The 72,089-nt window shown below is 40.1% G+C and overlaps 3 protein-coding genes across 4 annotated transcripts; 2 read left to right on the top strand and 1 right to left on the bottom strand.

The window, feature by feature from the left end:
- The first annotated feature begins 20,388 nt into the window (after positions 1–20,388).
- Positions 20,389–64,644, top strand: LOC115691511 (GTP-binding nuclear protein Ran1A-like). Of its 2 annotated transcripts, none has more exons than XM_056306061.1 (8): positions 20,389–20,401; positions 62,091–62,160; positions 62,563–62,619; positions 62,732–62,849; positions 63,427–63,516; positions 63,607–63,786; positions 63,866–63,943; positions 64,250–64,644. In XM_056306061.1, exons 1-8 carry the CDS (start codon positions 20,399–20,401, stop codon positions 64,317–64,319), a joined length of 666 nt encoding a protein of 221 aa, XP_056162036.1. In that variant the 5' UTR covers positions 20,389–20,398; the 3' UTR covers positions 64,320–64,644. The 2 variants fall into 2 exon arrangements, with proteins under 2 accessions (XP_056162036.1, XP_030474009.1); XM_030618149.2 differs by lacking the exon at positions 20,389–20,401 and adding an exon at positions 61,665–61,819.
- On the top strand, positions 54,628–55,180 carry LOC115691512 (uncharacterized). The gene has a single exon (XM_030618150.2). It carries the CDS (start codon positions 54,690–54,692, stop codon positions 55,086–55,088), a length of 399 nt encoding a protein of 132 aa, XP_030474010.1. The 5' UTR covers positions 54,628–54,689; the 3' UTR covers positions 55,089–55,180.
- LOC115691513 (uncharacterized) lies at positions 57,099–59,346 on the bottom strand. Its single transcript, XM_030618153.2, has 4 exons — positions 59,127–59,346; positions 58,929–59,011; positions 58,712–58,802; positions 57,099–57,361 (listed from the first exon to the last, which is right to left on the bottom strand). The coding sequence occupies exons 1-4, from the start codon at positions 59,153–59,155 to the stop codon at positions 57,331–57,333; spliced, it is 234 nt and encodes a 77-aa protein (XP_030474013.1). The 5' UTR covers positions 59,156–59,346; the 3' UTR covers positions 57,099–57,330.
- Positions 64,645–72,089: the final 7,445 nt, after the last annotated feature.

Genomic DNA, 72,089 nt, shown 5'->3' with positions numbered 1-72,089 from the left:
GAGTAAACGCATAAGCTATTAATGTGGCATTATAAAGGCGCTATACCAAGACATCAGAGCATTAATTTTAAGGAAACAGACAAACGGTGTTATCAAGAGGCTTAGAGCTCACTTTGAGTTGAGAGAACGCAAGAGCACGAGGAGAATCTAGAAAATGAGAGGCCCCTTCAAGTTTTTGGGAATTGTAAAAATAAATTGTTAAAAAAAAAAAACTATCGGTCCAATCCGAGTGGTTCATTTCGTACCTACTTCGGCAACCAAACCACTTACCATCGGTTCCAAATTTTAGGAACTACGAACTACCCAAAACCAGCTAGTTCAGTCCAGTTCCCTTATTAGAATCGGACCCATGCTCAGCCCTATTATTCATATAACTATATTATTCCATGATCGCCATCAATATCCTTAATGAGTGCCACTTGGACTTCTAATTGGCAATATGTTGATCATTCTCCTTCCAAGAATAATTTTTCTTGTATTCTTCACTTGTCTTGCGTCCAACTAGGTTTCCTCCCTCTCATAGGTACTTATCTCATTTAATACCATTAGTTTTAAAGAATTTTAAAGTTGCAAGTAGACAATGTAACTCATCCTATTTAGTAGTTTGCCTTCATGATTTTATTATTTTGTCTCAATATTAGAATATTGTTATTGACGATACATGACATCTCCCTATATCACGTAACAACGATAACTAGGAATATTTAACTATCATCGAGTCCCTATATTTCACATTAATAATTAATATGAATTAATAATTTTGCTCTTTTTTGTCAATAAAGAAGACAGCATACAATTTTATGAATTATTTTTACAAAAAACATATTCCAATTTTACCCAAGCGAAAAAATTCATGTATGCTACTAATTTCTTCAGATGCAAAGTCGAGTTTTGAAGACACTGGAGTAAAAGCTGAGGATGAGTTTTGGTGTTTCTCCTTTTTTATAGTGTATAGAATGGCTACGTATATTTTGTTTGTATGCTATTGAATATGAATTTGATAGTCTCGATGCGCATTAAAAGGACCAAAACCGCAACTTAAAACCTGGAGGAGTATCAGTCCCAAAGGTTGACTTAGGAGACAGGCCTCAGGTAGAAAGTGGTGAAAAGAGAGGCCCTCTTAGCACTCCCTAAATATCTTTCCTAGGAATAATTTGAGGATTTTTAATTATAGTTTTTAGACCTATAAGATTGACGCTGTTGGTTGAGGTGTTGGGACATTTTCCAGCTTAAAAACAAGGAATTATTCATTCAAATCTCACCAATTATGTGTAAACTGCTATGGCTATGGTTCATTTGCATGTGTTAAAGACTTAAGCTTAATCGGTTCGTGAGTTTTGAAAGGTATTTCATGACCATCCAGATAATCGAATCTCCATGCATGTATTTCTGGATTATTGAAAAATTAATTCATTTTCACTTTCCGACAAACAAAGCTATAACATTTCTAGCAAAAAAAAACAAAAACAAAGCAATAACATAATATCTAACCTTTTATCATAAATTAATTGATTGCTGGGGAGTGTGACTCTCTTTACGCTCCTATAAGGCAGAGCCATAAAAAGGTACATCTTTATAGCCATTATTAAACAGTAACATTTTCGAAGCAAAGAGGCAATTATTTATTGTATTTTAAGATAAAAACATTTAAATGGAGTAGCAACATCCTCCTAGTGGTCGAAAAGTTGGGATCAACTAGGGCATTAAAAATTAAATTCTAAAAATTAGTCTAATCAAGTAAAAAAAAGGGAGAAAATTTTCTAATGGCGTGCTTATTTTTTTAATTAAATTTGAACTTAACGATGTGTCTTTTTTCTTAGACTAAATTTCAGAATTTGAAAATGTTGTTCTCCTTTGTTGTGGGTAACACGAAAATAGGCAAATTAAAAAACCACAGTGACCTATTAAACGTGATAATTGAAAAAGGACTTTATTGTAATAATCAAGTAAGGTAGAGGGCTTGATTTGCATCCAAAGAACATTGAGGACCCAGTTGCAAAAACCGTGCGGCTTAGAGGACTAAATCTAGACTTATCTTTTTTACGTGTGATGTGATATGTTCATGTCTTATGACTCCTTCCCTAGACGTCGTATCAAAAAAGTTGTTCCACATGACATACGATCCATTATTTTTTGGATAGCAAAACGGGAGAGATAAAAGCGGCAAAAGTCTTCTCAAACGTTACGATGAGAGTTTCACATCCACCACAAAATATGAAATTCAAACTAGAGCTACTATATTGCCATGCACCTGTGGACAAGGATATTGGCGAGACCGTCATGTACAGCTTTGCTGAGATATTAGCGGAATAGTCAATCTCGAATAGTATCAAGCGACACGACACGATACGACGCGACGCTGACCCGACACGACGCGATTGTACTGCTGGCCCTGCATGCATCCAATGGGGAGACGGCATACACCTCATCTCATGTCATTATTTGTCAAAGAATTTCTACACGCACACGTGGAGTGGAGAAGGAGAGACGAAGCTCCTCCGTCCGCCTCCAGTTTGACGGTCCCGCCATTGCCGACTTCATTCCAAAGCACCCAACAGAGGGCGAGAAGGCGATAAGTTTCCGTTTTTGGTGGGTCAGAAACTGAAACGACACCGTTTGGATTGGGTCACGGGCTCTTTGAATTTGAACGGGCAAATGACATTGTGGAATTGGATTGCTCGATCTGCCCCCGTCCCCAATTATACGTCATCTCCCACATCAGTCCGCACGACCAAATCACAAGCGTGGGATTGCCTTATCCTCTCTCTCTTTTTGCCCCCTTTTTTGACCTGCCGCCCTAGAGGAGGATACGATATTGGTAACTGCAGATTTGCCCTTAATTGATTGCTCATCGAGTACTTTGAGGACACCCGTTAACAAAATTCTTATAAATTAGCTTCTTCTCTTTTTTCTTCTTGCTTAGCTCGGGACCAGATTAAGCCTTGTTGCTAGAGCAGAAATTGTTGAGCCGGTACGTGTGATGAGAGAAGAGAGTCTCGTATCGTATAGTTGGTCGGGGATGGAGCGATGACCTTACGTAATAGGCTTTAAGCTCGGTGATTTGAATCTCGGGATGAATATGGAGCTAACTGGATTTGAATACGTTAATTAATGAGCTCAACTTTGGCTCCTGACTCTCGGTGATTTGAAGATATTGGAAAGAATTATTTATCGGTAGGGCATAGAGCTAATCATCCGATGGACCCAAAGTTCGGCAAGCTGTATTGCCCAAGCATGCCTATAACATTGATTTGATATATATCAAAAAATAATTCTAGTGAGGTCAAAATTGAGTGAGCCGAACTTTTTCACGAAAGGACATTACTCAAATTCGCTCATTTACATTTCGGCCCTCCGAGACCCGGGTAGGCCGAGCGAGCCTCCCGCCGTTGGTCACCACTTGCGGAGGAAGAGGGGGAACAGAAGTACAAAGAGCATAAGGTGCGCCGCCGTCCTTGTCAATTAGATGAAATTTGGACCCAACCAAAGGGAGGAAATTATTGACCCAAAACTAACGAACTTCAACGAGAAAGTATGCATAAATTCACCGTCTTAATTTACTATGCTGTACTGTCATGGACCCGTTGACCTCTCTAGGAAAATACTCATTACACAAATAAAATTTAGACGGTGACATGTATATTACTATTAGGGTTAATACCACATAAAACCTCCAAATGTCCCGAACTTTTTTTTCGTTTAACTAAAAACCCTAAACTTGCTCATTGTGACACAAATATCCCAAACTTCTTTCGTGTCACTAAAAACCCCGAACTTATACCAATGTAACAAGTATACCCTAAATGAAATTGAAATAGAGGGAATATATGTCACATATGTATAAGTTTGAGTTTTTTCGTGATATAAAAATGTTGGGGATATTTGTGTCATAGTGGGCAAGTTTAAGGTTTTTGGTAAAAAAAAATTTGGGGTATTTGTATCACAGTCGGCATAGCTTGGGATTTGTTTGGGGTTTTTGCCCTATATTTAACAATTAAAATTCAATTATTAATCGACAAGTACTTTTAGTTCTAGAATTGGTTGTATATATCTCGAACGTATACAATCTATGACATTTTTGGAGATGTCTCATCGAATTTTCCATATTATGGATTAGATTTTTACTTAGGGTGAATTTGTTTTGCAGAAAATGAATAATTTGGAAAATATTTTTTTGAAAGTGATCGCTTGTATTGCCTACAAAAATGAATGAATGAAATTGTCTAGACATAAATCGTTATCAATAATGAAAATATTTTTTATTGACTAATTATTTCAAGCGATACGAGCGATCATTTTTCGTAAATTATTTTTAAAATCATTCATTTTCCACGAAAAAAATGAGCCTTAGATAATAAAATCGTACATTCTTCTGCACAATTCAAAGTTACCTTGGTTGCTAAACTAGTCCATTGATTATCAACTATATATTTATAACTTTTACGAGTTATGATGTTATTTTTCATTACTTGAATAAATAAGTTATCTTGGAGTCCCACGCGGTCATTTCATCTGAGGTTACTATATTTATCTAATAAATTTTAATAAATCGAAAAAAAATTACATTGGCTTGTGCATTATGCAACCCTAACGTGTGCATGTCACACTTCCAAAGTCAATTATTATGACATAATAACATGCCTGAGTGTCAACACTCTGCACAGACAAGTCAAACTCTTAATTTCTTTTTTCCACAAGGGTTGACTTTCAAATCTTATATTATTAATTTTTTCGAAGCATTTATTCACGCACTTAATATGGTTATGCATTATTTGTCGTGAGGACCATTTTCTCACGATGATGATGACGACTTTTGCATGCACTGTGCAGGTATGCATCGGAGGAGCCCATAAAGCCATCAGAGTTGGCATTTAATTCGTTCGTGGTCAATGACCTCAATTTGCTCGTACGATTTGACATGAATTTTTGCTCCAATCAGGCGGTGCAATGTCGAGTGTATCTTATAAATTACAGAAATTGGACAAAAAGTAATCAGGCCCTAGGAAATTGGATGTGTGTTGGAAATTATTAGATCGTCATGCCCTTAATTATACGGTCGAGATACGTAAATAGAAGATGAATCGCAATTTGATTGCGTGTCGGTTCACCTATGTTAAGTGCAACAAGAAATCATTTTACCACGTCAGGCTTTTAAACATTAGCTGACCTTACACCATAGTTAGAGGATGAAAAGGAATACATGTCTGGTGTTCCTATGCTAGTATTGATGGTAGTTATATGTATGTTATGGTTTGCGATAGACCAGATATTTCGCATTCTCTTAATGTTGTCGTAGGGATATTCAATATTCCTAGAAAGAAACACTGAGACATTGGAGGAACAAAAGACGTTGGTTTAACATTTGGGAAGTGACGAACTCAAAGAGGTGTAGTGAGTCATGTGGATCCAAATTCTGTTGGATGGACGGTGGTCCTTGATAGATTATGTGTTTAGTTTAGCGGCTTGTGCTATCAGCTAGAAAGCGCAATTACAGCCGTTAGTTGCTTTGTTGACAACTAAAGCAGGGTCTATTGCATCAATCGAGACAATCAAGGAAGCTATTTGGCTCCCGGATTTGCTTAGCGATATGCAGTTGCAACAGGAAAATTGTGTTATTTATCACGGCAATTAGGTTGCAGTACATTTGACCAAAAGTCAAATATATCACGAGCAGACGAAATACATGGATGTTAGCCACCATTTCTACGTGATATTATGTGATAGGGAACCACATCAGTTGAAAAAGTGCACTAGTAGATAATCCGACAGACATGTTAACAAAGCCTATCCCATTAACCAAGTCCAAAATACTGTTCGGACTTAGTCAGCATCCTCAGCCAGTGAGGAGCTCAGAGCAGCGCGGGAAAGACTATGGTCAATGAGAATGAAGTTGAACTTCTCGTCAAGGTGGAGAATTATTGATTATGGCTCGAAATTAATCTAGACAGATTTGAAATCCTACCTATAGTGAAATTGTACGGAAATCTGAGACATATTAGGAAAGTCCTCATTGGACTTTTGCCAACAAAATGGTAGGTGATGCAAAAGGGGACATTAATTTTCCACTAGACTTCTTTTCATTATTGAAGATGAAATCCATGTTAAAATGCTCATAGGTTTTTTTTGTCTAATAAATATCTTGTTTTTTAGTTTGATCTTGTGTGCATAGTGAGTGTACTTAGATATTTGTAAAAGCTAGCAAAAGACACATAAAGAGTCTAAGGACATTAGAAACGCCAAAAGTTTCTTATGGCGCTCACTTTGATGCCAAATTTTTTTTCGAATCACTTAAATGCCAACTCCAATTTGAGTTACTGGAAATCCAACATGGCCATATTCAATAATATCTCTGACCACGTGACTCACCAGCGTACCCAATCAACATATTATCCCCTAAACGATGTCATTTAGAAGATTTGCCCCAATTATAAACCCTAAATTGTTAATTGAACAAAATTCCCAAATTTCGAACCCTAAATCATCAATTCAATGAAATTCCCAAATTCCAAATCCTAAATCAAAATCCAATTATGGCGAAAGTGAGAGAGCATGGTGGAGAAGTGAGATAGGAGGAGGGGGTGGAGCTGGCGAAGAGGTTGGAGAGCCGAGGAGAGGAGGAGCGAGTGGCTGGGTTGAGGACGAAGGGGAAGGTGCAAGCGAAGAAGGTGAGGATAAAGCCGCACGCGAAGGACTTGGTTCCCCTCGCGGTGAAGAAGGAGAGTGGCAATGGTTTCGCATTAGACTTGGTTGGGGAGATTAGGTGGCGGAATATCCTCTGCATTAGGGAGGAAACGTTGGCAACCGCCATGGGCAAAGATCCCGAAAGAACGAAGAAGGTTCTCTCTCTATGTGACTGAGTGAGCAAGCAAGAGAGAAGAGAGTGGTTAATGAATTCCTGAACCGGTTCAGCGATGAAACGACGTCATTTAGGATGTCCACGTGAACTAGTTTTTAAAAATAAAAAATGCCAACTCATATTAAAGTTTTTATTATAAAAGTTATGTAATATTTTTGGCTAGAATTTCTTGCCGGAGACACTTAAGTAGTCGTTTTTTCTTCGATTTAGCACTTAAGCGAGCCGGTAAAAACTTTTGGCACTAAAATAAGTGCCATACGAAATTTTTGGCACTTCTAGTATCCTTAACCCCACATAAAGCCTTGAGAGCGTTGCCCAAAAGAGAGCAAAATGTGTGAGAAAACTCCCTTCTTGTGATTGATTTTTATTGGTTTGGGTTTAATCTCGAATTGAAAAATACTTATGAGTGAGTGTGATTAAATTATTGTAATATCATATTTGCCAATTATTGTGGAACCGTCTAGTTGATCTCCCCCCGTTAAGTAGGTGCACTGTCAAATCACATAAATCCGTTGTAATCGGGTTTTATTTCTTACTCAAATCGTTTCTTTTGTTCACGCTTCCACAATAGTCGTGATACTCTGCTTTTTCTTAACTTGATATTGGATCAAGTGACTAAATGCATACCAAAATTCAATGACCAACATCGCTAACTGAATATAAACAGTCGTCACATTTCCTGGTGGATCCTTACACTAAATCATGAATAAATATCAATAACTACCACTTTTACCCCCTTTTTCACTGGCATGTTTAGTCTCAATGACTCTTACAAATAAGGTGTGGTTGTCCGACATATGTGCAAATCAACATCAGCAAATGTCAGGAGATCTGTTCAGCATGTAAACCTAACTTCACCAACAGAGGTCCCCAATTACACTTACCACCAGACTAAAAGCCTTCCACTTTATAAGACACAGATTAATGCCAGAGAATCGACATTAGAAAACCGGCCCACCAGTAGTTATTGCCACTATATTATGGATGATGCATAGTATCAACCAGTCTGTCTGGTTTACTTACTTTCTTGAAATGATAAATCTGGACATGTCCAGATGCAGAAACTTGGACATAAACATGTCCTTAAATGCTTCATCTCGATCTTCATCCGAACTTCGAGATCATCGGCATGTAAAACAAGCAGAGGGTATCCTCTCTTTGAGAAAGACAAAGATACAGTGGGCATTGGGGTGCGAAGCCTGCAGGTATTGACACATTAAAATAATAAACACATCCGTAAAACTCACTCCATTTGGGGACAGGCCATGGAGGCTCTCATAGGAGCGAAAGCTCCCTTCCATTAGTAAGATTGCCTCTTAACCAAACACCAATGATTCAAAGGATACATAATATCAATCAGTCTGTCTAGTTTACTTACTTTCTTGAAATGGAAAATCTGGGCATGTCCAGATACGGAAACCGACGACGAAAAGAAGAATAGTTGTTTATTTTTTCTTTTATTAATTTCATTCATTCTGTCCTGAATTTCTCTGCTTTTTCTTTTCGTGTCTTGTTGAGCTTTTTCATCCACTGGATCGAACTGATCTATTCAGAGCAAGTGTTTGATGGTCATACGGACCTACTATTTTCAGATACCTCCGTATCTTAGAGTTTTCAACTACTGTAAAATAGTTTTCTTTTAGGCCATTGTACATATAGAATGTTGGACTAATGATATATTATTCACTCTAGTTTTTTAAAACTAATGGAATTAGTATCCTTTCTAATGTCGGTGTGCGGTCGGTGGATATGGATAAGTTTTCTAACTATAATATAGGATAATGCCAATTTTGAGCTGTATGTTACTCTCTTCCATGGGATTTATTGTTTTTAGTTTTCCCGAAATTCCCAGGAAAAGTCAATGCAATTTAATGAAAAGAAAAGTCAAATTATGTACTCATCTTGAATCAGTGTGTCATTGTCTCCACATGGTCAACGACATTAGGGGTGAGTGGTTCATAAATCCTACGGAACTTATCCATTGAAACAGGTTCCAATCTAGAACTTAATCTACATACCCTAAAACCTAAAACCTAAAACCTACTCGGTCACAGGTTTTAGGGTTGGTTATGGGATCTACCCAAGTTTTACTTGTATTATTTATTGAACGATTGTTGTGAATCGTCACATTTAATGACCATCATTTGCTGCTATAATCCACCGATCACAGATTATATTTAGACACATGAATAATATGAAACATTAACAAAGTAAATGTCTTGGTCATAACTCGAAAGTTCAGACTAATGGTTCTGGATTATACACTCATCATCGAAAGCCATGCAATACCGTAGGATCTCGTAAAGACATAGACAAAAAAAAACACAAAAACTTGTTACATGTTCCAGGTAGAACCTGGAAGCAGATCAGTGGGAACCTATCTGGTTCCAGGTTCTACCCTGAAACCATGCTCACTCCTAAACAACATCACATAATGGTGATCAAATTGAAATAGCCAATATAATGCAATATTTCGAGAGCACATAAAATTTCTTATATTGGTCACCCTCGCGAGCTAAATATAGCCATTGTAAATTGTATTTTCTTAATTACATTGTGTTTGGATATAGTCATTCACTATTTGATCATTTCTTGTGCAATATTTACCTAACGACAATTGAGGGTAGACTAGAACTATATATGTGGCGTGCGACATTTTCATTTGCGCAGGACCCATGTTATGACCAGCCAACCAGAAAAACCATACGAATCATTCTCTTGAAAAAGAAGAGTCAAGTGCTTACGGAAAAAGACAAGAGCCTATCATTCGATCCACCTTTTTCTCCTTCGTTTCAAAGATCCTCCAAAACCTACCATGAGTTTCACATTTCTTTAATGATTAGACTGTCTTGACGCGTATCGAATCGTTTCATGTGTCACGAATTTCTTACCTATGAAATTCGAGACGATTGCTTGAAATTTTGCAAGGCCTCTCTCTCTCTCTCTCTGACTAAAGAACATTCCATTCACATTGGAGTATACATTACAAATCGTGGTCTTTCCGAGTGATGACTGCTGAATAGTTTACAGTGTCTTTCCTGGAAGCTCTCCGTCGTCATTGGCTTTCAAATCATCGTACTCATGACTACCTTCCATTAATTAAGAAAAAATATGTCTCTTTTGGCGCATGACCATTAATTTATCTATATATTTGCAAATATCATTTACATAAATTAAGCAAAACTCCACATTGAAAATACCAAATTGTGTTTCCTTGCAAACTCATTTTAACATCTTGCCAAAAGTTTGCGTGCTTTGGTTTGAGCTGCTTTTGAGTGTCTTCGATAGGTGCAAGAATTTAGAATTTGGGGATTGATATCTTTGGAAAGAATAGCATTCTCGTAAATAGCAACACAAGAAGAATTGATGTGAAGTATGCAAAGTGATTTCTAAAGGTAAAACTCGGGCATGTATTTAGTTTTTTGAAAAGTAGAGATATATAAGCGGTTATTGAGTGAAAGATGAGGTTTTCTGGTTAAGTTATGCTTGGTAGAAATTTTGGCGCAACTTACAGAGTGGAAATATAAAACTAATCTCTCATGAATCAGTTAAGATGCTATCGTTATTTGAACAAGCTAAAAAAATTGACCAAAACACTTCGTGCTATAATGAATCTAATTTGAACTAAGATGAAGTATTCAAGCCCATGCAGAGTAAAACATAAATTGACAAATCAAAATTGGAAAAATAAATGAAGGGGAAATTTTTTATGAAGTAGATAACTGAGTTATGGGGAAAATGAGGACACGAATATACTTCAAATGCTTTTTTTCAAGAAATATCACCATTAAGTATTGAGCTTGGTTTGACCCAAAGTCTTCTTTTATGTGATTTGAAACATAGTGGCACTCTCTTTTGGTGCATTAGACCTTGCCCTCTTTAAACTAATGCACTTCAATTTATTAATTTAATTTATTTGTATATGTCTGTGGCACTTACAAGTTCATGGCATCGCGTTGATCGCCTTTTTGGCGGTATGATTTAGACCGCAGAACATGAATGCAAGAATTCCAATCATAGAAAATCCTTGGAGCAGAAAGCAATTACCTAACTCATCATTATGTTTGATGGTCCTGGCTAGAATCAACCTTTCCTCTAACTACGAGGAACCGCTCATCTTGGGGAGGTACCTAATTTACTAAACTTTGAAGTATAGATATAAATATAGTGACCTAAATATGAAATTGTATGCACTTGATTTCAATGGCTATCGAGAAATTTAGTCATGAAGTTTTTGTGGTGTCCATCATCAGTGAAAAAATCATGCATGCAATGCAGCACATTATCACGCACGTGTAATGATAACGGAGAAGTTTAAGACGTCGTGTTTGATAGGTTTTTTGGAATAAGAGTGCGATATTTTGGTTGGTTTAATTGTATAGGTTGTATATTACTATAGAGGCGAGCAAATTCTAATAAACTCATAAAAGGTTTCCTCCATGCAAAACTTACTTAATCTAAGTCTTAATCGTTTATTATAGTTCCGGTTATAAAGTTATCATCTTTCGTTCATCCATTCTCTCTCATTCCCAGCTCTCCCGACATTAACGAAAACGCAATCATAGAGCAATTTTCATTCCAACATTTCATATTCATTGTTCTTCGTTCCAAATGACCAAAAAATGTCATTATAAAGGGGAGTAAATTCCTAACAAATGTTTAAGTCATTAGCATTTAAATGAGTGGTAAAGAAATGTGGGATTAAAGAGATGCATGGTTGGTGATATAGATGGAAAAGGACATGAATTCCACGAGTGACTATTGATTTCCTAGAAAGAAGGCAAGTATATTTTCAGAAACAAAGCTACATTTAACAAAAGTAAATGTCCATCTCTTGTCCCCCATATAGTCTAAATCAATCATCTCTTTGAATAATAAAAGATGGAACAGACATTTATGGTAAATTACCGGTGGTCCACGGAATTGCCTCCTTAGTTAGTTTCGTGGTAAACAAACATCGATCATCAATAATTAATCCTCGAATGACTTCTTTTTTTGTCTTCACCCGCCATTTGCCATTTGTGTGGAACCACGTGTATGGGGCAATCATACACGACGATCAATCATTAGGATCTTGAAATTTCTCAAATTCATAAAATGGGTCGACACATAATTTGGGAAGTTCATTCTGAACAAAAAAATCTGTAAAGCTTCGATGCACATCTAAAGATTTTTTTTTTTATAATTTCATTTTTAAGGTTGATTAGGCCATAACTTTCGCGCACCAAATATTTTGTGCAATAGCTAGTATGCCTATAGATGATTTTGGTCAAACCAACTAGAGTTAAGGAATTTCACTCTAACTAGATGTGGTTAGGTAATTTTGCATTTCCAGTGTAGCTTTAACCGATATTATCTTGGACCCAAATTGATGGAAAATGATCTCGTGATCCTCTTATACCGATATTAGAAGTTCAAAGACTTAAAAAGTGACATTATACAATTTTTCATTTCAACACTTGCCATCAAAAAATGGAAGCCCCACGCTATGTTAGGTGAAGTGTATAAGGTGTGGATACAAAAGAAAACCCCCCACATTGATAATTTCACGTTGAGAGGACTCGAAGCAATTATTATATCTAGTGAGCTTAACTTAACAGTTTAAACTTTTGATTGAAAATGGAAATAACTAGCAACGAGGTAGTCAATGGTTTATTGGTCTTCTACACAAGTCATGATTCTCACCAAATGGTATCAAATCCGATAGTCCGCTAAAAAAAAAGTATGCACAATACGTGAGTGCGGGCGCGAATATCCATAACATGGAAAAGGATTCTTTTTTCCTTGGATTTATATCAATTTACGGCAAGAAAAATCTAGACCATAAGAAATGGAGGATTCCACCAGATCTAATTGTCCACGTTCATTTTGGTGTATATATTAAGCTAGGTTCATTGAACAATATATCATCCATAGTGGAGGGTCTTGTCTAGTACCAAGTAGGTGATATTGGAACGATTGGAAAAACTTCCTGTGATATTTTGAAATTGACAAAACCATATGTCTATATCAATATTCAAAAAATGCATATGTTGTTTTATTGCAGAATGAACTAATATAAGGATGGCTTTATCACCACTAATAGAACCTAAAGTATAATTTGAAGATAGAAGATGGCTGAATGGACCTTAATGAAGGTGAACAAGTCAAAGAATGGAAATTTTATGAGGACTTGGAGGTACCGTGACAAGATGAACGGCTCATATAGTCTCGGTCATACTCAAGAAGATGAAGTGGAAGGTAGTATGTAAATTAACTACTAGCGGGAAGCTTTGATAGACTCACTTCTTTGCTGATAGAAGCGGTTCCTCATATCACCTAAGAAGAACTTGCATGTTATATGATTATGCATTATGATTTGAAGACCCAGATGCTATGTTGACTATCAATCTAAGTCTCAAGGAATATTGATGGCAAGTCGAAGGCCTAGAACTCCGAAAATTGATACACAAAGGAGAATCCAATCAGTTGTCAATCAAATTGCTGGAAAGGATTATTTTCAGACATAGGCGACTCTATTCGTAGAAACGACACTATTGTTAGGAAGATTTGATTGTTTGGGCGACCAGATCTTCAATGATTGTGTCATTTATCTTTAACGTTTAAATTGATCCTCTTGAAGATTATCCAAACGACTAGCTTGGGTACTGAAGACTATATAAAAAGATCAATGCATGCTGAAGAATACACGAAATTCAAGAACAACTACAAAATGAGAAAGCTTTATTCTTTAATACACTTATACTCTTATTATTGAGCTAGAAGTTTATTTACTAAAAGTGCTTCACTAATTGTAATCCCTTTTGAAAAGTGTATGAGTGTCGTAGTAGTGCTTGGGATTTGGTAGTGTGATCTACTTGCTTTGAGTAGAAACAGCACAGGCTAAGTTGTAACCTCAAAGAATTACTAGTGAATTGCAGCCTGTTGATGGCTATTATTCTAGGAGAATGGTAGTAGGCTTGATTTAAACCGAACAGATCAACGTACAACTCTTCTATCTCTTCCTATTTATTTCCAAATTTATTTGACGGAAGCATACTGCACTTGATATCATCGGCTTACTCTTGCAAATATTACATTGGTCCTACATATATCATACTTGATTTTAATCATTCCACAAGATCTATCAAGTTTCGATTATCAACATATTCACCCCCTCCATGTTACATATTTAGCCATAACAGGATCCACTTCATTTATAGCTAGGAAGATAAAATATGTTCATGAACATTCAAGTCTACTTAACAAAAGCTTAATAATCCAAAACGACTTCTAAATAAATTAACGAACGAAAAAGATGTGGAGCCGCTTCGACACACAGCTTATTAAGCAAAGACAGAGCTACTACATGTCATTTCAGAATCACATATCATTCGTGACCACTAAAGTCAACTGCAAATCTAGGAGATAAATGAAATTGGAATCAAATGAAGATGTTGAAATTTCTCTTTCAGAGAGCCCACTGAAATTGGAATCAAATGAAATAAACAGAGCCCACTGAAAGGGAAAAACCCTACGAGTTAGGTAGTTTTGAAATGAACATGTGTTTGCGTGTAGCTTTGCCTCCCCCTGGAGGGTCCACATTGTCCTAATATTCTGGAAAGTATGACTGTGATTGGCAGAGCAAAGGTCTTGGACCATCGGATCGACGTCGTTGTGAACGACATGTTCATGAATTTTCCTTGCATGCCATAGATATAAAGAGAAAAGGCAATATGAAAAAGAAAAGCTCTTGCTTGTAAGCACACGGGCCCCAAAATGGCATAAGAACAATTGAGATTCCATTCATCCGCATGCTCATTAGCATATATGTGTATATAGGAAAGATTGTCCAAAAAGTCATTGACTTATTGCAGGATGGTCAATTCAATTATAAACTTTTCAATATTCCTAATTTAATCCTAAACCTTTTGACGATTTGATAATGTAGTTCTTCCGGCCAATTTTTGCCAAAAATAACTGACGTGGTGGTCGTGCAACGCAAGATGGCCAACGTCCACTTCAGCAATTTTCAGCCAAAATTGCGAGAATGACTACGTTGTCATATAGTCAAAAGATTTAGAACTAAATTGACAATATTGAAAATTTAGGATTGAATTGGTTATCGTACGATAGATTCAAGACTTTTTGGACAATTATCCCTATATATACACACATCGTAAATTTTTACGTAAGGCATGCGCTCCACGAAGTTTTCCTTTGAGAGAAAACCGGTGCCTTGTGTTATATTTACAGGGAAATTTGATGAATATGTATCTGTAATAATGCGTCAAAAAGAATTGGGTTCCTTTATATAAATTAGTAAACACATTGTTCAAAATTTCCTCGCATTCTCTCTTGCATGAAATTTGAACTTTACACGACAAACATTGGCGGTGAGCGTCATCACGTTCAATAGGCCACTAATCTGAGTAGGAATGTTATGATGAGTAAGAAAAGAGCATGTTTAGAAAATCCCTGTATGTTGTTTTGAAGATGATATAATAATCAAAGACTATTAATGTGTATATTGATTGAGTCGAACCAAGTGATAGATGCATAAGCCAATATGCATATGGTGTCCTAAACATGTGAACGACAATGAGGGTGCTTTGCCTTTATAAAGGGTGAACAAGTTATTTGGCACCGAGGTGTCTACAAGCCGTATGGACCTAATAGAAGGTGAACAAGCCTATAACAAGAAGTTCAATAAAGCTTGGATGGATTTGAGTAGAAAGTGAACAAGTATAAAACAGGAAGTTCAGTAAAGCTTGAAAGGATCATGAAAAGATGAACACCTAGGTAGAACCATGATCACCAATATGCTTGAAAAGACCGAAAGATAGAAGATCGGAAGTCAGTTTCCAACAAGTAGCGTGGATAGACTCACCCGATCACTGGCAAGAGCAATTCCTTCTATAGGACAAGGTGAAAGACGGGTAACGTGCTTCTGCCACTTGGATAAGAATGGCCTAGGCATTGTGATGTCAATAGAAGTAACATTTTGTCACCATCGGCATTCTGGAAGTGTACAGTGGAAAGGCAACTAGAAACTAGATGGATTTTGATAAAGGGTGTGCAATTCGGGAAGAACGGGATGTCCGTGAGGACATGGGGTTACCATGATAAGGTAAACAGCTGAGTGAAGTCTAAATCGCTAATATACACAAGAGCCCAATGGATAGCAATTCGAAAGTCAATTATCATCGGGTAGCTTAGATAGACTCACTGGACTACCGATGAAGGTAGCTCCCTATGTCAACTGTGAAGGAAATGCTTACCACTTGGAGAAGAGGAGCCAAACCTCTTTCCGATTTGATTTGCATTCAAATTGGTGTCTATCGGCTAGTTGCAAGCTTTGGAATTTGAATACAAGGACTGGAGTTGAGTCAGAGCAACGAAGAGACGTTCTAATGGGCTACCTGAGGTATTTGAATTATAAATGGTCATTTGAGGTCCGATGGCTATAAATTCAATTTAACGGAAGTACTAGAGTTGGAGGAAATAAAAACAAAATCAATATATTATTTTGAGTGTTCATCTTTGCTCTGTTCTTGTTGGTAGAAGCTGTGTATTTCTGATTATATTCTCCGTGAGATTGGTTTTATCTTTAACGTATGATAAGAGAAGTGTGTAAAAGCAGTGCTTATGTATCAATAATTGGATCTGTTAGCTTCAGATTGAAACGGTACTTGCTACTTTGTACATTCTCTTGAGATTACCAGTGGATTCTAACCTTATTTTGTGGCTCTTAGTCTGGAAAAGTGGTTGTAGACTTGGTTAAAGTCTAAACCACAATATAACTGCTTTCAATATCTTCAAACTCTTCACTATTATCATTATTTGTTTGATAAAAACACTTACATGTGACTATATCAATTTGACTCTGCTTCTGTCAAAGTATAACTTGTTATATTCCACAAAAAGTGGTTAAAGTTTTGAAATATCCTATTCAACCCCTTTTAGATTGCGTTGTTAACCTCAGCAGAGAATGCGTGTTGAGATTTAAATTTTACTTGAAAAACTAAAAAGCTTAAATATTATGATATAAATGAAGAGGCCAATAAATGTTGAGGGTGACCACTAGGTCCTACTCAACTTGGGAACCAAACCAACTTAGATCGACTAGTTTGGCTCGTGGTTCCAAGGCTAGACTGTCGGTCCTACACGGGAACCGGTTCAATTTGTCAAGTGCCCAAGTTAAACCGGTTTTGAAGTCTCTTTTCGAAAAAGTACTTTTGCACGCATGAAATTGAACCGTGGTCTTCAACGTGAACAAACAACGACAAAATAACTTGACCAATTAATATTTTTCTAGTGAAATTGAAGCAACTTTTATATTTTATTGATCAAGTTTGAGTTTTACCAAAAATATAAATTGGACGGGACAAGAGTCAGAAAAGTCTTAAACCTTTTGCATTGGTGCCAATTCAGTCATAAACCTTTTTTTTGTGTCAATTCAGTCCTAAATCTTTTATTTTTGTGCCAATTCAGTCCTTCCGGCTAATTTTGGTCTAATATTACTGACGTGGATGTTGATTGGCTTACGTGGCACCGCTGATGCTGATGTGGATAATTTAAATAATATTTTAATATTTTTTTGATTTTTAAAATATTTTTCTAATAGTTTTTTCTTTTTTTTCCTTCTTTCCTTCTTTTCTCTTCCTTCTTCTTCTACCTTTGGCCGGTGCCCGGACACCAACCGCCTGGCCTTGCCTGGGTGAGGCTGTCGTCGCCCACCATAAGCGAGGCCCGGCCGAACCTCGCCTGCGCCCAGGCAAGGGTGGGTCGGGCCAATGAGGCCAGGCGACCAGCCATGGCCGGTCGCCGATGTCCGGTGTCCTGTCACCTGCCAAAGGTAGAAGAAGAAGGAAAAGAAAAGAAGGAAAGAAGGAAAAAAAATATATCAAAAAAATATTTTAAAAAATCGAAAAAATATTAAAGTATTATTAAAAATTATCCACGTCAGCACCGGCGGTGCCACGTAGGCCGACCAGTATTCACGTCAGCAATATCCGACCAAAATTCGCTGAAAGGACTAAATTATCACAAAAACAAACGGTTTAGGACTGAATTGGCACCAAAAATAGGTTGAAGACTAAATTAGCACCAATGCAAAAGGTTTAGGACTTTTCTGACACTTTTCCCTAAATTGGACTTGTTCTTAAGATAGAAACTGACCTGTTCGTCCCAGTTCCAATCTTTTAGAACTGGAGGTCACAGGGGAACTCGGTTCCCGACCCATTTTAGAACCGAGCAACCTTAATAAATGTACCAAGGATTATTCGCTTATAAAGCTATATTCGGGAACCGATCCATTTTAAAACCGAGCACCCTTAATAAATCTACCTAGGAATAGTCGCTTACAAAGCTATATCAAAGCGACGGTCCCAAATCTATGTCAAGAATTTTCTTTCCCCTCGGTAAAATGCACAAGCAAAGATTGTCGGGAGACCATGTGCAATTGCCTAGCACCCTCCTCACATCAAACTTTATTAGGCCTTTGAGTCCCATGTGTGGGCAAAAGGACACTATAAGTGCCATAAGTTGTGTACGGAAATCACTTTGATGCCATAACTTTTTTTCGGATCACTTTGGTGCCAAATCGGAGGAAAAGAGATCACTTTAGTGACTCCGGCCAAAATTCCGGCAAAAAAAAGAGCCACGTCAGATTTCCGGCAAGCCATGTCAGCATCGGAAATTAATAAAAAAAGAGCCACGTCAGATTTCCGGCGACCATGTCAGCATTGGCACTAAAGTGATCGTTTTTCAAAAAAGTTGACACCAAAGTGATCCGAAAAAAAGTTATGGCACCAAAGTGATCTCCGTACACAACTTATGACACTTATAGTGTCCTTTTGCCCCATGTGTGATACCGAATTGGGCTATGAGATCTTGTCACGTCAGAGAAGCAAAAGGAGAAAAAAGAAAAAGCAATCCAAGCTCTCAGTTCAAGCAAAATTACTTTCGTAGGAAAGTAATAGGAAGATTCCCAATAATTGTACATATCTAAAAACAAAATGACTTTTAACTATAGGGCCTACTCTTCGTGGGAAGGTGGCCTTCATATTTCTCGAAACGAAGAAACCTAAGGTTGGCCAAGATTATTACACTGACTGTGTAATAATTGGATTTCCTGGCCCCATGAGAGTACAAATTTTTTTTCAGATATTTTTCAGAAAATTGATGGTAAAATATAAGTTATTTGATACATGGGTACAATCATAATCATAATTGTAGGTAAGCATTTACTTGATATCTATACATGTTCTCTTATTTCTAAAATGTACCAAAAATGGGTGTGAAAGCAAGAAACTAGCAACTTTCCCTCGAGAATCATGCATTGTAAATGGAAGACCATAACATGTGGAAGGAATACGAATCCAAGAATAAGTAATGGATTGGAGAAAACAATCTGTGTCTTTATATAAAATAAGAATCTCACATGAACATTGACAAGTACTGAACGCACTTAGAAACAGATTCCCCCAAATTATATCATGTTATTGTCATCGTTGTCTTCGATGCAACTGAGCACAACGTGACCATGATTGTCCAAGAATTGGCAGATCGCTATGTGAACGTAATGAAATACCATTTTCAATAGATTGCTGCTTAATCTTCATATTGCTTATCTAGTGTATAAATGCATGCAGCTAAAAAAAGGGACCATTGACGATGCAAGATCATGGGAAGGATCTCGATGCAAAAGTATAGTGTATCCATAGGTCATTGTGTAACACTCGAGATTCATGCTGTCTTTTGTCCACTAATTATTAAGCGTAGAGATGCACATGTTGGGGATTATTAAAAGAAAGTCCCACATAAGATAAATTGGTGTAGTGTGGAGTGGTTAATATCCTAGTTGGCTCATAACCCATTGACTTAGATTGTTGAGTGAAAGTGGGTCTAACAGGCTATATTAACGCATTTGAATTTTGGCTCTCTCTTGACGATCTCTTTGGGTAAAGGTATTGGGCTTTTGCTACACTCTCTCGACAGATGATTGGTTGGTGGGCCATTCCCAATGTGTATAGGTGTTTGGGTGAATATCTCAAGAAGGACTTGACTAACACGGTTTGGTCCGGAGAAAGAAACCAAAGATGAAAGTGAGCGTTGAGATTTGTTGGTGCAAAATGATGTATGAATTAAAAAGGAGCACAGACCTAATATTGAGCTCATACATGAGGGGAGATTGTTAAGATATATGCGTAAGTTATGTTAAAAAAAAGTCGCAAATCGGAGAATTGACGTGGTGCAAAGTAGTTAATATATTTATCTTAGTTGACTCCTGACTCATTGGTTTAACCTTTTGAGTAAAGGTGAATCAAACTGAATATATTGATGGATTCGGATTTGGAATCCGTTTTGGTGATCTTTCTTGACGAAGGTATCAGGCTATTGATGTAAGAGACAACAGGCGTGTCCGTGGCTCACGGAGTTAATTTGGACCGATGAATGCCCATGGGAAGTGGACGTGGTCACAAATTGGGTCAGTGGGGACCAGACATTGACCCGATGTGAACCTCATAGCCATGCCACCTCAACGGTTGGCCATCGTCGATGTAAATTATCTAGACATCCAACTTGGGTATCCAAAAATCGAGGAGAAGCATAGCATCGCTTTCGGACGTACTTTAAAGAGATATTTGTCGCGACCTAAAATTTCTCTCGAATTTAATGGATTATTAAGACTAAGCCTTAACTCGGGCCCTCCCAAGCGCTTACCAATTCGCAACTTAGGGTTTAAGTTTTTAACACGTAAAAAGTTTCATGCTCGGAGTCGCCACTAATCTATTGTGGTAGGTCGATTAGAAACCTAAATAAAACATAGGGAGATATGTTTTATTCCTACGAACCAGAGATTCTAAGCTCGGGGACTTGATTACGCTAGATCTAGTCTAACGCCATTTCGGTACCTTTTCTTTTCAAAAAAAATGTTTATGCAGGCAATCTGGATCCATTTTATTGCCTAATCACTAACATGTGAGATGTTCATGCGGGTGCGCAAACCACCAATTTAACACCCAAGAAAGCAGTAAATAAATAGCAGGATAACATACCTTAAAGCCACGCAAGCATCTGCATTGTTAATAGAAAATCATACAGACAATCCTAATATGATTTCTAATTAACAAAGCAAGGTACTCAAGGTGTTCATTAAGGTTTGCGCTTTATTAAAATGTAAACTAACCTATATGCAATGACGTGCAAAAATTACATGCGATTAATGCAACCTAGCATGCGAACCAGTATGTCATGCGACGACGTGACCTAATTCTAATGACGGACAAATGATTTATATTTGGTATTTTTCCAATGAAATTCGGAATTAAAAATACTCAAATCAACATGCAATCTATCCTAGAGAAAATGATTTGATTTATCCCAAAGTGATTCTTTTTTTGGAATTTTTATTAAAATTCGAAATTTTAAAATAACCTAAATAATCTATTAGGATTAGAATAACACCTAATTTAAACTAGGAAATAAATTATCTCAAGTCCTAATTTAAATTAAATAATTATCCTATCTTCTAGATACATTTAGGGTTCCCTAAACATGCAAAACTTCTAATTTAAATCTAACTAACAAATTTTTGGATTTTCTTTATTTAAAAGGAAAGCAATCAAACAAAGATAACAAGCACATTCAAACAATCCACGCAATCCGCAAGATTCTTCAAATTATAAGCAAAGAAATCAAACTAACGGTCATATCTATAGGGTTATAGATATCGACAAAAAGTTGATTGTTTAAATTTGGAAAGCAAATAAAATCTATTATCGTATCCAAATGATTATGGATAAGATAACGATTTTCCGTATCGTCGCGTATCATACCTTAGGGATAAGGTCGGATAGTCGTCCAGATACGTTGCCAAATTAGGAAAAATTCCTAATTTAGGGTATCTTAGAATATTGCGGATATCACAAATATTATCCTAAGGTATCTAATCAATCACGCAATATTCACGGAATATTCAAAATATTCAAACTAAGAATTTAAATATTTTGAAAATATACCGGATAGAGATTTTTACTCGATTTGCGGATTACTTTCCAAATTTGAATCTGCAGCGGATCGGGATTGCGGATCGGCGGTGCGTCGGGAGCGGCGGAGCGACGTCGGGAACAGTGACTGAACCGGCTCAGCTCGTAGTGGTGGTGGAGCGAGGACCGGCGGTGAGGGGCTCAACTGGCCGCGACGCCAAGGACAGTGGCACCTTGGCTAGGCTCCGGGCTCACAGTTTGCTGGAATGCTTGTTATGAACTCGTTGGGGTGGTTTGCCGAGCTGAGGAACACATTGATCTGGAGTGGAAGCTACTGCGATGTCGCCTGGATGTGTCCGACGTGTGGCTACGCTTGCGCTGGACCGTCGACTTTGTTGAACAACAAGCAAACACCGGAGAAATTGGATCAAGCGACGCAAGGTAAGGACTGGAGCCCGCCTATTTACTGATTTTGCTGAAAGAATCGCTAGAACACTGAATCGCAATAGCACGGACTGAATTGGAGTTTTGGAACGTAAGATGCCGCTGATTTGGAGCACAAGAAGCAGCAAGAACCAAGTGATGGCGTTGGTGTCAGTGGTAGACAACGCAATACTGAAGAAAACTCCAACTTTTGACTTTTCCCTGCACTTGCTCTCACTTTGTGAATTTCTGTGTGCGCTTGACCATGTCTAGTGTTGACTAGATTTTATTGCTTTGGCAGTGGGTCTTCAATGGCCACTTCCCTCGAACGATGGAAGTGCTGGCGCGGCGATGATGGATGGTTGCCAAGCACGGGAGGAACCACCGCGGGAGGAGAGAACTTCTCTTCTTTTTCCGCCGCCAATCTCTCTCTCTCCAAAAAAATTCTGATCTAGGAATTATGAGAGCCCCAGATTATGAGACATAAATATATATTTATAATGTAAACTAGAGTCAATTAATTACTTTCTAGTTTAATAGGCTTAGGTTTAGCTTTAATTTAATTCTAAGTGGGCTGAATTAATTTGGGCTTTTCTTTAATTAAGCATAATGGGTTAATTTAAGCTCAAATTAAGACAACCAAGCCCTTTTGTGTGTGATTTTCGGCCCATGCTTTCCGAGTGAGCCAAGTCTCGTTCGGTGCCCGAGCTCGATTTACGTGATGAATTTTAAGCTCGCTTACCACCGCCGATCTGATGCGAAATGCAGTTAATCTATATAAACCTAAACTTTATGCTATGCGATTTGTAATATTTTTGTTCAAGGATTAAAATTTAATCCTTACTTTTCTATGCAATTAATTACTAAATGATGCGTCGAAATTTAGGTGTCAACAATATTAAGAGAGTGAATTTTTTTTTGTCTATTTGTGCTCTTGGACGTCACTATCCTCTAGAGAGAATTGCAGATTGTGGACGCGAGAGGCGCTACTAGAGTTGCGGGGGCGGGCTTATTAAGATATTGTACTGAATATTCATGACCCGATTCAAAGATTCTATAATCATTTGTGTAGTTACCGTAGCAACATCCAATTAGGGCAATCAATATCAATTGAGAGGCCAAGCGAGTCACCCGCCACCGCCAGTCACCTCTCACAGAGTGAGAGAGGGGACAGAAGTACAAATTTATGTACGTTTGTATACGGTGTCGAGCAAATTTCCCACTAAGTGGTTTCAATGGAAGTCCAAAAGGGCTGCCCAACATAGAACGTTTTTTTTAATTATTATTTGGAGCCCTACACGGTCATTTTCATCTCAGGTTACTATAATTCTCTAATAAAATTTAATTACTTGAAAAAAAATACATTGGCTTGTGCATTATGCAACCCTAACGTGTGCAAGTCCCGATCTCGAGAGACAAAAAAAGTCAATCACTATGACATGTTAATATGCCCTAGTGTCGACTCTCAGCAGAGATAAGTCAAACTCTTATTTTTTCCACGGGGATTGACTTTCAAGGCATACATTATTATTTTTATTTCTCGAAGCCATCAAAGTTGGTCATTTAATTCTTGAGGGTAAGTGCATTAAAATTTTTAAAATTTGTCACAAAAGTGCAATAGAGTTCTAAAATTTTTAAAAAAGCAATCGAATCCTAAAACTAATCACAAAAGTACAATCGAGTCATAAATTTTCAAAAAATATAATCAACGGAAGGACTTAATTTGACCAATTTGAGAAGTTTTAGGACTTGTTTGCACTTTTTAAAAGTTTTAGGACTCAAATACACTTTCATGACGAGTTTTAGGACTTCTAATGTACTTATCCCTAATTCGTTCGTGGTCAATGACCTCAATTTGCTTGTACGATTTAACATGAACTTTTATTCCAATGCAGTTGGAAAATTTATAGGCGGAGTTTATCTTGATAATATATCAGAAGTTGGATAAAAAGTAATTAGGGCTTAGGAAATTGGATGAATATGAAAATTATTAGATCGTTGTGCCCTAAAATATACGGTCAGCACACAAAAGCAAAAGAATTGCGTATAAAAGTTACATTATTGAGTTTCGTCTCGTGTGCATTGTGAATGCACTTGATATGTGTAAAAACTTGCAAGAGACACAAAAGATATTAAGAGCCGTCATCCAAGAGGGTTACGGGTATGAGAAAACTTCTTTCTTGTGATTGATCCTCATTGGGTTCGGGTTTAATCTATGATTGAAAACACTTATTAGTGTGAGTGTGATTGAACATTTGTAATATCATCTTTGTCGATCATAGTACAATCATCTTGTTGATCTCTCCTCGTGAAGTAGGTGCACCGCCGAATCACATAATTCTGATGTATTTGTTAGAGAAAATAAAGAACACGTGCTGAAGTAAGCAAACATGTTCAGGATAAAATGAATCACGGAAGCTAAGTGATTGTTCCATATAGACAGGAACAATGAGATTGCCGTGTAGGAAGTCGCTCTTGACATCCAATTAGAAAATCTCCCAATTCTATATAGTAGCAACATATAGGACTATGCGAATTGTGGGTTGTTTGACTACTACACTAAAAGTTTCTAGGAAGTCAACGCCCTCCTCCTAATGAAACCCTTTTGCAGCAAGTGAAGCTTTCAATTGCTCAAGTAAACCACATGCACATAGCTTTGCCTTGTACACCCAATTACATCCAAACATGTTCATCGAGAAATGATGGGGAACAAGATCCCATGTTTTGTTGATTACAAGAGCATTCAACTCCTCAAGCATAATGGTTGTCCAACCAGGATGTTTTAAGGTTGAATGGTACAATGTGTGGCTCGGGAGGGATAGATGATGCTGCTATATTGGCATATTTGTGGTTTGGCATCGAGATTCGGCCTTTGAACGTGTAACCATGGGATGCACTAAGGATGTGGAAGCTTCAAATTGAGACTGAATTAAAGATTCATTCTCCACCGGTTGTGGCACATATTGGAGAGAGTAGCAGATGAAGATTTTGAGTCTGGTTTTATCTTAGCAAACAGACGTGCACATTCTGTGACATTCCGAATTTTGGCCCATTTTTGGGATTTATAAAACGGGTATTTCGTCAGTGCGCTTATAGTAAAAATCTCGCATGGGAACTGATTACTCCCGGTTATTATTTTTAAATCTTGAGATTTCGCTAGAATCGCATTCGATCGAATTTGGCCGTTATTTAGACCTCGAACTTGGCAGTCGATTTTCGGGAGTTTCAAGACGAAATAAATTGGATGGTGTCAATATTATCGTAGCCAGCGTTGAGATTGTCAGGAATAATGGAAAAATGGGAGTTTTTGACCGGGTGCGAATTTGGACTAGTAGACCTCCCTCGCTATAGTTTGATTTAATTAATTCGGCCTTTGTCCCTTTTTATATGCGAGGCTTATTTTGGACCGGTAGATCGCTTTCGATTTTGAATTTGGGTCATCGGATCGCATTTAATATTTGAATCGTGACCGTTAAATCGATATTTAGTTTGAACCGTGTCCGTTGGTTCGCGCTCGAGGATAAATATTAACTTTGTTCTCTCTTACTCTCTCTCCTCTCTCCTCTGACATGCCCACGCCGCGCACGCTCTCTCTCTCTCCTCATTGCGTCTACCGTCCCTCTTCTCTTTCTCTCTCCCTCCTTCTCTCTCCTTCTTTCTCCCTCTCTTTTCCCCCTCTGGCCGCGCACGCCTTCCCCCGGCAAACGTCCCTCGCCCCACGCCCATGCGTGACCCACCCCCCGACACACCCTCTCTCTCTCTCTCTCTCTCCTTTCCTTCTTCTTCTCTTTCTTCTTCCTTCTCTTCGCTTCCGCTCTTCTTCTTCGCCTTCTTTCTTCCTCCCCGGACGAGCCCGCGCGTGCCCCTGTCCGCCGGCGCGACGACCAGCTCGCTAATCGCCGCCGGACCGACCTCCGTCGCTCGTCACCACCGCACACCATCCGACCGCCACCTCCGCCTAGCCGCCCACGCCGCCTTCATCCCTCCCCGAGCGCGCGAGCTCGGCTCGCCGCCGTGCTCGACGAGTCCCGGCCATGTCCAGCCAGCCTCCCCAAGATCGCCTCGACGCCTCGAGCTGCGTGCTACTGCCGCCGCCGAACGCCCTGCCGCGCCACCCGCCTCGCCACCTTCCTCTTCTTCTTCCTTCGTTCCCATCGTCGTCGGGGAGCAGCCCGCCGCCGCCGCCTCCGTCGCTACCTCGTCCACCACCACCCGGCGTCCCTTCGCCACCGACCACCGCCATGCCGCCCGAGCATCGCTGTTCCGAGCCCTCACCGCCCCAGCCTCTCTCCCTCGCCACCCCACTCCGGCCGACTCTCTTCTCTCCCTCCGAGCTGGTCGTCGGAGAGCCGCCCGCTCGCGCCGCATCGCCGCCACCGCCCACCGCCGGAGCAAGCCCAACCGGCCACCCGACCAGCCATTGCCCGTACCCGTGCCCTTGCCCGCGCCCGTGCCCTTGCCCGCGACCGTGCCCGTGCCGCGCCTTGTGCCCGTGGCCGAGGGCTGTGCCCATGGCCGAGTACCGTGGCCGAGCCCCGCGCCCGTCGCGCCCTTGCCCGCGCCGAGTGAGACACTGTTCACTCGGGCCATTTTAGGCCCGAGCCGATTTTCTCCGGGCCAAAACCAAGTAAGTGACATTCTAATCCCTATTTAGTACAATGGGTATTATTAGACTTGTTTAGAGATTAATTAGAATTAATTCAATGACTAAGTTAGAAAATGAATTAGTTGGTTAGAATATGATTAGTACTTGAATTAGGTGATAAGTGGTGGATTAAATTGTGATGATTGCGTGGCAAATTGTGACGTGCTAAATATCCGTATTGTCTTGGCGTGTGTGGGAAAGTTGACGTGTGATTGTGGCCGGCTTGAATGTCGGAATCGTGAGCTTGTGAATTGGAATTGGGATGATTGTTGGTGTATGTTTGTAGCTATTGTTGGTGGGTCAATGATTGGCTTATCGTGGCATTTGTGAGTGGAATTGATAGCTGAATGTGACCGACTTGAAGGTCGGGTTGGTGGAATATTGCGGTGAGCATGCCTTGAGTTTGATTGGTATGACTTGTGAGAATGGCGAATTGTGTTGTGGTGCATGTGCATGAGAAAAGCCCGATTGATCGGAGGCCGCCAACCCGAGGCGCGTGGTTACGCGGTGCGGCGAGAAAGGCATGACCGACCCGAGGCGTAGGTTACGCGGGTCATTGGAAGGGGAAAAATGTCCCGAGGCGTGGTTACGCGGGGCCGAGCCCGCTTGATCTAAGGGCGAGCCCGAGGCGCAGAGCGGGCCGTGAGATCGGGCCCGAGGCGCAGCTGGCGCGGCAAGTGTGAAAGGACCCGGGAGGTCGTGGAAAGTTGTTCGACCACGCATGCGAGTTGTGTGTGATTGAATTGATTGAACCGATTGACCGGCTAATTGAATGTGTGATTGAATTGGTGTGATTGATTGAGTGCCAGTGTGGTTGGCGTTTGATTGAGCGTGATATGTTATTGAGTTAGTATTATTGTCTTGTCGCGATTTGACTAACGTGCAGAGTTTACATGGGTTCGATGGTGAGGTAAGTATAAGGATGCGATTTTATTTTATATGTTATGGGGTAGATTGCATGTACGACTTGTCTGGGTACGCATTGGCCTACGTGGGGTTTACGGTGTTGCTTATTGAGACTCGTTCTCACGGTTATTATATAACCATTTCAGATCCGCGACCATGAGTGACTGGAGACGCTGCAAGGGTATCTCGGAGATCAAGTACGGGTCAAGTTGCCCCATATTTTTGTGTGCCCCTCTTTTGTATAGCGAAGTAGGATATCCAACCACTACTTCGTTTTAATGTTGTGTATTTGGAATTATTGTTTTGTGCTATCCATTCGTCATATTTTACTGTCTGGGTTGTTTTATTTCGCTTCCGCTTGCGTAGTTCGTTTGGGTCGGCGACGCGTCCTGGGACGTCGCGTTCAATACGACCGTGGAAGGGGTGTCGCGAGCCCGTTGGGGTTCGGGGCGTGACATCCCCGTTGATTTGGTATCAGAGCAAGGTCAGCTCGATCCAAGTTGGTCGAAGCCTGGAGTGATAAGGAGCGATGACTTTGGGGTAGTCAGTTAAGGAGTCTTGTGTGCCATGCGTACCCCAGACCGTGTGATTGTGATTGCTGAGTGATATTATGCACTAATACGTGAAATGCAGGTGCGACAGGGCTTGAGGTTAGTGCACGATCGCTGTTCTTTGTGATTGAGTGGTGTTGTGATTGACTGCCTGCTTAGTGAATTGTTGTGATTCACTGCCTAGGGCTTTAGACTGGTATAGTTGGCCTAGGTCTTTAATTCCCGAGGGGAATTATAGCAGGTAAGTGAGTGGTGTGACCCTGTGAGTTTGAGCAGTCGAGGTCGAGGTCGAGGTCGAGGTTGAGGTCAAGGTCAAGGTCATGTAGGTCCGCAAGCTGGAGTTGCAGAGGATCCCAGAGTGGATGGAATTCTGAGGGTACTCGAAGAAGTTGGAATTTTAAGGGGAATGATGGGAATCAAGGTCAAGGGCAAGTTAATGCAGTCAGACAGATGCAATAACTGGTTGAGCAATTTTTGAAATTGAAACCTCCGAAGTTTGATGGGAAAAGTGACCTCGAGGCTACATCACTTTGGATATAAGAGTTGGAAAAAGGCTTTGAAGTATTGGGGTGCTTTGGTCGAGGCTTTCAATGGGAAGTACTTTTCGGAGAATGCGCGAGAACAGAAAAAGACAGAGTTTCCTCGGCTTCGCTAAAATCGGATGTCAGTCGATCAGGTCGAGTTTGTAAGGTTGTTTAAGTACGCACCAAGGATGGTCAAGGACTATGTGGATAGGACAAGGAGGTTTCGGGATGGATTGGAACTGGAATTCCGCAATCAGTTAGTATTTTTGAGTCTTAAGGGATTACAATGAGTTGTATGAGAGAGCTCGATGGTTGAGACGGATACGAGTGAAAGGGCTACCGAAATGGATCGCGATACGCGCCGGCTAGGGACAATAGGAACTTTGGAAAGAAGCCTATGACAGAGAATCAGAGAATTGTCCCTCTAGTAAGAAAGAACTTTAGAAAACCAAACTGCTACTCCAACGCTGCATGTCGGTCTTATGAAAAGAGGCATAGGAATGACCATTGCCAAGGTAAAAGTGGGGCATGTTGTGGATGTGGACAGTAAGGTTACCAGATGAGAAATTATTGAACCAACAGGTTAGGTCACCAATGCAATCGCAGCGACCCCAGGTAGGACATTAAGTGAGAGCTGCCCTGTAGATTAATCAAAATCGGCTAAGGACGTAAGGAAAAGTGTATGTGGTGGCTGAGAAGGAAGTGAAGGATGTGCCTTGAAAGTCTAGATGCGTTATGAGAGGGGGTTTTGGTACAATAGGAGATGATTTCGAAATTTTTAGTTGGATGATTATGTACGACGTATTATCACTTATGGTGGATAGGCGCAATCGATTTATGGATTTCTGATTTACTAGTGACATTCTTGGACGAATTTGGAAGGAGGAGTTATACTTGGAAATTTCGGATTTTATAAAGAACCGAGGTGATTTGTTTTGGGAGACTGTTGGATCGAAATTGGATGGATTGAGCTTTGTCTTTGAGGTAAAAAAAAAAAAAATCAATTTGGGACTGATTAGTTGGTTGAGGAATCAAGGCTAAAGGACATAGCCGAGGTATGTAATCTTCTCGATGGAATTGCCGGGATTGCCACCTGATAGGAGAGTCGAGATTGTGGTTGAGTTGGCCCCAGGGACGAAACCGACCTTGGGAGCGCTCTACAAGATATCACTGTCGGAATTGAAGGAATCGAAAGTCCAAATGTGAAAGCTATTGGATAAAGGTTTTATTCGTTCGAGTGCGTCTCCACGGGGAACGCCGGTTTTATTCGTGAGGAAGAAGAACGGATCGTTAAGGTTATGTATTGACTACAGACAGTTGAATTAGGTAACCATTAACGATAAACGCCCGTTGCCAAGAGTAAATGACCTGTTCGACCAGTTACACGGGGCATCAATATTTTGTAAGATCGACTTGAGGACTAGTTATCACCAATTGAGAATCAAGAAGGAGGATGTGCCGAAGGCGGCATTTAGGACGAGGTATGGACACTATGAGTTTATGGTGATGTCGTTTGGACGGACGAACGCCCCTGCAGCCTTATTGGATTTAATGAATCAGGTATTCAAGGAATTTCTGGATTAGTTTGTAATCGTGTTCATAGACGATATCTTGATATACTCGCAGAGTCCCGCTAAGCATAAGTTACATTTGGAAAAGAGATCTATGGACTTTAAGGGAACACGCACTCTATTCTAAGTTTAATAAGTGCGAATTCTGGCTTCATTGAGTGGCGTTCTTAGGACATGCGATACTGGGGAAGGGATTGTAGTGGATTCGACAAAGATTGAAGCCGTCACGAATTGGCCGAGGCCGACGTCAGTAACCGAGGTTCGGAGCTTCTTGGGTCTAGCAGGCTATTATAGGCGCTTCATGGAAGGGGTTTTCGGCACTAGCTACGTCGTTGGCACGGTTGTTAAAGAAGGAGACGAGGTTTGAATAGACGGATGAGTGCGAAAGGTGCTTCCAAGAATTGAAACAGAGGTTAACGACCGCGCCAGTGTTAGCGATCTCGTCAAGTCCGGGAGGATTTGAGAATCACAGTGACGCGTCGTTAGGAGGATTGGGATGCGTGCTAATGCAACACGGGAAAGTAGTGGTATATGCATCGCGTCAATTGAGACCGTATGAGCTGAACTATCCGATGCATGACTTGGGATTGACCGTAATTATATTTGTCCTTAAGATTTGGAGGCATTACTCGTGTAGGGAGAAATTTTAGATTTATACAGATTATCAGAGTTTAAAGGTATCGGTTTTCTCAAAAAGAACTTAGCCTGAGACAGCGTCCTTGGATGGAACTCCTTAAAGACTACGATTGCGATATTTATATTACCCCGGAAAGGCTAATAAGGTAGCGGATGCACTGTGTGGAAAATCGAGCATCGTGCATATGATGGTCAAATAATGGACCTTGTTGGAGGGAGTCCGGGATTTAGAGTTTAAGTTTGAAGTGAGCCATGTTTTAAAGTCTACTTGCCGCATTGAGGATTGAACCAAAAATTCAGACTAAAATTAAGACTTTACAATATACGGACCCGGAGATTCAGAAGATTTTGATGTATGGATGCCACAAAAAGGAAATCGGATTTTCAGATATCCGAGGATGGGATTCTAAAGTTCCGTGGATGGTTATGTGTGCCAAGTGATGCAGAACTGAAGGAAGAGATTCTGTTTGAAGCACACCGTAGTACGTATAGTATTCACCCGGGGAGTACAAAAATGTATCAGAATTTACAGCAGCATTATTGGTGGAAAGGCAAGAAAGTAGATGTAGCCAAGCACGTGACCGAGTATCTAACATGCCAACAAGTGAAGGCACGGCATTGTAAGCCGGGTGGATTGTTGCAGTCATTGGAAATCACCGAATAGAAATGAGAGCATAACGCGATGGACTTTGTTATGAAACTACCAAGAAGCCAAATGGGCCATGATTCAATTTGGGTTATAGTAGATCGGCTGATAAGATCAGCACATTTTCTGGCAATGCGAAAGGACTTCGCGTTAGGAAGGTACGCAAGATGGTGCGTGCAACAGATAGTTCATCTTCATGGAGTACTAGTGACGATCACTTCAGACCGTGATCCTAAGTTTACTGCCGCTTATTGGAAAAGTCTTCATACGGCATTAGGAACAAGGTTACAGTTTAGCACGGCCTATTAGTCGCAGACGAATGGCTAGTCTGAGAGGACGATTCAGACTTTGGAAGATATGCTGCGACCATGTGCATTGGATTTTAGGGGAAGTTGGAAAGAATAATTGCCCTTGGTTGAGTTTGCCTATAACAATAGCTATCAGCAGAGTTTTAGAATGGCACCGTTTGGGGCATGGTATGGCAGGGTTTGCAGAACACCGGTTTGTTGGGATGAGTGGGTGAGAGGAGCATCACGGGTCCCAAGTTGGTTCAGCAGTCAATTGAAACAGTCAGGGTGATTTGGGAACACCATGGAACCAAAGATGCGATGTGGGAAAGTGAAGAGTTGATGCGACACCAGTACCCTCATTTGTTTGAATAGTTGGGTTGAATTGTAAATTTCGAGGACGAAATTTTTGTAAGGGGGGAAGAGTTGTGACATTCCGAATTTTGGCCCATTTTTGGGATTTATAAAACGGGTATTTCGTCAGGCGCTTATAGTAAAAATCTCGCCGAACCGATCACTCCCGGTTATTATTTTTAAATCTTGAGATTTCGCTAGAATCGCATTCGATCGAATTTGGCCGTTATTTAGACCTCGAACTTGGCAGTCGATTTTCGGGAGTTTCAGGACGAAATAAATTGGATGGTGTCAATATTATCGTAGCCAGCGTTGAGATTGTCAGGAATAATGGAAAAATGGGAGTTTTTGACCGGGTGCGAATTTGGACTAGTAAACCTCCCTCGCTATAGTTTGATTTAATTAATTCGGCCTTTGTCCCTTTTTATATGCGAGGCTTATTTTGGACCGGTAGATCGTTTTCGGTTTTGAATTTGGGTCATCGGATCGCATTTAATATTTGAATCGTGACCGTTAAATCGATATTTAGTTTGAACCGTGTCCGTTGGTTCGCGCTCGAGGATAAATATTAACTTTGTTCTCTCTTACTCTCTCTCTCTCTCCTCATTGCGTCTACCGTCCCTCTTCTCTTTCTCTCTCCCTCCTTCTCTCTCCTTCTTTCTCCCTCTCTTTTCCCCTCCGCCGCGCACGCCTTCCCCCTGTGCAAACGTCCCTCACCCCACGCCCATGCGTGCACCCACCCCCGACACACACCCCTCTCTCTCTCTCTCTCTCCTTCCTTCTTCTTCTCTTTCTTCTTCCTTCTCTTCGCCTCGCTCTTCTTCTTCGCCTTCTTTCTTCCTCCCCGACGAGCCTCGCGCTGCCCCCGTCTCCGCCTGGCCACCACCAGCTCGCCAATCGCCGCCGCCGGACCGACCTCCGTCGCTCGTCACCACCGCACACCATCCGACCGCCACCTCCGCCTAGCCGCCCGACGCCGCTCTTCCTCCCTCCCGAGCGCGCAGCCTCGCCGCCGTGCTCGACGAGTCCCGGCCACTGTCCAGCTAGCCTCCCCAAAGATCGCTCGACGCCGAAAGTCTACGTCGCTGCCGCCGCCGAACGCCCCCAGCCGCGCCACCCGCCTCGGCCACCTTCCTCTTCTTCTTCCTTCGTTCCCATCGTCGTCGGGGAGCAGCTCGCCGCTGCCTGCCTCCGTCGCTACCTCGTCCACCACCACCCGGCGTCCCTTCTGCCACCGACCACCGCCATGCCGCCCGAGCATCGCCGGCTCGAGCCCTCACCGCCCCGGCTCTCTCTCTCCTCGCCACCCCACTCCGGCCGACTCTCTTCTCTCCTCCGAGCCGGTCGTCGGAGAGCCGCCTCGCCGCCGCGCGTCCGCCACCGCTACCGCCGGAGCAAGCCTAGCCGGTCGGCCGACCAGCCATTGCCCGTGCCCGTGCCCCTTGCCCGCGCCGTGCCCTTGCCCGCGACCGTGCCCGTGCCGCGCCTTGTGCCCGTGGCCGAGGGCTGTGCCCATGGCCGAGCACCGTGCCCGTCACGCCCTCGCCCGCGCCGAGTGAGACACTGTTCACTCGGGCCATTTTAGGCCCGAGCCGATTTTCTCCGGGCCAAAACCAAGTAAGTGACATTCTAATCCCTATTTAGTACAATGGGTATTATTAGACTTGTTTAGAGATTAATTAGAATTAATTCAATGACTAAGTTAGAAAATGAATTAGTTGGTTAGAATATGATTAGTACTTGAATTAGGTGATAAGTGGTGGATTAAATTGTGATGATTGCGTGGCAAATTGTGACGTGCTAAATATCCGTATTGTCTTGGCGTGTGTAGGAAAGTTGACGTGTGATTGTGGCCGGCTTGAATGTCGGAATCGTGAGCTTGTGAATTGGAATTGGGATGATTGTTGGTGTATGTTTGTGGCTATTGTTGGTGGGTCAATGATTGGCTTATCGTGGCATTTGTGAGTGGAATTGATAGCTGAATGTGACCGACTTGAAGGTCGCGTTGGTGGAATATTGCGGTGAGCATGCCTTGAGTTTGATTGGTATGACTTGTGAGAATGGCGAATTGTGTTGTGGTGCATGTGCATGAGAAAAGCCCGGATTGATCGGAGGGCTGCCAACCTGAGGCGTGGTTATGCGGGTGTGGCGAGAAAGGCATGACCAGACCTGAGGCGTAGGTTACGCGGGTCATTGGAAGGGGAAAAATGTCCTGAGGCGTGGTTACGCGGGACCGAGTCCGGCTTGATCTAAGGGCTGAGCCTGAGGCGCAGTAGCGCGGGCTGTGAGATTGGGCCTGAGGCGCAGTGGCGCGGGCAGTGTGAAAGGACCTGGGAGGTCGTGGAAAGTTGTTCGACCACGCATGCGAGTTGTGTGTGATTGAATTGATTGAACTGATTGGACTGGCTAATTGAATGTGTGATTGAATTGGTGTGATTGATTGAGTGCCAGTGTGGTTGGCGTTTGATTGAGCGTGATATGTTATTGAGTTAGTATTATTGTCTTGTCGCGATTTGACTAACGTGCAGAGTTTACATGGGTTCGATGGTGAGGTAAGTATAAGGATGCGATTTTATTTTATATGTTATGGGGTAGATTGCATGTACGACTTGTCTGGGTACGCATTGGCCTACGTGGGGTTTACGGTGTTGCTTATTGAGACTCGTTCTCACGGTTATTATATAACCATTTCAGATCCGCGACCATGAGTGACTGGAGACGCTGCAAGGGTATCTCGGAGATCAAGTACGGGTCAAGTTGCCCCATATTTTTGTGTGCCCCTCTTTTGTATAGCGAAGTAGGATATCCAACCACTACTTCGTTTTAATGTTGTGTATTTGGAATTATTGTTTTGTGCTATCCATTCGTCATATTTTACTGTCTGGGTTGTTTTATTTCGCTTCCGCTTGCGTAGTTCGTTTGGGTCGGCGACGCGTCCTGGGACGTCGCGTTCAATACGACCGTGGAAGGGGTGTCGCGAGCCCGTTGGGGTTCGGGGCGTGACACATTCGCTTGCGGAGTAAGATATGTTAATGAACGACCATTTTGACCAACTTCTGAACTAGGTTGGGGCGTAGTCCAACGATCACTAGAAACTTTTATTTGTGATGGACTTAAAGTTGAATCCATTTGCAATAGCCACCCCTCAGTCATAACAGTCACCTGAGAAGAAGAGGCAAAAGAAAAATAATGCTCATAAAAAATAACATGTTGAGAGCCAAACACTCAGAGTAATGAATAATCAGGATTCTTCTTGAATAAATATGAGTGTGGACTTTGGTTGCCTAAAGCAATTGAAAGAAATCAATTTATCAAATAATTCATTGTTATAAATGCTTCCACCCAATAGTTGAGTGGAGGCGACATGATTGTATAGATCAAAAGTTTATTACATACTCAGGGTTTTCACAATATGATCTACGTGGAAATTAATAGGGTATGGGTTTTGAATTTACCATGATTAATGAAAACCCTGAGTATTGACAAGCTGCTCTGGGCATAATTTCAACAAGATGTGGATTTATCACAAATAAGCATAACGAGAAAGATCAATTATTTTTAACAAGAAAAGATTAGTCTGTCCTTGCGTGGCCCTGATACCATAAAAAAAAAAACAAAGAATTGACCGGATGAAGCCTTACTTTTCATTGATATGTTGTACAATATAAATAGAGATATCATCACCTATAATTATGGAAGAAGTTAAAGATAAAAGATAACAATTTGATCTACCTGGAAATTGAATAAAAATAACAAATCAGAAAAGATCTCTTGGATAATATGCTTGATGTGTTATCTTCGTACTAATTTGTTGAAGATTCTGCACTGCCTTTTGATTTGTTACTTCAATATTTGTGGTTTATTTATGCAATTTATGTCTTACTCAAATCGTTTCGTGTGTTCATACTTCCGCGTTAGTCGTAACACTCAGGTTTCTCTTGACTTGATATTCAATCGGAGAGACTAAATGAGTACAATAATTGGATGACTAAAACCATTAACTGAATATAACCAGTCGTCACATTTCTTAGTGGATCCTTCACCAAATCATGAATAAATATCAATACCTACCACTTCATACCCCCTTTTTCACAGGCATGTTTAGTCTCAATGACTCGTAGAAACGGTGGTGCGGTGGTCCAACATAAGTGCAAATCAACATCAGCAAATATCAAGAGATCAGTTCCGCATGGAAACCTAACTTCACCAACAGAAGTCCCTAATCATTCTCTCTTTAATAATTTTTTGTGTAGATTAGACACCACACGCAGATATATATATACACACACACACATAACAGTTTTATTTGCGCAGGACACATTATTTGACCACCGAATCTGAAAAACCGTATAAATCATTCTTTTGTGAAAGAAAACGAGTGCTTTTGAAAAGGAAAAGAGCCTATCATTTGATCCACCTTTTCTTCTGACTTTTGGTTTCATAGCTCCTCCAAAGCCTACCATGAGTTTCACATTTTTTTTTCAGTAGTCTCTCTCTCTCCTTCACATATCAGTATAAATTAGGGAAAATGACACAAACAGTCCCTGAACTTTGACCTAATGTGTAATTTGATCCCTGAACTTTTAATTTGTTCAATATAATATCTGAACTTTAACCTAATGTTCAATGTGGTCCCTGAACTTTTAATTTGTTCAACGTGATCCCTGAACTTTTTGTACATCTTCAATTTAGTCCCTGGACTTTTGGTACATCAAACATTTTCATATATTTCAGGGACTAAATTGAACATGTATTAAAAGTCCAGGAACCACATTGAACATTAGGTTAAAGTCCATGGACTACATTGAACAAATTAAAAGTTCATGGATCAAAATGGCCAAAGTTCAGAGACTATTTGTGTCATTTTCCTTATAAATTACAATTCTTGGATGATTGCGGAATAGTTGATAGTGGTCTCTCCTAGAAGCTCTCTATTGCCATTAGCTTTAAATTCGTGTAGTTTCTAATTAGGAAAAATACAAAAATCATACAGTCACTTTTGACACGGACCAATTGTATGTCTACATTTTCATGCAAGTACCGGACCACACATTGAAAATACCAAACCGCCTCTCCTTGCAAACTTATTTTAGCATCTTCCTTAGGATGTGGGTGATTTGTTTTCGGTTGGTTTTGAGAGTTTTGGGTGGATGTGAAAATTTAGGATTTGGGAATGGACATTTTTCTTGTATTTTCCCCTTATTCCGCAATTTGGTAAACCTGCCTGTTGTTGCGGGAAGCAAGTTAATCATTCACACTGGCATTTTGATTACTAAATATATAAAGCAATCATATATGTAGCTTAGTAGTAATCTATAACTAATATTGTGAATGTCTTCATTTTTTTAGGTAAATTTTCTGTATAATGTTTTCTTGGTTAAGTTACGTTTAGAAGAAATTTTTTGACACGACTTACGGAACAAAAATATAAAACTAATCTCTTACGAATCGATTAAGATGCCACCGTTATTTGCGTGAGCTAAAAAAAGATTGACCAAAATAGGTTGTGCTATAATGAATCTAATTACTAAGATTAAAGTAATCAAGTCCATGCGGAGTAAAAACATTAATTGACAAATGAAAATTGAAAAGGAAAAGGAAAAGGAAATTTTGAAGAAGTAAATGAACGAGCTATGGGAAAAATGAGGAACCGAATGTTCTCTAAATAAGTTATTCAAGAAATAAAATTCACATAATAATCACGTAAAATAATAATAAAAGAAATAGAGAAAATATCACAAAAATCCTAAATAATGCTGATTATAACACAAATATCCCAAATATTTTTTTTGTCACCAAAAATCCAAACTTGTACCGATGTGACACATATACCCTCCGTCACAATTTCGTCCAAAATCACATGTGGATATGCATGGCATTATATATATTTTAAAGAAGTGGCACTAATGTGACGCCACACAAGTGTCACATCAAAAAAAATTAAAAAGAAAATAAAAAATTGAAAAAGCTAGAGAAATAGAAATTTGAATCAAAGAGAGAGAGATTGCAAATGATCAAGGGTGTTGAAAGGGTATCACCTCTGACTTCGCCGGCGGGCCGTCAACTCCCGTAGACCATCGGCAAGGGTCAACCAACACTCATGAGAATCTAGGCCTCTTCACACCCTTCGAGCTCGATGTCAGGCGGAGATTGTGACATCCGGAATTTTTTATGTTTGGTATTAATATTTATGATATAAAGTTAGGTATTATTTAACTTTGAATTTCGGATGGCATGTACTCGAAAAACGATTTTCCACGATCGTAATTGCCTGATGCATTGGAATTAATTTGATATATGTTGATGCGTATGTTGATGGTGTAGTGTGATGATAATCGATTTATTTCCATATAAGTTGTAGATGGGGACTAATATACTTTGAATTTCATATTTGACGATTTTCAAGTTTAAATTTACAGAAATGAAATTTCCCTAGCATCCGGAATTTCTCACCAATAATATTAGTGGAGTTAAGATATTTTTTGGATTTATCAATGTTTATAACGGACACTGATTTTCTTATTTGCGTATTAATTTAATAAATATTCCAGTAACTTGATGAAATATCTACTGTAAAAACCCTATAGTTGAGTCGTTGGTCATTCTTTAATTTGTGCACACATCTTTTCATTTTTCCCCTAGTGTTTTAAGCCCTCTTAATTTGAGACATTAAACTTCGCTTAATACTCAACAAAAAAAATTAGCTTAATGATGATGTCATGTAGTACATCACATATTTTAACCTTAGTCAATTAATACTATTAATGACTCATTCATTTACTCGGTTGAAGGAGAAGAAGCTCTCTCTCAAATATCTCATTTAGCTACTCTTATTAGGCCACTTATAATGCCACGTGTATTCTTTGATTTGGAGCAACACTCCCCTCTTTACACCTAAGGCTTTTAGCCCAAAGCCATAATTACTTTTAACCTTGGTGATCTACTCTTATCTCTTAGTTCATTACCCTTGGCCGTATATATGGATATAACCATGTGATCATGCCACTTGCCACTTTCTAATTGAACACAACTTTCCCCCCAGCCGTTTTAACTTCAAGTCATCATCTTTTTAACCTTGGTTAATTATTCATCTCTCTTAATAACTCTTGAGTATTCTTCTAAGTTCATTTGTCCTGGCTGTATAATTGGATCTTCGAAAGTCTTCAAGCTTTAAAGTGTGAGTCCCTACTTCACTAACTCCCAATTTCCAACTTTCCTCTTCGATCTTCGTTTTCAAATCTTGCGGAAAAAAAAAAAAGCGAGGGCCCCACCTACGTGTTGTTAAAGCTCCTATCTCAATTTTTCAGGTGTCGACAAGATAAATTTTTGGAATTGCATATCTTTCTACAAATGTGTTTTGTCGTTTCAAATATAAGCATTGTTGATTTTCTGTTTTGTTTATTTTATTTTGTTTGAAGGTAACTAGAGTTTTGAGTTGTCAAGTTTGTAATTCAAGATAAATGAAAACTCTAGGGATTAAGTTGGATTGATCTTCTTGGTACTTTTCACTTGTTGGTTAATGTTTGTTAATTTTAGTTTTAGTTGAATTGATGGTGTGTAGTGAGATATTGTGGTAATGTGATTTATTTTGATGAGTTCTTACACGCCTAAAAGGTATATGGTTGATTCCTGTGAGGTGTGATAATATGTTGGAAGTAAAAAAAATGTGAAAATGACGAAACTGGGCTTGAAAGTGTTATCTTCGTAAATTGTGACCCATCAACCACTTATATTCACTTTATATATACCAACTATTACTTATATTTACCTTATATTTACCAGTCGTTACTTATATTCATCTTATACTCACCAGCCACTATTTGTATTCACTTTATACTCATTGCTCGCTACTTATATTCACCTTGTATTCACCAATCGCTATTTATATTCTCATTATACTCACCAGCCGCTGCTCATATCCACTTGCTGAGTATACCCACTTGCCGAGTATGCCCAATTGCCAATTTTCGGAATATGCTATTATTGCTTGCACGGGTAATGAAAAGAGGTAAGCTTGTCATCATTATTACTCACATGTCCAACCATAAAAAGGGGCAAGGTAATGATATGGATGTAAAGATATGGTGTACTAGGCATCGATTATTGAAATGAATGTTGATTTCCGTTGTTGATGCAAGGAAGATCTTATGATTACAATGCTAACATATGCACTGTTGCTATGTGATTAAATAAGGGAAGTAACATATATATATATATATATATTATCCGTCGCGCACAAATTAATGGTGACGATGCTCCGTGTGTCAAGATACCTCGGGAGTCGAGATGCCCCATGTGTCAAGATGCCCTAGGAGTTTTTAGGAGGAGGAGAAGTAAAGAATATAATACATGTATATGTGCATATATAAATACATATGGGCACAAATGTCCATTAATGGACTAATGGGTGAAAAGCGTATCTCATAATCATTTGCATTTGACTGAATAATCCTATGCAACGTTGTTATTGGTTTCTATCAATGTATCGTGATTGAAAAGATAATACATTTACTACTGCACTCGTTATACATGGTTACTTTGTATTGTATTGAACTCACGTTATTTTGTACTAGGTTGAGTAGTAAAGTGATTTTCTACCTTAGACTTAGGGATTTCATTTACTAGGTTACGGCTCACTCCTTTATTTTTGTCAGATATGTAAGATGGATTGCACACCGCCATTGCTCTTTGGAGCTCCTATGCATTTTCATTGTGTATTTGAAAATGTGCTTATACTTGGGTTAGCAGTAGTATATACTAAATGTAGTTTCACTATATGGGTCGATGTGAGGTTTGTAGAATAGATTCCCCATTGATTTGTTACTTGGTATATAAATATAGACGGTGAGTTGGTGGGACTGTTGAGGTACTTCGATGGTAATGGCAACGAGTCGATGGGTGAGGATGTTGTAACCTGTAAGGGATAGCTTGACTTTTGTACAAGCAAACTCTTGGGCGTAGTTTATGGTGTTGGCGATGGGTGACCTTGACATTTCCTAGAACCAATGTACTTTATGTTTGCTTGGACGTTGTATAAAAATAATATCCACTGACGCTTGTATAAAGAGGCATATGTAAATTGACATAATTCCCTAAAAAATCCTCAACTTTAGGTGAAGTCCCAAATCTACCTCGAACTTTTTTTTATCTAAAAAAAATCCCAAACTTTAGGTCCAGTCCCAAATCTGCCCCGAACTTTTTTTTGTCTCATAAAAAACCCCAAACTTTAAATCAAGTCCCAAATATGCCCCAAATTTTCTTTTGTGTAAAAAAAATCACCAAAATTCAATTTATTTTCAAAAATATACCCCCTGTGATCCAGTCCCAACTTGACGTGGCACTTCCACGTCGATAACAAATCCACATCAACATAGTAATAGGGCTTTTTTTTAAACAAAGAAAAGTTCGAGGAAAATTTGGATTGAACCTAAAAATTGGGGTTTTTTTTTTAATTAAAAAACGTTTTTTGGGGTGAATTTGTTATCGTCCCTAACTTTCATATCCTAGAATGGTTATATTTTGGAGCATTTTCAACAATTTTTATTAGGTTGGATTTGTTATCGAAGTGGAAATGCGACGTTGGTATGTACCTATCGCCTCATTACTTTGCTGATGTGGATTTGTTATCGACGAGGAAGTGTCACGTCAAGTTGGAACCGGATCACGGGGGTATATATTTTAAAATAAATTGAAATTTGCTTCTTCTTTTTTTACACAAAACATATTTCAGGGCAGATTTGAGACTAAACTTAAAGTTTGAGGTTTTTTCTGAGACGAAAAGAAGTTCGAGGCAGATTAGGGACAGGACCTAAATTTTGGGGTTTTTTTTAGACAAAAAATGTTCGGGGCAGATTTGGGACTTGACCTAAAGTTGGAGGGTTTTTTAGGGAATTCACCCTATGTAAATTATTTTAACTTGTGCGATTTTTTGTAGGAGATGTTGCAAATGTTTTATTGTGCTTCTGCATGCTAATAACAAATATGAATTATAATCGGAAAAGACATGTGTTACGCTTGACGTTCTGGAGCGTCACAGCTTGATTGCGAGGGAGCTTAAGCCCAAATTTTGGGTCGAGGACTGAACTCGCAGTTCCCAAGCCAAAAACCAAAAAAATATTGAAGAATAAAATTAGTTGGCAAAATCCCAAAGTATGACAAATGAACAAAGGGAAAAACTCACGAATTGTGGATGAAGATCGAAAGCACAAGAGATTCACTATCCTCGCTTCCTATGGGGGCCCTCGCAACTGTCACTAACAGTCGCAGGGCTAGCTTTGGCCAAACTGAGTTGTGGCAGCTATGGCCACAATTGAGCTCTAGTGCAGAGCTCATGCGGCCACCACAACCTTTGCGAGCTCGAGACGACCACGTAGGGCCCTGGGGATCGCTCGCTAAGGCTCGCGAGGCCACAAGCTTCGAGCTCGCATTGCCAGGAGGTGCGACCGAGCTCGCCACTGATGGAGACCAAGGTGCAATGAGAGCGTCTATGGGCTTTAGCAACCGGTTCGGGCTACGGCTGCAAATTGTTGTGGGAGTGGCTTGGTCGACCCTGTTGAAATAGTTTGTTATCATGAAAGATGTGACTCTTGATTATGAAAAAAGGTGACTCTTGGATATAAAAAGAAGTGACTGTTGACATGAAAAATGGTGATGGTTCATCATGAAAAGTGGTGATGATGAGGATAAAGTATCTATTCCCAAGAGATGTGTTGATTGATTGTCTATAAATAGCACCAAATCATACATTGTTCAACACAACTGTTCAAAACAACTTCTTCTTCCCTTTTCATATACACAACTTTAATAACAAATTCAAGGTAAAATTACAATAGAGAAACTAAGTAATTGTTGAACTCATTTCTCTGTGGCTTTGATGTATATCCTAGAGGTGTATTTATTTTAGACCAGTCAGCAACAATAGTAGGGGCAAATAATATCTTAAGAACGGTGATTATTATCATGCATCAAAGCATCAAAGATTTATAATCACTGCTCTATCTTCATTAGCTAAAAAAAATTTTCCAACAAAACCATATGAGGAGAGAGAAAGGGCAGGCAAAGGATTTTGGGGTCGTCGGTGGCCGGTGTTGTCATGTCCTCCATAGCTCACCGCTAATCCTTGTCTTTGCTTTAGCCGTTTTCGTATTCAATGACGTTGTCAATCGTCGAGATAGTGTTCATGAAGGAAAAAGATGAACGAGGAGCTTGGGCATAAGGAAAGAGAAAAAGTGAAAAAGAAAAATTAGGTGATTTTTCTATCACTTAAGCCATGTTAGCACGATGTCGAAGTTGCGTCAGATCCATTTGCCTCTGTTATCCACGTAGGATTTTTAATAGTGCTTTTGGATGGAATTGAGATAGAGGGTATAAATGTATCATAGATATAAATTTAGGCTTTTTGGTATCAAAAAAATTGAGATATGCATGTTACAATTGACATAGTATTTTTTTTGAAAAGAAAGATAAAGAAAGAAACAAATTAAAGAGAGGGAAAATGCTCCACTAAAATGGTGATAACTGTCACGCCATGGAAACAACAAATTACGTTATTTTATGTATTTTAAAGCATAATGGCACTCTCTTTTGGTGCATTGGACTTCACTCTCTTTAAACTATGGCACTTCCACCTTTTTTTTTCTTTTTTTGATAAGTCTATGGCACTTCCAAGTTCATGCACCACGATGATCGCCTCTTTGACGGTATAACTTAGACCTCAGAATGTGATTGTAAGATATTCACGCGACTAAGCAAAAAAGCTAAAAACAAAAGAAGAGCCCCAATCGGAAGATCCTTGAAGCAGAAAGCAATACCCTAAGTCATCATTATGTTCCATTGCCCTAGCTAGAATCGACCTTTTCTTTACTACGAGGGACCACTCAAACTTGGGAGATACCTCATTGCTAAACTGGCTAGCACAGATATAAATAATAATTATGATAAGTGATCACATTATGAAATCGTTGCACTTGAATTCATAAGAATTGAGCTTATACAGTGTGATTAGTTAAATGACACATATGTTTGTTCCTCAAAGTGCCCTAGAACATAGGCTAACCAGAGTTTAGTCATGAAGTTTAAAGTGAAGGGCATGGCGATGAGTTGTTGTGCTAATTTTCCTTCAAACCGACTAATTACTATCGTACACTTAGATTATAAAAAGAAATAAGATAATGGAAGAACTTTAGTCATTAGCATATAATAAGATATAAATAAGTGGGAAAGATGCTTGGTTGGCGAGAAATTTGGGAAAACGACCTGATTTTCATGAGTGACTAGTGATTTCCTAAAAGGAAAGAAAGTATGTTTTCAGAAACAAGCATTATATATGGACCAAGCATTAGTTGGTTCAACTTTTTTTGAATTATATATGGAGCAAGCATTAGTTGGTTCAACTCTTTTTTTTTCCATCATTGGTAATTACCATTGGACACATAATTGGCTCTTCCAATCGATTAGTTTCGTAGTAATCAAGAATTTCTCACGAACAAAATTGATCCTCGAGTTGACTTTTCTTCTTCATACCCACCATTTGCTATTCGTGCGTACCCACGTTCATTGGCAGGCCACTGAACTATGGTGGAGCCTCTCGAATGCTTGCACTTATTCTTATCTTAATTAATGGAGGGGTTAATGATAAACATATTAATTCTCTTCATGATGAATAATCATTAAGATCTTGAAATTTCTCATAAAAAGCATCAAAAAAGTTCTAAACCTATTACACTTATGTCAATTTAGTCCTAAATCCTTCAATTATACCAATTGAGTCATAAACATTTTGATGATTTGCTAATGTAGTGAGAAAAGTACCAAAAAAGTCATAAACATGTTGCATTTATGCCAATTCAATCATAAATCTTTCAATTGGACCAATTTAGTCATAAACTTTTTCATATTTGTACTAATTCATTCCACCCAACCAATTTAAGCCATAAATTGCTTACGTTGATGCCGTTCGTCCTACATGGCACGGCCGGCACTGACGTGAATAATTTTTTATAATTTTTCAATAATTTTTATTACTTTTTAAAAAGATTTCCCTAATTTCTTTTTTTTATTCTTTTTTTCCGATTTTTGCATTTCTTTTCCTTTGGCCTGTGGACGATACTCGACCATGACCAACGACCGGCCATAGGCAAGGGCCGGTGAGGGCGCCGCGGCCCTCGCCAAAGGCCGCGAAGGTGACCCTCGCCGAGGCCTTGAGGGTCGAGCCCTCGTCACCTCTCGCCTATGGCTAGTCACCAGCCATGGCCAAGTACCAACCACAAAAAAAAGGCAAAGAAAAGGAAAAAAAGGTAAAGAAAAAATTATAAAATAATTATTTACGTCAGCGCAGGTCATGCCACGTAAAACGGCCGGCATCCAAGTCAGTAATTTCTGGCTTAAATTGGCCGGATGGACTTAATTGTTACCAATGTGAAAAGGTTTGACACTAAATTGATCCGATTTAAAAGTTTAGGACTGAATTGATACTAATGTAATAGGTTTAGGACTTTTTTAGTACTAGTCCATCCAACCAATTTTGGTTGGAAATTGCATACATGGATGCCATCCGTTCTATGTAGCATAATCGGTGCTGATACAAACAAAATTTACAATTTTTAGTATTTTTTAATGAATTATTTATTCTTTTCTTTTCTCTTTTCTTTTCTTTATTTGTTTTTTTACAACTCTAGACCGGCAAGGTCGCCAACCACATGCAAGGAGGTCAAAGCAATGGCATATGGTCCTCGGCCCTCGCCAACCACGGGCAAGGGCCTCCATGTCCTGGCCAAGATCCAGGCGAGGGTGTCAGGCCCTCGCCCAAATCCAAGCAAGGGCCACGACCATCAACTGTTGGCCAGTGAGGATGTCGCGACCCTTGCTTGGATTTGGGCGAGGGCTTGACGTCAGTGGCTGGCAAGGGGCAAAGGCCTTCGCCTAGACCTCAATGGCCCACAGTTGGGGAAAAAAAAAAGAAAGGAAAGAAAAGAAGAAAAAAAAGTAATAAAAAATTGAGAATATTTTCAAAATTTATTCACATTAGCGCTGGCCATGCCATGTAGAATGGTCGGCATCCATGTCAGCGATTTCCGATCAATTTTGACCAGATGGATGGCAAATCGCCAAAAGATTGATGACTCAATTGACATAATTGAAATATTAAGGATTGAATTAGCACAAATACAATAGGTTGAAGACTTTTTTTGTACTTTTCTCCAATTTCTCAAAAGAGTTCCAGATAGAATTGGCCTCTTATATTTCACAATATACCTTCCCATTCCATTATTCAGTGGAGGAGTTCATAAAATGGGTCGACTACAAAGTTTGTCATAATTCGAGAAGGTCATTATGGAGCCACTTCAACACACAGCATATTAAGCAAAGACAAAGCTACTCCATTTCAAAATCACACATCATTCGTGACCACTACAGTTAAATGCAAATCCAAGAGCTGAATCAAGTTGGAATTTGATGTTGAAATTTCTCTTCCAAATTTGGAGGAATAAGGGTGCGTTTAGTAACCATTCTGTTCCCGGAAATAATTTCTGCTCATAAATGATTTTTTTTTATTCTGTTCCCAAAAATAATTTCTAAGCATTTGAAGACATTTGATAACAGCCCAAAATATGCATTCCTAGAATAGAAAAAGAACATAGATGTGTTTGGTAATTATACAAAATTTCTTTTTATTAATAATATTTTTTAATTTTTTAATACTTCTTTCTTTTTTTTTCTTTTCTTTTTTTCTTCTTCTCCTTCTTGGCTGTGGCCGAGCCGCCGGCCATGGCCGATTGGCCAGCGAGGGCATCGGGGCCCTTGCCAGCCACAGGCGAGGGTGAGGGCTGGACCCTCGCGGCCTAGGCAAGGGCGGCCCTCGCCAGCCTTTTCCAGCCCTCGCCGGGAAGGGCGAGGACCGCCCTCACCAAATCCGGCAAGGGCAGCCCTGATCCAGGCCGGCAAGGGCAGCCTTCACCCAGGCCGTGAGGGTCCAGCCCTTGCCCTCACCTGGGGCGGTTGCCGGCCATAGACTAAGAAAGAAGAAGAACCGGCCAAAGGCAGGAAGGAAAGAAGAAAAATAAAAAAAAAATCTTCTATTTCTGATTCTTGTTTCCAGAATCAAGAAGCAACTTTTTTTTATTCTTAATTCTTTTCCAAAACTGATTTTGGGAACAAATTTGTGCCTGGCAACAAAAAAATTTACCAAACGGATTTCTATTTTTTTTTATTCCTAAAAATAAAATAATAGAATCAGTCACTATTTGGCAAGTTACCAAACGCATCCCAAACAACCAACCGAAGAGGAAAAACCCTAGGAGTTCGGTTGGTCCCGGAATTGATTTTGCAGGTCCGACATCTTTGAAAATGTGCTAGTGTCTAGTGTCTTCCACTTGAGGGTCTAACATTGTCCTTATTGTCTTGCCTGTGAGGCATTGATTGGCGAGAGCACGTGGTGTTGGACCATTTTGATCGACTGAACTTTCGTCCTTGCGAACGATAAGTTCATGAATTTTCCTTGCTTGCGATAGACATAAAGAGGAAAGGCAATAGGGAAAAGAAACGCTCTTGCTCGTAAGCACACGGGTCACAAAATGGCATAAGAACAACCGAGATTCCATTCATCCCACATGCCCATGACACATCTTAGATTTCTGCAGAATGCGTGCGTTCCATAATGTTTTCGTTCGAGAGAAAACCGGTGCGTAGTGTTATTTTTCGAGGGTCGTTTGATGTCTACGTTCTTGTGATTAATGTGTCAAAAAGAATCGTTAACCTTTTGTCCATGTCTAAACGTTCGTCCAAAGTATCTAACCTTAAGTAGGCCAGAAAACTCTGTGTGGTCGACATCTCAAACTATTAAGAGACAGGTTCGTTATAATATGATAGTAAACACGTACTTCAGTAGTTCCTCATACATCTCTTGCATGTAATTTGAATTTTTACACGAGAAACATCGGACACGAGCATCATCACATTCAATAGGCCACTAACCGGTAGGAATGTCACGACGAGTAAGAACAAGAATGAGTGCTGAGATTTGAATTTTATTTGAAAAACTGAAAAGCTCCAACTTTTTCAAAATAAAGAGGCCAATAAAATGTTAGGAGTGAGCAATGGTTCCGGTTCAACCCGGATATCGGACCGAGCTGGCCTCAACCGATCAGTTCAAGGCCTGCTCTTGGGTGAACCGGTTGGGTTCCCAGTTCAACAAAACCTAGGACGGACTTAGGACCGGTTCAGCTCTTGGTCCCGAGGTTGAAACCGCCAGTTCAACCAGTCCTTTCCCGAGTTCAAGTAGTCCCATTCTCGGGTTAAACCAGTTCTAAAACGATTTTGAAGTCTCAAAATTTGAACCATGCTCTTCAACATGAAGAAAAAAAAACAAAACCACTTGACCAATGAATGCTCTGTAGTGAACTAGTGCAGCTTTTATGTTTTGTTATCAAAATTTGGGTTTGTACCAAAACACAAAATTGACTGGGTAGTCGGTAAAACCGGAATCAAAACCGGCCGATTCAGGAGACAACAGTTCCAGAGCTAACGGATTCAATTCCTGGTTTCAAAAAGACTAGAACCAGGTTCACAGAGTCAATTCTCAATTCTAAATTGGGAACCAACTCACTCTAGAATCGATAGCCCATTGTAATTGGGGAATATTCGCTTCCAAGGCTCAAACAAAGTAAGAGCCTCAAATCTATGTCAAGATTTTTCTTACCCCCTGTAGAATGCCCAAGCAATGATTGTCCTGAGACCATGTGCAGTTGCCCATTACCGAATCGATTTTTTCTATAGAGTCGGATCCCACCTGTGTTAAGATAACTCCTCTCTTGGTCTAGGAGGTATAGGGAACGGAAGAGTAGTGTGAAGAGAGCGGAGACAATGACGAGATAGTCAACTTCTTTCTTCCTAACCCACGTGTGCGACTGAAAGGAGGCCATCCCTGCTACGATATTAACAATCAAGGCCAAAATCCTAAGGTCGAGAATCACCAAGCAGTTGCCCACTTCTACCTAACGGTAGATCCTCATCTTAAGGTGAAAATATAAAAAAGTTTGTGAGAGTTTTGAAAACATAGTCTGTTCCCTTAACCCATTTTTGGCTTTTTTTGGAACATGGGAGGCACTTCAGCTATCTTGTCGCAAGGGTTTCGAAGAAAAAAAAGCATCCCCACTAAATCAAGATTTTAGTGCAGTTGCCTAGCACCCTCCTCACATCTGACTTTATTTGGTCTTTTAAGTCCCATGTGTAATGCCGACTGAGGTCACGAGATTTCGACACTGTCAGAAAAGTAAAACAAAGAAAAAAGCAAAGCAAGCTCTCAATTTCAAGCAAAAATTACCTTTCTGTAGAGGGAGAGACCAAATCGATTGGAGGATTCCCCCTAACCCACTAGCACGAGACCGACAAAGGGATTTCTCAACTTAGGTCCTATTTAATAATGTGCCAACATAATTAGTGAACTAGAGACCCCCAATAATGGCACACATCTAAAGAAAAGAGGACTCTAATTATAGGGTCTATTGTTCATGGGAAGGTGGGGGTTTCGCATTTCTTGGAACAAAGAAACCTAAGATTAGCCATGATGGTCACAATGTCTGCCTAATGGTACCCTCTTTTTGGATGCTGTCGGGTCCATCCATGTGCGGTAAAACCAGCGAGAGCATTGGACTGAACTTGGAGGCAATCATTAGTGTAGTTGTAAATAGGGAAAATGACACAAATGATAATGTATTTTGACTCAATGTGTGATGTGATCCCTAAACTTTTAATTAGTTCAATGTAGTCCATGAACTTTTTGTACATGTTCAATTTAATCTATAGATTATATGAAAATTTTCAATATTATCTCTGATCTTGAAATAATGGAAAGATTACATTAAACATTCTTATATAGTTTAGGGACTACATTGAACATGTACCAAAAGTTCATGAACTATATTGAATAAATTAAAAGTTCGGAGACCACATTGAGCATTAGACTAAAGTTCAGAGACTATATTGAACAAATTAAAAGTTGAGTAACCACATTGCACATTGAGCTTTAAGGACTATTTGTGTCATTATTCCTCATAAATAAGCATTTGCTCAATTTTTGTACATGTTTTGTTATGCCTCAAATGCATCAAAGATGGGCGTGAAAACAAGAAACTAGTAGAACTGACCCTCGAGAATCATGCATTGTAAATGAAAGACCACAACACATTGAAGGAATATAGATCCAAACGTAAATAGGGATTGGAGCAATCAATCTCTATCTTTACATATAATGAGTGTAGAACACGAACATTGACAAGTACTAAACCAAACGTAAATAGAGATTGGAATGCAGATCCAAACCTTTGGAATACAAATCCAAACGTAAATAGGGATTGATTGTATGAAAAGGTAGAGATCCATATTTACACTTGGAAAATAGATCCAAATGTAAATAGGGATTGGAGCAATCAATCTCTATCTTTACATATAATGAGGGTAGCGCGCAAGCATTGACAAGTACTAAACGCACCTTATCCAAAAATCGATCCCGGATTATTTGTGGATGGGAATTCACCGGTTATAACACGTTATCGCCGCCGTCATTGTCGTCTTCGATGCAACTGAGCTCAACATGACCGCCATGGTCCAGTAATTGGCAGACCGATACGTGAACGTAATCAAATGCCATTTTTTTTCATACCTTGCCGCTCAACCTTCCTATTCCTTATGTGGGGGACAAATGCATGCAGCTAAGAACAGGGACCATTGACGATGCGAGATCATGGGATTAGTGGTGATGCGGAAGGCGTGGAGAATCCATGCATCCTAGAAAGATTAGGTCACATCCCTCAGCACCGGAGATTCATGGGGTCGTTGGTCCACCAATTATTGAGTCCCCCCCGAGAAACACAATGACAATATAAGGTGAAAGAGACGATGTGTGAGTGCATGTGGATAGTGGACGTGGTCATCAATTGGGTCAGTGTGGACCAGACATCGACCCCATGCCAAAGTGACAACGATCGGCCATAGCGGACGTGATTTCGAGCCAAACTAGGCTGACATCCAACTTGGGTTCATCAATCGAAACGACGAAAACAGGGTGGACATTACACATTCTTTTCCTCCAAAACATCCAAGAATCAAGTTGGTGCACCTCTATGCATCGCTTTCGAATTAAACCCGATTTGGATATGCCCTGGAGAGATATTAAATGAAGGTGGTCACTTTATTATACACAACATCGGCGGTCGTTTCATATTATTTAGTCAAATGTTGGTACGATTATTGTGAAGCCAAAAAGAAAACAAAATCAAGAGAATGTAAGCTTATTTGGTGTGCTAGGATTCCATGTATGGCCGGCCCAATCCACCAGGAGCTTCTACATGACTACGAGATGGACTGAAACGTGAAACCCCAATTTAATCAAGGGCCCGAAAGAAACAACAATCACAAGTCTTTCCTGAAAAAACACTTTCCTATAAAGTATGGAACGATTATCGAACATCACGCCATCGTCTGGAAACCGAGAGAGCTAGCATGAGCGCGCCGTGTCTGCAGACGGCGGGAGTCCCGACCGGAGTGGAGCGAAGGACGGCGGGAGGGGCGTTTGCCCTTATATCACGTGCTTTTCGGTCGCGATCGGATACCGACATCTTAATTTGATTTCCATGTACCATATCAATTGTGAAATTGGGGCAAACAAGCTTGGGTCTCAGGAAGCACTTCAAAAGAGAGCCCCAGGGGAGGAAATCACAAAGCCATCATTTCTCAGCTTGTTTGTCTCCTAAACTTGGGCCAAATCAGCTGCCCGCTCCTCTACAACCCCCCCTCCATTCGTGAAGCTTGAGGCCATCTCCGGCCCAAACAAAAGGGCTTAGGCCATCTGACAAAACCTTTGCTTTCCACCTTTTTGTTCTTTCTTTTTGCCATGTTTGAAGAACAGCCCAAGGCCCCAAAAGTGAGTGGGGGAGGGAAAAGCTTTACTCAGAATAATTCTTGACAGAAGTGAACATCAACATCACCCTTGCTTACCACCCGCCTGGGTAGTGCTGCTGGAAAGGGCACTCTTCTTCTCGCAAAAGGTTGGATGTTCAAATCCGGAGCGCCGCAGGGTGACTTAACCGGTGCACGTGTGTGGTGGCTAGCACGTGTCGCCCCCAGGGTTTACCTCCCGGCTGTCGGCCGTGCATGGGTTCCCTGGGTTACCAAAAAAAAAACATCACCCATGCTTTATATATTTACTTAAATTTGCTTGCGGGGTGATACCCGTACCCGTAAACCAGTCAATCGGAAGGTTGATTGGAGAATCGATCGGAGGAAGTTTCCTCGACTAGCGATGGAGGAATTGATGATTTCAAGCATCATACAGAAGAGCCGATTCTCACTAGAAGCTAACCGCTTGCTAGCTATACCGAATGATCGCCTTATTCTAACCCTTTAAGTTTGCCTCTTTTTTCTCCGCGTTCGAAACAATTGACGATTATATCCGTATTCAAATTGAACAAATATGCAATTTACTTGCGACGCACGCTTCAGACTCAGTCCCCCGATATCGCTTTCTTTCCCTCGGGATCCCGTGGGGCCCGCTCGAACCTATCGGCGCATGTGTTTTTTTATTTTTCCAAATTTTTTTTTTTTTGACCAAAAGGGGGATGAAGATATTCCCTCCAAAGGGAAAGCTCGTTGAAACTGTTCCCGAGTGATTAGGGTACAAAATAGGAGTCCACGCGGCACGTGACGTCGCCGCCCAGAGCCCCCCCCTCCTTCGTAGAAAATGCTCACGTGCGTGTCGTATGCGCTCCATCTCATCTACTACGTCCATATCCGTCGACCAATCCTTTGACCAATGGGGACAAGCGGCCAGGCCGCCTAGGGAATATGCCCAAGTTTCAAAGAGAATCCTGCCTGGCCACTTTGAAACTCCGTTTTGCCCGAACGAAAATTTATTTTCGAGAAATTATTATTTTCCGGCTTCTCGATATTTAAATGACGGGAAAATTAATCGATTTGCAGAAAATATTGTTTAATGAGCCGAAACAAAACGAGCTCAGATTTGAGGAAAAACGACTTCTCTTTTTTGTCAGAAGAAAATCACTTTTCCTAAACGATGAAATAAATGAAGAATGATTTTCATTCAGTTAAATAAACCTACCCTGAATATGACTTTGAATGAATCGATCGATCAAGAGAAAACATTTAAATAACTGCTGCTGTAATCACCAATTCGCCGTTCCTCCTAATATCTCAGAGTGCGCAAATTTGCCTGGTGAGTCGGTTATTTACAAATTTCAATATCCCTTATTGAGGTTCGAAGGAAGATCGTAATTTGGAAAAGCTACTCAGTTTCGGGCCGTTTATGATTCTTTCTCTTTCCCCGCTTTTTTCAATGAATTTGAGTGCCTACAACCTTGGACGCCACCGAGTTATGTCAGTGGGTCGACGTAATTCTAACGTCCCGTTACACCTGAATAATATAAATGATCACAACCACGTGTGATGTTAAGTCATATTTTCTAATCTTGGACTTTGTTTATTATTGTAAGTTAATTACGTAGTGGCTCTACTTCTATGTACTTAAAGTTGTATTATGTCCACTTCGCGGCAAGATTCAGGTTAATTTCGTGTACCGTATCGCCATCACCATCGAGGCAAATCATGGGAAAGCATCACCCGTTCTCCATAAAATCAAATCAAAGTGAAGAAACCCTAAGTTTGGCTTGGAAAAAATGAACGAAATTGAGAAGAAAATCACTCCCGTCTCCCGCGTATTTGAAAAATGGTCAACCCCGGCCACTCACCTTAAACGTCCTTGACGGGGTGGTCAAGAGTTTGTTAGTCACATTATCACTAAATAAGAAAAGCAAACACACCCGGATTGAACACCATGAGAGAAAGGCGTCCAACGCGGACATTATCACTAGATTAATCACTTATCAGTGCAAGAAAAAAGAAATTAACGAATCGTGTTGCACAATTAGTCATCCGTAAATACCATGAATAGATGAAGTTGAGATCAATATCAGTTCGAAATCTCAATATCGTTCATAATATTTTTCTCTGGTAGCATACGTTTCCTTTTGCCTAGTATTTTCAATTTCGCATCGAATTCGAAATCAACGAAGAGGCGAATGATCCCCTCGTAACGCGCGCCCCCCCGGTCACTTCCACGTGTCAGTCTTATCCCCCTTTCTTCCCTCCCCTTCCTCCCCTCTATAAAAGCCAGCCCCAAGAGGAAGTGCAACAACGGAAGAAACACCAGTCAGGTTTACCGTTAAAACGACGACCAACCTCCTCCTCCTCCTCCTCTCTCCATCTCTTCCTTCCGCAGCCTCTCGCACGCTCCGCCGCCGCCGCCGTAATGGCCGCCGCCGGTCTCATCCCCTGCAGGCCCATCTCCGTCAAGGCCGCGGCCTCCTCCTCCGCCGAGCGCAAGCCGGGCCCTACCGGCCGGCGAAGCCCCCCCTCCTCCTCCTCCTCCTCCAACTCCAACAGCAGCAGCAGCAGCTGGTGGGCCCCGATATTCGGCTTCTCCGCCGAGCCGGGCTACATTGGCCCCGCCGACGACAAGGTCGCCTACCCCGGGACGGCCGACGCGAAGCCCGCGAGGTGCCGCCCGGACCCGATCCGGTTCACGGAGGAGAAGGCGCGGCTCCTCAGGCTCATGACCTCCGACGCGGCGTCCCTCCACGACCCGATGTATCACTCCGCCATCGCGTCCCGGCTGGCTTCGGACTTCGGGGACCGGACCGATCTGTAATCCAGCCCGGCAGGGGCCGGACCGGACCGTGTTAACATCTTGTATGATGGTCCTTGTACAATATCTTAGGACACACTCTTTCGATTTTTTTTCTTCCTTTATTGTCGAATTTGTTTTTTAGGTTAGAGGCCAGGTGTTGTTCTGAGCCATATAATTCTGAATTATTGGGGGGATGTAGTGATGCAAGGACAGTTGAAGTTTCGTGAAATGGGGTGGATCAATCTTTGTAATCACCGATTAGTCAATTTAAAAATTGAGGAAATGTACATAATTAATGCTTAGTATAGTTTGAATATTGACCACTCTATGTGATCATTCAATAATTTGGGCATTCATCCTTCTATTTTCAATCCGACCGCGACGGACCCATAGATGACGACGGGTTGTGTTGATCTCGAGTTTATGAATTATTTAAAGAGATGATAAGAAGGGTAGGTCATATATAGTTGAATATGATGATTTATCAAATTTGAGTCGATCAATTATCTTGATGTTTAGTGGAATGGGTCACCTTTTGGTGTCGTTATTTGTTTGCTCTTAAGATTGGATCTCACTCTCAAGTTAATTTTATAAACCAACCGTAGTTAATAAGTCATGATGTTGATGTGTATTGAAATATGTGAGTCATGTTAACCATTGTCGGGCACTTATCAAGAAAAACTGTCCGAGAACTTGCGTGCTAACATCTGTCCATCGCGAAATTTTTAAGTATTTCGTGCTGAAAAAATATCTAAATTCGAAAGATTTTATGTTCTAACACGCCCTTTGATTTCTAAGGCAGTAATTACACATATCATAAGAAAAGTCAGCATACCGAGCACCTTAATATTTTCTAATTTGATCGTTTAACAAGTGCTCGAATGTCAATCTTAAATGAATCCTTCATGTTAACACGGGTTATATAAGAGATGTACCGCAAACTTTGTATTCGATCTTGTAGTAATACAATCCACGCATAATGCTGATGAAGGATTGCACTCTATGATCTAATCCTACACGTACATGTATACGTGTACATGAATGTAGGTACAAGTACAGCTGTACTGTTTCTCATTCGAAGCGAGCTTTGCGGTCTCGGGTCAAAATGGACATGAGAGGGCCTGGGTTTCCATCTGTTGTGCAACTTTGTGGAAAGAGACGTCCAATTTGACGGAAGAGGACGATTGAATTGGTGTTACGAGCTCTATTTTGGCATCATTAAGAAGTGGAGATGAATGCAATGAACCTATCTCTGTCAGATTCATGAGCTGAACAGAGTTACATAGTGAGTTCAATTTGCCCTCCCAGAGAGCAAATTGCAGATGTCTCTTTCCACAGGAAACATTCTCTGACCTGCAAGTGCTTTCGACTGCTCGACCTATTGCACGGGGGGCTCCCATGTCTTCAAACTCTCTACTCTCATCACAAGTTACACTCGCCATTGTGAATGATGGTACATGTCCGAGACGCTCAGATCTTTGCAGGCACCGTTTAACGGTTGCAGAGACCTTGGCATCAATGCTTGTGTAAATAAGTTCTTTTCCTCCAAAGGTGTAAACTGAGGAGAAAAGTCAACTGGATGGTGAATTCATTTGCGGGTTCTTGCGTGTACCATGTACGATGCATGGGAGTCCCGTAATACAAGCAAGCAAGATGAGTAGGAACGGGTGATTCACAGAAGGCAAGTAAAATGAATGCAGGCAAGTGGGCAGTGCCTCCAGCTCAATGGTTTTTCTATTAAGGAAACGCAAGAGTTCACAAGCTGGCCTTTCAATTCTATGATGACCCAAAAACACAGCGCACGCATGTAGACATATGGGCAATGCATGTATCTGCATACAATTGAGTAACAAGAGAGCCAGCAGAGACTATCTCATTCGCAAAACTAAAGTACTCACCTAAACCAAGAAATCAATCCTCAATCCTCTAGACACCGTGACACTCTGCACAAAGTTTGTCTAAATAGTCAAGCCAGTGAAGGGAGGCTAGAGACCTAACCGAGGATGACAGAACTTATAATTAAACCTGGTGAATCAGCAAGAGCTGGTCATTTATTCAAAACATCAGTAAGTCTCTATATCATGATTGGGCCCCAATTCCCAAGATCCCCTACCACAACCAAAAAATAGGAGTACAACATTACTTAAAATATGATCCTGCAAAAATTTTGAGTGCTAACACGCACCAGGGTGGGTAAGAATGGATTGGCCAATATTAAAAACATGTGAGGACTATTTTGTACTCCGTCTTCAAGCTCCCCGCATCACTTGCTTTCAGCGTCATATATGTCCGTACTGCACATGTTTATTAAGGAAAAGCAACAATACTATTGAAAGAACCATATAAAACAATAGATTATAGAATCTTCGGTTGATCTCAGAAGGTTATAACAGCACCCTAGTTCCATGAATTATAGTAATTTTACAAGCTATAGTGGAATGCAAAGGACAACTTCTTCAAAATTGCAGGTGACTTTCTCATTGCTAAGCTACAAACACAATGAGGGACAACTGCAGGAAAGCAACATCTACATATAAGGCAGGGCAGAGAGATTGATTAAAAATATGAGAAGATGGGGATGGAAATGACAACCCAATCGAACAATAGAAGACAAGGCTCCTCATACCTACAGATTTCAGCCAAAAACTCCTTGCCATATATTGAAAGAAACTGTATCTTAGGCTCCATTTGTTTCGCGGAAAACAAGTGATTTGAAAAACATTTTCCTAAAAATAATTGCTTGTATCGCTTGAAATAATTAATCATTAGAAAATATTTTCATTCCAGACAGCAATTTATATCTAACCATAGTTGAAGATGAGAATATTTTTCGTTCATTAATTTTTGTAAGCGATATGAGTAGTCATTTTTAGGAAAATGTTTTCCAAATCATTCATTTTTAGCAAAACAAATGGAGCCTCGGTTCACATCTTTAAATCATCCACAGCAGAAGATTGAAGACCTTACATGCCAACATCCTGGGAAGACCTTGACATACATTTGAAGAAAAATACTTTTTTTTTAGAAAGAAAGAGCTCATCACTTAGGAAAACATTCTCTCATGGTTTGTGAGTAAAGACTTGATTTCACAGTGACAAGTATTCAAAACCTATTGGCTACCACCCAATTATCCAAAGGCGCTCTAAGGAACTCAATCACTAGTTCTTTGAAACGGTTTTCTAAACTCGCTTAGAGCATGTATACCAAAGTTTGTCAAGGGATCAACAGGGAGACAAGGCCATTAACATCGAAGGTTTTGTGCCTTATCAAGCAAATCCTCCGTTCACTAAGATCATCAGGTTGAATCTGCTCACTCAGAATCACTACAAGACATGCATCTAGTAGTAACCTCCTGTAATGAGACTCCTATTAAGCAAGGAATTAACATCTTGTACAAACGAAGACACCACCATTTTCCAGATCCTATGCAATTACAAACAGTTGATGGTTCAATCGGCAATAGACGGTAATAAATGGATACAATGGAAATTACTAATGCATTCATCCATAAAAGAGGAGTGGCAGAAAATCTCAACATACTTCAAAGACAAATGCTTTAAGATCACAATGAATCAATATCATGAACATATAACAGCTGAAGGCGGGAGATCGCAACCAAAAAAGAATGAAAGGAAAAAGGATACACCAAGTAAAACCCATGAGCAAAAGCCCCAGCTAAGACGAGGGTAAACAAACGATCCCTCACCACCGGGTTCTTCCTCAACGAGAGCCGAACTGCGAAATCAGATTCCAAAACGAAGCAACACCAACCCAATAAGCAAAACCCAGATGGGATATGACACAAACGATCGAAAACCACGAAATTCATTCGACAAATCAAGCTCCAACAATTGTACGTACTGAGAGGAAGAACAGGGGCGTATATAAGAGGGACTAAGAACTTAAATGGGGCTCCTTTGCTTTGCTTCCTAACGACGGCCTCCCTTCAAATCACAAAAACAAAAAAATACCCACAAGTGAACACAATCGATCAATTCAGATTGTACAAGAAAGATGCAGACTTTGAGCTTCGAAGAGACGCAAATTTGAGAACTTTACTGGTTGGAGGTGTCGGACGGCGAGGCCATTCGATGCTCGAGAGAGATTGATGAATGCACGCGGGTGCTTGATGGAGAGATTTGTGGAGGAAGGAAAGGTGTTCTTGCGAACCAGAGAAGAGTTTTGCGCGTTTAGAATTCAGAGATCTGAATGATGTTTGGTTTTTTCTATTACTGCTGGCGCTAGCGAAGCGGTTTTTCTTGGGTTTGGAGACGGTAATGAGCATTTAGAGATTACGGGTGCGCAAAATGAGCCGCCCGGATCGGACCGGATCAGCCGGTTTGGTTCGGTTCCTAGAGTGTTGATCCGATTTTCGATTCCTAAAAATGAAACCGGTATCCGGGCGATCCGGTTTCCCCGGACCGACTACATATATTTTTTTTTAGTTTTTATTTCTTCAAAAAAGTTAATAAAATGTGAATTGAATCCACATACAATACTTTTCCCCTGTCGTCGCACCATAATAACTCTTCATTCATCGTCGCTTCCGTCAATATGTTGAGATTTATTACTTTCTCTCATTGTGATAGAAAAAAATATAAAAGTGATTAGTTCTATTAGACCGGATCGGGAACCGATCACCCCTATTCGAGACGGCAGGTCGTTTCAGCCCGCGCCCTTTGATTTTGGAATTCTATATGGGGATGAGATTTATTTTTCACCTTTTTTGTTTTGCTAAAATTCTTAGTTGTTTTTCAGTTGATTTATCGAATTAACCTTCAGTTTCGGTAAACATATATTGATACTTAACCACACATTTTTTTAGACAATTGGTTCTTATCTCGGCTTAGGACTTTATTGTACCTTGTAGTCACTAGGGCCGGCTCTTAATTGGCCGAGGGAAATATTTATGGCTCGATTGTACTTTATGGCATGGTTTAGGGCTTGATCAAATCAATTCAAAGATTTAGAATTCAAATGTATTTCACGCATAGGATTGAGAACTCAGTGATATAATTTTCTCAAAGAAAACGTGACAAATCATTACACATGCTATCAAGATTCATATCGTGAAATGCACCGGCATAGTCGCATGGCATGAGGAAAGTTGCAAAGAACTTCGACGGAGAAAGCATGGATCATCGGAGGCCTTACGAACATTGAACAATGTCATGCTTCGTGCCTTAAAATCAATTTCTTGCTTTAGTGTCTTTGGGAGAATTTCAGCGTAACTTTGTCCTTACGCATTCGACAATTGATAACGAGTCGTTTTTGGTTTGACAATAGACAATACTTTATTGTCCAACATTTAGTAGATTGTCAAAAATGGGTCATAAATAAATTTGAAATGATAAAACCCAGAGTAACATGAGTCACTGAGATCCAACTCACCTTTATGAATTCGTCTTCACTTTTTCTTGCCCCGACTTGACCTTGCGCTTACTCACTCTTCACTTTCCCCTCAGTCTAAATTTGAGTTTTCCTGAATTTAATTGAATATGAAAGTGTTTTGACAATAAGGGTTATTGTTGGGTATGGATTTTATGGGTCAATGTGGGTCCGACCATTTTCGACCCGACTCCAATGATTTGATAGGCGTAATGTTTGGATATCTAATCTCTTCAATTCGATGGCCTACATTTCGATGGCCTTGCAAAAGTTGAACTTCATCAACGGCCCTAAGACACTTTCTAATTTCAGTTTCTATGAATTCCATCATTTCGGTGTGGACAGTCTTATCCCCGATAAGGAATCATACGATTTAGCGTGCCGGAATTGATTAAAGATATACCCTGCCACAAGGCCTTGTTTGGCAAGCAATTTAAAGAAGAGTAAAAAACAATTAATTCTCATTAAAAATTTAATCTTTTTTCTCGCTTTTTCATTCAAATTCTCATTCCCCTCACTCTGTCTCGGAACCAGGGAAGGAACTCGACCAAAATTGAATTTTTTTTTTTTGTGATACGAAGGACTGAGGAATTTTGAATTCCTGTTTAATTTTCCTTACAAATTTCCTCCTCGCTCCCTTGAAATTTTAAGGAAAAATTACACAAATAATCCTTAAACTTTAGTTAAATAAGTAACGTGACCCCTCAATTTTTAATTTGTTCGATAAGATTACTGAACTTTGGATACATATTTAATCTAGTCTCCAAATCATATGAAAATATCATATATTATTCTTACATTAATTCAAAATCAAAGATAATTCAGAGACTAAATTAAATATGTATCAAAATTTTCAAAAATTCTATTAAATAAATTTAAAATTCATTAATCATGTTACATATTGAGCCACGGTGCAGATACCATGTCCGACAAAATTTAGGCATCCTTTGTACCATTTGTTTTCAAATTTTAAAACCATGGGATGTGGGGGCAGCGACAGGTGTCCGTACAGATCGGACGGTCAACAGATTCTAGAACGCTGCCGCCGAGAAAGTAAATCGAATCCAACGGAGGAGACAGCAGCGTCAGCTTAAAGCCACGTTCGACCAGCAAAGCAAAGCAAAGAAAAGAAAGAAAGAAAAAAAATCTCGAAGTCCTTTCTGCTCTCTCGTTCCTCTTGCCCACCGTCGCTTCACTCCCCTCTTAAAACCACCCCCATCGCCCATCAAAACCTACGCAGCTGTCTCTCCTCTCCTCTCCTCTCCCACTACGCTAAGTACGGTTCGCTGCTCCGAACGCATTCGAGTCCGTCTCTCCGCCTCTGCAAGCCACCGAAAGCCCGACCCTTTTCGCCATCGTCGATGGTGAGCTCGTTCGCTTGGTGTTCTTGCCTTCCCGTCGTCCCATTTGTCTGCGGGTTTCGTTGTTGTTGTTGTTGATATCTTGGGCCTTCTGGGTTTCTGGGTCTTCTTGAATCTGGATCCTCTTTGTCGTTCTTGTCGAGGTTTTGGGTCCTGGTTGCGTGTTTTTCTTGGGGGGTGTTCTTGGAGCTGAAGCGATCTGGTTACGTGATCGCAAAGTTTGGATTTTGATCTCGTTTGTGTTTTGTTTCCCTTGGCGTGTCTCCTCTTTCAGGCTTTGCCGAATCAGCAGACCGTTGATTACCCGAGCTTCAAGCTCGTCATTGTCGGCGATGGAGGCACAGGTAATTTGTCGCCGGCGTGCTCTGCTTTTTTTTTTTACTGGTTTTGATGCGATTGGTTCGAAGAAAATGGCGAGGATTGCTCGTTGCTCTGTGTGCGTAGCAGGGTGCGTATGCTGTTGTGATGAATTAGGGTTTGCTGTAGTTATTTTACGGGTCGGGATCGGGAAAATGACACGTGCTCGTGGTTATGTCCTTAAAAATGGAGGATTTACCATTCGAAGTAGCGAACGGTATGTTTTTACACAGTTTCTGGGGATTTGTATGAAGTCGAAGGGTGTCAGAGGAAAAGTGGTTTTGCGATCTTCTTCATTTGTCATGATGGTAGAAGCCATGAGGTGTATCTTTTCTTTCTAGTGTCAGGCAATGGATAGCAGGCTGAGCGTAGTCTATTCCTTTGTGCAGGTAAAACGACTTTCGTGAAGAGACATCTTACTGGGGAGTTTGAAAAGAAATACGAGCGTAAGTGATGTGGAAATGGCTGATTATGTTTTTTTATTTTTTTTGTGGTCGTTAGATTTATCATTTTGTTTTTTCTGTACTAATCTTCTGGTATTGTCCTTGCGCATAACAGCAACTATTGGTGTCGAAGTCCATCCGTTGGATTTCTTCACAAACTGCGGGAAAATCCGGTTTTACTGCTGGGATACTGCAGGGCAGGAGAAATTTGGTGGTCTAAGAGATGGATATTAGTGAGTAAAGAGAGCTCCCTCTTCGAAGTTCCTTGCTTTTGAATCAGTAGAAAGATTTTCGGATTCCAGTTTACGTTCTTGTGAATTGGGTGATGCTAGGGAGAAAATGTAGTGTTGAGCTTGTACTGGATCAATGCTTAAATTACAGGGTAGCTATATTTTGGTTGGTAGTTTATTTAACTATCTGGGTTTTACTAAGGATAACTATTATTACTTAATAGTGGTGCAGTCAATTGTTATTTGTAAAGTTGTGGATGAAGAAGCAAGTAGTTTTGCAAAAAAAATTCCGCAGTTGGTGAGGGAGTGTATATCTGTTTCATGGTCATCCTTATTCTTTAAATCTTATTTTGGAGAAAAAGGAGGAGGGCCTTAAATGTTATCGGACTGCATGTTGTACTTAATGCTGGCAGTGGTAAAGCGGTCTTTTTTTTTTTTTTTTGGTTGCTTGGTAAAGTGATCTTCTGAATGTGGTGATTTCTGTTATTCACTTTTTAACCTTGATCGTGGGAGGGGGAATCCCTCTCCCTCCTGTGTCTGCGTGTGTTGAAATTTCAAACTTTTATTTGTTGTTCTGCAGCATTCATGGCCAGTGTGCAATTATCATGTTTGATGTCACTGCTCGATTGACATACAAGAATGTTCCTACATGGCATCGCGATCTCTGCAGGTAGAGTAGAAACACCGGTACCTTATTCTGTGTTTTCGCACTACATTTTTTGATGGTGCTATATCTCGCTAATTACCCATAATTTTACAGGGTTTGTGAGAATATACCTATTGTTCTCTGTGGGAACAAGGTAGATGTGAAGAATAGGCAAGTTAAAGCAAAGCAGGTTACGTTCCATCGGAAGAAGAATTTGCAGTACTATGAAATTTCTGCAAAGAGCAACTACAACTTTGAGAAACCCTTCCTCTACCTTGCCAGAAAACTTGCTGGGTACCTGAGCAAAACGTGCAATCCTGTTTGCAAAAGTTGTTATGGTCTAGTAGCTAATCATTTGTTTTGGTAAACGCAGGGATCCAAACCTCCACTTTGTTGAGTCTCCTGCCCTTGCTCCTCCGGAAGTGCACATTGACTTGGCCGCACAGCAACAGTAAGAATATTGGCCTCTACTCTATTATGTGCTTCGTTTTACATAACTTTCTACTATAGTAATATAGTTGTACATCCTGGCCTTCCTCTTCTAGAGGCACTTAATTGCATGGATAAATAATAACCATGCTTAAGAATGAGGCGGTGTGTATTATAAAGCAGAAATTGTAGCAGTGTATTGCCTCTCCGATCTATCTGCTCTTCTTTTGTTGGGTTACATAAATAATATTCTGTAGCTAGTTTGATAGTTCGTAAACCTCTTCTCAACTGTCCATTGACCAATGGTGGTTTTTATTGTCTCCAACAGGCATGAGGCAGAACTTGCTCAAGCAGCTATTCAGCCACTTCCTGATGATGATGATGACGCCTTTGAGTAGAGGGTTGATGAACTGAAGGGTGTTTCAAGTTTTTGGTAGTGCGATTTATGCATCCTTGTGCTGTCTTGAATTGATCGGATGAACAGAAGAATATGGTCATATCTCAGGACCATGGAATTCTGGTAGCTGGATACTCCTTTTATCTCGCTTCATCCCCCTCCCTTTCCTCCTGTTCTTTTCCTTCACTTGCTGCTTTTCAAGTATGGTCTTGTTAATGAGAGTCCTATAATACCATTAGGAAGTCCTCTGCTTCTGGGATATTGTATGGGTGTTTGGTGATACTTCTTTATTAAATCTTAAATAGCATTATTTTCTCCTTCTAGTACTATTCTGGTTTCATTGTCTAACGTTGTGGCTATGGAGTGATGCATGCACGCATCCAAAAACTTGAATGATTTTCTACTCAAATATGAGTGACTAGTAGCATAGCAAAGTAACCCGGGGTAAATCAGACTTGATAGTGAAGCTTGTGCACGGGGACTATGAAAACATTCAGTTTATCTGCAGCTCTAGCATTATAAAGACGCATTGAACATGAGATCTCTCAACTGCATGATGTCAATACGCCACGTGTTAGACAAACTGCTGTTTCTCCATTTGAGTTGCTTTTAGTGATGAGACTTTACATGAAACAAGCAGCGAAACTTTTACTTGTGAGAGGTTTTTCGATTAACTAGTTTTCTTGTCTCAGTTGAAATGCTTAGATCCACAAAGGGGTGTCTCTGTATTGAAGAACTTGTTATCTTGGGTTCAAATCTTGCTTGCTATTGGGGTTGAGCTATGAAACTGAATTTTGACATGATGAGATGCTTATGAATGGATCGGCGTGGTGGATTCAACTTGGTGTGCGCAAGACGGTCCAAAATAGTTAAGTTGTGCATAAGATGGTCCAAAATAGTTAAGTCTGTGTTGTCAAGTAACAGTCATATCCGGTTGTGACTTATAGTTGTCTGAAGTGGACTCTCTTGTTTATAATGATCCATAGACCCGAGTTCCATTCATGCCTCATTCAGAACTCATATTTCATGCTGGCTTTTCATACTGAAAAAGGTCACTCTGTTATACCAGAACTCTCCAGCAAGGGTTGCAGTTGATCCTGCTGCAAGAACTTCTATAACTTCGAGGCTTAGTATTGTTAGCGTTACTCATCAATCTAAATCCTAGAGTTGAGACTAAAAGCTTTGCTTCGTCTCTCAAGCAGTCGAAAAAGTTGATCTGTTGTTTCGTAGTTCTCTAGCAGAGGGGACATTCCGAAATGGCAAGTCAAAGGGTATTTCTACAAAATATGACTTCGCAAGTCTATATTCCAAGTTCTGCTTTGCCAAAATGAGCTCATGTACCAAAATAGTTGATGCAAGGTCATCTCTTGGCGAATGAATGTGAGCTCCAGTTCCCTGCATATCAAGCTTAGTCATCAGAGGCGAAGATGTCTAAGCAAAGTTTTGCATTATAGTTCGTAGAGATTGATGCTTCTCCGACTCTAATGGGCATAAACGTTGAGCTCAAACCAGGTTAAGTTGGAGAAGCACTGGACATTGCTCATTACTGATCCATAGATAGTATTATCATGGAGAGAATTTGTTCCACTTTATTGTTCTTGTTATAAGGCTGAGTAGGAAACTATCAAGCGTGGCCTAAGTAGTGTAGGAAAACTATGATCGAACGCACATTCTTTTTCTGAATTAGAGGATGCCATGTCAAGAAGTCAAAGCTGTGTCCATAAGGACATCCTTTTTCAATGTTCTCTGCTTTAGTATGCTGAGGTCTGGTTTTGATTAGCAACTTAAAAGTATGGCAAGAAGAAAAATTAAGGAACCTAGTTCACCAAATAAATCACATTGAGTCACTCGGATTTAAAAGTTTTTCTTATTTTCCCCCACTTTACTTTAATCCGTTGTATACCTCGTCGTCTCACCTAATAGTGAATCTCACGTGAGGATCTCAACATCAGATATGAGAGAATGTAGATATACATCAAGCATACCCGAATATTGCTACAAGTACAATTGGACAACAAACTCTTATTCTAGCCGCTTATAATACATAAATCCTAGGTGATCTTAAAATGCCTTATTTTGTTTGTTTGACTTCCTAAAACTTGTGGTTGCAGGGAAAGCTAAATAAGGTACTCGGTGTAATCTAATCATGTCTTGAGAAATCACTAATTAGTTTGAATCGTGGGTTTGCATGTAGACATTGGACTGTGAGTATATACAGTTCTTGCTACGACCCAAATTTCGACCAAGTCATTTGAGCCCAGACCTGGTCTGCAACCCTCATTATATAGTGGTCCTCTTGTTTCTCTGAATACTTCCAAACTTTGCAGAATTTAAGGATCATGACATAACAAAAGGTGTCTACGACCGTTACCTGAACTTCTAATTGGGCTAAAACGCCTTGTCACCCTCCGAAAGGTTCGATGATTAAAGATTCAAGAGAACCTCCATTGGTACTTGCAAGGTAATGACAAGAAATAAAGTGGGTTTGCATTGTCATTTGTCTGTATGGCTCCCATAATGCACATATGGTCTTGTCCTTAATCGGAGCAGCAAAAGTTTGTTCACTTTATACACAAATCTCCAACCAAACTCTTACATGAATTGTACTACATCCAAAAGGATTGGCGACCATCCTCCTCCCTCTGATAAGGCCTCATCACCAACACATGTGAAACCACATGACTCCTGTGTACATGAGCCTCCCGGAGTACACACACCCACTTGCTTGTGTCCCCGATCGGGCGGTACTGCTCCGTGTCGGCCGACGGCCAGGCCCTGTGAGCTCTGACCAGGCCCTGAGTGCCCTATGGAGTCGTCACTGTTGGTGTCGGTTCGCCTATTCGGACTCGGGGCCACACCAGAATGAAAGTTCATTTCCCCACTAATAAATCATGTCCCCATCAATCCAACTCGGAGTGGGGGCATGAGAGCTATGGCCTCTTAGCCCCTCCCTCCTCTCACTGTCTCTTCTCTTTTGTATATGCCCACAACATGTCCATGAAATGTGGGGTTGGGCTTAATAAGGACAGTGTCCAAATTTTCAGGGGCTCATGAGGCCCCATCCATTCCATTGGGGGCAGTGGCAAGGAGCATTTCAATGCAAAAGAGTGACACTAAATTCATTGTCGGTGGGTGGTCGGATTAGAGTTTGAGAATGACAAGTGTATATTTGACAATTCAATTCGGAAAAACAAAGAGAGAGAGAGAGAGAGAGAGAGAGAGAGAGAGAGAGAGAGAGAGAGAGAGAGAGAGAGGAAAGAGACGAAATTGAATAGGTTAATTAATTTCTTTTTCACATGTTCATCTACTAATGCTATTATCCGGAATGGGGTCTCTCTTGGCAACATGGCCCCTTCTGTCCTCCATCTTTTCCGGTGAAATGGCCAGTCATTCATTGAAAAAAACATAAACCTCCCATTTATTTTTTTGGCTTTCCATTGAAAATCATTAAAACCCTCAAAGCGCAAATCTTTTGAATATTAGGTGGCGTGGCAAATGCATTCTGGCCACGAGGTTGTTGAATTTGCATGAGCAGTAACAATAATTGTTACATATATGTCTTTTGGACACTCCCCTTGTCACATCGAAGTAGATAAGATGCATGAAACACTTATGCGTACCTAGATATTGATGGTGAGTCTCGACACATCAACATGTATTCAATGCCAATACTCAAGTTCAGGGAATTTAATCGAAACCCTTTTCTTGCATGAAAATGGCAACTGCTCATCTGCCCTCGAATGCAAGTTATAAGTGGAATTGTTGGCGAAGAACGACATACCATCAAGCTGACGGGTGTGGGTGTGTGTATGGCAACGGAGGTGATGGGGGGTGACGATGACATGAAAACTTAGCAAAACAGCGACAGAGGTCGCATCATCACATGGATTTGGTCATCAAGAGGAAGATGGTGGTGGGGAAAAAAAACCCTACTCGTGCCTGCATATAGACATGCAAGATGTGCATGTATATCGTGTCACTTCGTTATCTGAAATTCAATAGGGAAGAAAATTATTTGTTTGATGTATCGAGTGGGAGATTTAAGATGGCGACCTCACATCACGTGGCCCATCATGTGATGGGTACGAAATCCATGTAAGTGTTGTATGCAAGGGGGTCGTGTAATGGCAGCCAGATTCATGCAAACTTGGAACAGGACATGTTGTGGAAAGACAGCATGTGCTCGAGCGTAAAAGGGGAGGATAGGGGAAGCAGCTGTCGCTGTCTACTCCAGTATGTTCTGCGGCTGAGTTTTCTCTTTGTTATGATGATGACGATTATGTATCATGCCAATGTTTAAATGACACAGCCATTGGTGAACCCTGAATTAATTGCCAGACAACACTCATTCATGACTTTAGGGTTCAAGAATAAGTCTCTCCTTCACACTTGAGAGGTCAAGGGCCACACATAAGTCTATCTTTCTTTCTTCGAACTGGATGGCTTTGGCTTCACCTCCTCTGATTGTGTCATTGTAGATACAGTTGTGCATGCAGATGAGATGGTCATGACCGGAAAGAGTTCAAAGAAAAACTAAAGTAAAATGAACAAGATTGAAAGCCATGACATGGTGATTGTTTTATGGTAGGCAAGGCTGATATTGCGAATGTGTGTAATTTCCGTTAGCATGACGTTTAAAATTTTGTGAAATTTTGTTAGCTCATTGTCCATTATTTTACATCTAAGTCATAAGTGGAGTGAGATCGCGTGAATAAAAGGCCAATTGAAATCTCGTGTTCAAGTAACGTGGAATAAAACTTAGATACATAGGACTAGAATATAGTAGTTTTAATTATAGCACGGAGTGCTGGACAATCGAACATCAAAATGTGAGTAAATGAGTGCGGGTGAGATGGGAATGTCTCGTTGGATGAGTAGGCACACGGGAAAAGGACAGGATTATAAATGAATCTATTCTGGAGAAGGTAGGTGTTGTCCCATCGAGGATACGATGAGAGAAGGTCGCTCAAGATGGATTTGTGACGTTGAATGAAGACCTTCGGATGCGCCAACGAGGAGATGTGAAGAAGGAATGGAAACACGCATTAAAAGGGGCAGGGAAAGATTTAGGAAGAAGTGAAAGACAACACGATAAGGAAAGGTATGAAGTATTTAAGGATCGTAATGGAGTAATGGGATTCATACAGCCGACCCCACTTAGTGGGATAAGAGTTAGATTTGTCCTTGTAGTTATTCTTTGGTTTTGGTTTGCTAGATGGAAGAGTTAGTTCAAGACTATTTTTGTTTGGTTTACCAAAATTACATGAGGGAATAATTTATAAAAAAAAAACAAAGTACCATAAATAGCCTCAATAGTTTTCCTCATTATTATATTATGATTCGTATATTTATGAAATAATAATAACAATTACTCCAATGAGTTGCTATTTATTTAAGTTACTAACAAATAATAAATAAAACATTGATTTTCTTATAAATAATCATCTTTGTCAAATTCAACTAGATATTTGATATTTATTCATTTGATCAGGTTGCAAAACTTTTGAGACAATTACAGCAGTCCCAAAATCTGTCACCATAATGCACTTGAGTCCTCAAAATTTCATTTTAATGTATTTGAATCCCTAAAACTTATCACACTCGTCCATTACAAACCCTTCCATTAGTCCCATTAGGTTTTAGTGGAAGGAAAATGTCATGTACCGGCTAATCTTAAAAACAACCACGAGGCATTTTCCGTCCACTTAAAGCTAAAAATAAAAAAAATAAAAGATAGGAGGAGTTAAGTGCATCGAAGTTGTAATGTTTAGAACTCAAATGCATGAAATAAAAGTTCTAGGTTTCAAATGTATGATCATGACAAGTTTTAAAAGTAGGTCTCTAGTTATCATAAAATGACAGTGAGATCCACACCGATCTTACCAAAATATATAAGTTCCCTTATAAACTCCATGAACTGCCATTGGTTCACTTTTGCCATAGACCCCACGAAGATAGATATCTCTCGCTCTCTCTCTCTCTCTCTCAATGAAGTGTTCGACATATCCTACATTGCTATAGAATCAAAGCACTGTAATTTCTCTCTCCTTGAGTTTGAGGATCATGATATATGTTATAAAAATCAATCAAAAGAATAAACTAATAGGTGGAAGGAGACTATATAAATATAAAAAAACATATAGGACCCATTGTCAATAGATGCGGGACAATATTTCAACGCCCCCTCTCATGTGCAGGTCGGATTAAAAGCGGCACATGGAATTTGACTTATGGGAGCAGACACCACTTATGTGGAAGGGATAACACGAGTTCCGATATCATGTTCGAAAGATCAGCCCAAAAGCTTAAGATTTTAGATTGGACTTTCTAAGTCAGAATATGTAAATATTAAATATCACATATTCATTTATTAGCTTAAACTTTTAGAACAATTAGAAGTGATATCACAAAATCTCATCTAATATTAGAGCAGGAGATCCCGAGTTCAAATCTTTATAGGCCTCTTTTTGCCTCCCCAATGTTTTCATTTATTAGCTTAAACTTTTAAAACGGTTCAAACTAAAGTCAAAGCTAATTTAAAGCTCTGAGATGGTTGTTGCTCGACAGTAGCATTGTACATCTTATGCAAGAAGTAAGACTTTTACAATTTAATCTTCATGCAATCTTATCCCTCAAGTTTGTGTTGGCTTCGAATCACTTTCATGTCCCAATTTTTCACAAAATTTGGTATAAACATGTCTGCATCTGGCAATGTCGAGATCCTGTCAACAATGTCCAACGTGTGAGCATGTCCAACACTCATATGGGCCCGGACTAATTGTGCACCATGCAATCGGACGGTTGGAATCACATGGGCTTCGGATGGTGACTCCATGCCTAATTTTACATAGATATTCTCACTCAAGACATTGGTCTGATCAAATTCTGACACTCTAACATTAGTGACCTGTCCCTTTTTCATCCCATGTTACTATGATCGGGAGATTAAGATATCAACATCAAGTATGGTTGATAATGCATATATACATATATACTAGATATGATGAGAAAAAAAGAGGAAAATTCTTCCTGAGGAAGATGGTCGATATGTAACTCTTTCTTGTTCAATGTAATCCTCTCGTCCAGTGCCACCTTAATTGCTTGAGTTCTAACTCATAAACGTCTCACCAAAGAGTGCTCCTCGACACTCTTGAACCATACTTAGGATCCGTTTGTTTGAAGGGAAACTATTTTCGAGAAATTGGTTTCTGACTTTTCGTTGTTTGGATGACGGAAAACTAATCGGTCTATGAAGAATAATTTCCATGAACTGAAAACAACAAATTTAGCTCGGAGGAAAACAACTTCTCTTATTGGCAAGAAGGAGATCACTTCCCCTAAACCACCAAATGATTGAAAACTAACAATTTTTCTTGAAAATGATTTCCATGAAATTTTTTTTTCCTTTATTATGAAATTTTTAGTGAAACAGACGCACCCTTGGCTCTGTTTGTTATGTGGAAAATGAATGATTTGGAAAATATTTTCCTAAAAATAATCGGTTGCATTGCTTGAAATAATTAGTCAATGAAAAAATGTTTCACTATCGATAACAATTTATGTCCAAATATCTTCGTGAACGATGAACATTTTTTTCGTTTGCTTATTTCTGTAAACGACACAAGCGTTTATTTTTTGAAAAATGTTTTCAAAATCATTCATTTCCCGCAAAATAAACGCACCCAAGTGAATATTTTATTGGGGTTTGTAACAACACCTAGCTTTTTTTTTATATATAAATCACATAAATTTCTAGAAGGGCACTTGGAAA

The sequence above is a fragment of the Syzygium oleosum genome, unplaced genomic scaffold (genome assembly GCF_021117445.2).
Source record: "Syzygium oleosum isolate NSW1041296 unplaced genomic scaffold, Sole_v2.1 Sole_v2.41, whole genome shotgun sequence".
Classification (NCBI taxonomy): domain Eukaryota; kingdom Viridiplantae; phylum Streptophyta; class Magnoliopsida; order Myrtales; family Myrtaceae; genus Syzygium; species Syzygium oleosum.
Note: the sequence above shows the minus strand (reverse complement) of the source record. Positions and strands in the feature narration are given on the sequence as shown.

Bases quoted from the DNA above. Each gene is read 5' to 3' on its own strand.
- LOC115691511 (XM_056306061.1), top strand. The intron at 63,517-63,606 runs GTAGAGTAGAAA...ATAATTTTACAG, and splicing joins TGGCATCGCGATCTCTGCAG to GGTTTGTGAGAATATACCTA. The intron at 63,944-64,249 runs GTAAGAATATTG...TGTCTCCAACAG, and splicing joins GACTTGGCCGCACAGCAACA to GCATGAGGCAGAACTTGCTC.
- LOC115691512 (XM_030618150.2), top strand. From the start codon at position 54,690: ATGGCCGCCGCCGGTCTCATCCCCTGCAGGCCCATCTCCGTCAAGGCC.
- LOC115691513 (XM_030618153.2), bottom strand. From the start codon at position 59,155: ATGGCCTCGCCGTCCGACACCTCCAACCA. The intron at 59,012-59,126 runs GTAAAGTTCTCA...TGTGATTTGAAG, and splicing joins CCGTCCGACACCTCCAACCA to GGAGGCCGTCGTTAGGAAGC. The intron at 58,803-58,928 runs GTACGTACAATT...CTGATTTCGCAG, and splicing joins CGCCCCTGTTCTTCCTCTCA to TTCGGCTCTCGTTGAGGAAG.